This window comes from Macrosteles quadrilineatus, unplaced genomic scaffold (genome assembly GCF_028750875.1).
Source record: "Macrosteles quadrilineatus isolate MER2022 unplaced genomic scaffold, UCM_ALF_1.0 Scaffold_9__3_contigs__length_116548681, whole genome shotgun sequence".
NCBI lineage: Eukaryota > Metazoa > Arthropoda > Insecta > Hemiptera > Cicadellidae > Macrosteles > Macrosteles quadrilineatus.
Genome location: NW_026542602.1, coordinates 49,200,544 through 49,272,632, shown reverse-complemented (window position 1 = coordinate 49,272,632; position 72,089 = coordinate 49,200,544). Strand labels below are relative to the sequence as shown.

General features: G+C 38.9%; 1 protein-coding gene across 1 annotated transcript; it reads right to left on the bottom strand.

Annotated features, from left to right (window-relative positions):
• Positions 1 to 19,057: 19,057 nt before the first annotated feature.
• LOC129004375 (zinc finger homeobox protein 3) lies at positions 19,058 to 63,151 on the bottom strand. The gene is made up of 5 exons (XM_054432943.1): positions 62,988 to 63,151; positions 36,785 to 39,804; positions 31,090 to 34,391; positions 26,473 to 29,989; positions 19,058 to 19,394 (listed from the first exon to the last, which is right to left on the bottom strand). The coding sequence occupies exons 2-5, from the start codon at positions 39,750 to 39,752 to the stop codon at positions 19,387 to 19,389; spliced, it is 9,795 nt and encodes a 3,264-aa protein (XP_054288918.1). The 5' UTR covers positions 39,753 to 39,804; positions 62,988 to 63,151; the 3' UTR covers positions 19,058 to 19,386.
• Positions 63,152 to 72,089: the final 8,938 nt, after the last annotated feature.

Genomic DNA, 72,089 nt, shown 5'->3' with positions numbered 1-72,089 from the left:
GTTTCATAAATTTATATAAAATCCCAGCGGCATCTTCATGGGGTTGGTTTTTAAGTGAAAATCATATAATTTGAATGTAAAACTTTAATAGAATTAGGTGATGCAATGCTTGGGCTAACAAAAAATGTCACAAAGCCCATGACACTGTGATGCACCATATATTCCCTTGTCTGTGATACAAAAGGAAAGTTACAAAACATGTTATTTGTCACGAATCACTAAATTAGATTCTCCAAAAGTAGGAGAGATGTTCAAAATCCAAAGAGAAGCACCTTAAAAAACTTACACTGTCCAGATGTTATTTACCTGTTTGGATGGCAAAGGTTGTTCCGTATCTATATGATAACGATTTGTAAAACCTATAGCATAATTCAGGGGCACCTAAAACTGAATATACGATGTGTATTTTGTCTTTCGACTTAAAAAATTTAAACTTCTCAGTCATTATTGAAAATACTCCCTCACTGAAGACCGAAGGAACGCTAAGAAGTAATATATCTCTATTTTAATCAACATTAAACTGATAATGGCACCATGTCAATTTAAATAGGTTACTTAAGATCGTGCTCAGGTTTCAAAGATGGAAAATATACCTTAAAGTTCCCAGTGAATCATAAAACCCCCGACAGAATTCGAGGAACCCCCAACAAGATTGAAGTAAAAAAGTGTACACATTTTTTTCCAAGGTATACATTTGAATATCGTTGTCGAGATTTTCAAATTAAGACCACATCAATGTGTACCTGTACATCAACCAGTATTCAATGAAACGATGGCTGCTTTAAAGTTCCCAGCGAATCATAAAACCCCCAAAAGAATTCGATACCCCCAAAAAGAATGAAGTAAAATAGTCTACAAATTTTTTTCCAAGGTGTACATTTAAATATCGTTGTCGAGATTTTCAAATTAAAACCACACCAATGTGTACCTGTATACCAGTATTCAATGGATCGATAGCTGCTAGTTTGAGTCACTAAAAGGTTGGAAGCGCAGAGGTGGTTATTTTGATTGATCACCTCCTGAGTCACTAAAGGTACACTCCGGGAGTCCTACCCCGCCCTCGCCACGACCTCTGACCCCTGGTGACGGAACCGGTCCTGCAGCAGCCTCCATTCATCCCAGGACCAACCATATGGTAGGTCAAGAGTGGTCGTATCCACCCCTGGTTGACAATTTGACACTCCTTGCAACGATTATAAATGTGAGTGAAATAAAAATATGTTGAAGAGAAAGGCCTTCAAGAATTATTTCTCCAGCTCTTCGGTCTTCGAAGATATCCTTTGGATTAGTTTATGTATTTAAAACTTGTCAATTTTGTTATTATTTTTCATCGCATACTGTGTATGGTTGACTATTTGTTTCTCTTCCTTGGCTCTGTAGCTCTTACAGGAGTGGAGGGCATATTTTATTTATCTTTTGGGAATAATTCATAGCTACTCCACTCGAAAAATAGTCTCGATTTCAGCCTTCGGTATTGTCGATGCCTAAATATCAATTGGTCTGTTATGTATGCCCTCCTTCAGGTCAAAACCTTCAAACAGTATACTTGGTGGGTGTTTCTTCCTTATGTTGGTATAGAGGTGGCTTGCCAAAGTCTGGAGTTGCTCTCACCTAAGATGTAAAAAATCCTTATCCAAATGTGTTTCGTATGAAATACTAATAGGTCTAGCTACTCGAAATTACTTAGTCTCGCTCTTCATACTTCAGTGATATCCTGAATAATTGGTTTGTAATTTGTGTACTTCTTAAATCAACAGCTCCAAAGGTTTCGACTTGGTGACTTTTTTCACTTTTGTCTTTTGTACAGAAGTTGTTGCTTGATTGGGGGTTCTCTACCGAATTGCAAAACTCTGCAGTGATTCTCATCCAAAATACAACGAGGAACTTAAAGAATAATACAAAGCTACTGAACAAATAGACGATATTGAGTAGTTTATCCTGACGGAAGTTTTGTATCATTGTTGAAAGTTCATCAGAACACCTTAAGGAAGAGTACCTAGATAATCGTCGATTCTTTTTCAAATGCATCATCACTTCCTCCTCCTTTCTTAAAAAACGTTGGTCAGTACCCATGCCAGGACATAAATCTTCCCATACTAAAAGGTTTTTTCAAAATTAAAATCCAAGGTTGACAAATTGGCCAACTCTAACAAATGAAACCGATAGTGGAACCTAATGGTAACCCAGTAGCAACAGCCGTTTCAGCTGAAACGACATCAGGAACATATTAGGCAAGCAAAAAGCACACTTATCTCCGTGCACGAGTAGTGCGTCCTTGTGACATTTATCCGTACGGGGTTTCATTAGTAATTTCTTTGTCAGAGTCAAAAAATCGAGCGAACATAATGTGCTGCGGTTGCGCCAAGGAGGAATGAAATAATTGCGTTATGGGCAAGTCGCAACGCACGGCCGAGCGCGTCTTGCTGTCTTTACGACCCAAGGATAATTGGTTACGATAAACGTCGTATCGTCGTATGTGATGTGGAGTCGTAAATGAATTGGCTGGTTTTGCAAAGAGGTTTTGTATTGCGCCTATATCTTTAGGCATTTTGTATATTGTATGAGATGTTTTGATTTGAAGTTCGTTGCAACCAGCGAGCACATAATAATAATAATAATAGAGAGGACACGGCGTTTAACCAAATGCACTGAAAGTGTGGCCAAATCCGCCATCTTGGTCCGTCATACAGCCTGAATCCAAGACCCGCGAGCTCAGTTCGCATTAAAAACCCCGCGACAAATACACGATCATAAACAACATTAATAGTTGACAAAAAATTCTGAAATTTTGCACACTTGTAGATATGATACTGAGGAAAACGATGGTGTTAATATAAAATTATTAGTTATGATAGTAATTGAGTTTTAAATATGTTTAATACTTATGTAGTTTAATTTTTCAGATTCAGACATGAAAAAGTTGTATTGCGAGGAAATTTTTTATTTTTTGGTCAGAGAAATTTCGTCAGCGGGAAAGTTGTGGATAAATAACCAAATTTAACTATCCGATTCACCAAAAATTTTTATCATGTTCGGTTTTCTCAAAAATCAGGTACAAAAGGGATCCATTGCCGCTGCTCCGCGCCACGCCCAGCGCGCCGCCGGGCCGTCGTCTATACATTAATTAGCGTGCAGTGTTTTAATGTTTTATACTGTTGTACTGTAATATTGTATATATTAAAGAAATTTTCAAAAATATTGTCTATGTAGAATTTTCAACCGTTTAGCACAACTTTTTAAGGACTAATTAGCTTTCAAGATAAACTAAAGATAATTCTGTAAGTTAAATTAAACATCCCAAATATATTTGTAAAATTACACTCAATTTATTGTCCCAGGAAATTACAGTTTTATTGAGATGTTGCCTGAATTTATTTTTGTGAAGACTGCCGTAACTTATTTTACAGTAATAGCGAACTCTAACATTGAAATATTTTTGAGCAATAATTTTAATTAGGTACTAAACAAAAATGATTTTTGTAAATATTGTTTCATATTCTGAGAAATATGTACTATTTGGAAACAAATTTACTCCTACACATTGTCCAAGTACTTTGTTCGTCAAGTCCTCAATTACATTGTTCTCTACACTAATATCATTAACTTTTATATCTACACTATTCTCATCACGCATTGCAGACGATAGCGCGCTGCACACGCCGGGACTACTGTCGGGGAAATAAATATGTGCTTGAGTTTGAGCCTAAATATCTCTTGAGATTAATTATCCGATTTTGTTGAGACAAAAATTAAATAGAAACTGGTTTAAATACATTTTACGTGGTAACAATTTAAAAAAAAATCCGTTTACCAGAAAAAAATTTATAGTTGAAAGATTCTAAAAAGTACCCGTTTTTAAGAAACTCTGCACTAACACTGAAGTTTAAAACTTAATTGTAAACAAACCACTAAGCCAATCTTTCTGAAATTTGTATGGCTTATTGGTAGATTTATTGTTAACAGTTCAATGCATTTAAAAAATTTTACTCACGATAGTTTTTATGCTGATGTTTATTTTTAAAACGTATGCTAACATCGTTAATAAGACGCTAAAAATTTCGTTAAAAATACCATCGTGTTTGTCGTGACACAAGAAATAACACCAATATGACAAATTTATAATGCGAACAAAAGTGTTTTTTAAACATATATATATTTGTAAGAAAAATTTCTCCCGCAACTGGCAGGCCGATTGGCTCAGTGGTTTGTTTACAATTAAATTTTAAACTTCAGTTTTAGTGCAGAGTTTCTTAAAACCCGGTACTTTTTAGGATCTTTCAACAATATAAATTTTTCTGGTAAACGGATTTTTTTTATTGCTACCACGTAAAATGTATTTAAACCAGCATATATTTAATTTTTGTTTCAACAAAATTGGATTATTCATCTCAGAGATATTTAGGCTCAAACTCGAGCACACATATTTATTTCCCCGACAGGTAGGCTAGCACCGCCATCTTTGTCCGTTTCGCCGGCTAGTAAGACTGCCACGCTCCTGCGCTCCGAGTAGCGGTTCTATTTTGTTATGTGTTCGCTGGTTGCAACCGTGGATGTGCTTTGTTTGTTTTGGTCCAACAAAACAAGGAGGGAAATTTTCAAATGTAACTCGACCATAAATATGAAACGGGAATGAATCACATCCAACAGGGTGTCATCCGTCAGCACGAGCCACTAATGCTGTATTTGAAATTCCCCTTGAAAAGCGGGTCTAATAAGAGCGAACAAGGTCAAAAAGTAGACAATCTGAAATTCTAATCGGTCGAATTTTAATACACACATTTATTTGAGCTTTAGTTTCGGCGGGACAAAGAGCTTTGAAAAGGCTTATCAATATCGAACGATCGTCACAACTGCATACGCTTTGTCTTTGGGACAAAAACGAGACTTTTTCCACCCGCGAAAAGAAGCGGACAAGAAAAGGTACTTTGCATCGTGGAGATTGATGCCTGCCCGTCGTATCCCAATCCATTTTCAAATACAATCATTTCTTCTTATTCCCCGCGGAGGCTAAACTGGTTCTGTTCCCCACTGCGGCGGTTTAAGTGAGTATTGACCATTAAAACTGACAAGAGCAGTGGATAGAGCACGTAACGAGATTCCCCTCCCCGCGCCATTTAAATAAGGCCGAACGGATCAAATGGGCATCACGCCTTCCACTACGCATCTACATTTCACTATAATTGACAACATTTAAGAGAAAAACCCGCTGCGAACAATGTTCTCTAGCAATTATTGGGCCCGTATCGCCCGCGACATCTGTGCGAGACGATGCTTATGGGCTGCATACAATTTGTACGATCCCCGAACGAGTATTATGGAAATTGGAAATTGCCCTTTTATGGTGCGGGAAACGGACTTTGTCTCGCGGTGCCGAATCAAGAAAGGCGGTGAGATCGACATGGGATTGGAAATTTAAATATTTGAAACACAAACGCAAACTATGGCCACTGTATGTAAAATGGTCATTAAAATAGTAACCTTCCAGGGGGATAAAACTTTTCCGCACGAAGACACCCGTAAAGGCCCACATCTAATTACGACTGGCATTTACACAAAGCATTCTTGGAACGAGGCGACAAAAAATAATTACCGAGGGTATAAAAAGCTAGAAACACGATATTGGAAATGAAGCATTGTCGGGAGATGGTATCTGAGTGGCGCGCGGAGCTGGTAAAGGTGTTGATCAGCAAGAATGCTGCTCCGCGTCCTCCGCGCCTCACTGAACACGCTGCTTAATACTGGACACAATTAAACACAACAATAGGCCAGCTTTGGTGTTGTATTACGTTTTTTACCGTCTTAAAATATTTTCGAGGCTTTTGTTTTCCGGATTAGTCATCCACCCGGGCGAGATTTCTTAAACTGATTTGTAAATTGTAACAGTCTTGAACTCTTGTGTACATTCTGATGTAGACGCATTGGTTGGAAAAGTTACTCTAAAGTCCGTATGATGGAACATGTCCCACAACCCTTCGTCTGAGACTGGCCAGAGTCTTAAACCATTGGCCAGTCCACATGTAGACTTGTATTTAAGAGACAGGTTCCATCATACAGACTATAATGTTTTCAATTAACTCAATTTAAGATCTCCCTCTTATTGGTGAATTTACTAATAGGTAGGCTTAAACTCATTTTATGTTATGAACCCAGCAGATTTATAGTGTTTTGTGGTTAAAACCGTATTTTTTTTTTACCCTGCATTAATTGGAAGTTTTTTTTCCATCAATTCCGGTTCAATTAAATTTTATGCTACAAGATTGAGAGGCTAAATTAAGAATATATTTATAGGGCTCAGTTTTAAGGATACCTATATATTATTTGTTACGATTTGGTGTAACCAACGAAAAATATGTGATCATGGCTTATTCCCCACCTGAGGGGTTGGTTAACTGTTTTACAAAAATGTTTGAGTACAAATCGACAATGTAACAAATCATAAAAGTTAAAAAAACATGTTTTCCCTCTGAAAAAGAGAGAGGAACGAACTTGGCTATTTGAACTCTTTCATCACAATTACTCGTAACAAATACAATAAATTCAATCATAAGATATTACGATTTATACGTCTGAACTATAAAGTCTACTAATTGAGTAATCATTTATAATCCTAGTAAAACAACTCATATTACTTTTATTACTTTTTTATATTACTTTTATATTACTTTTTTAAGATTCCGTGAATCTTTTTTTTTCTTTGGGAGAGTTTACGGTGAAGTAACAAGCGTCATTTGTACCTCTTGAGGCTCTGAGGGGCAAATTTCAGGGGGGGGGGTCTCGCTCAAAATAATGAAATATCCGTCTCTCGCCCGGACCCCATCAATCAAGACACACAGCTCACTGGATTTTTTCAATTGTCGTTCCCCACCTTTGCAGTTTCTTTTCCTTTTTCACTTTTCCTACTCAAACGTGAGAAAATAATTGTCAAGCAAGAGAAACTTTTGAACTGTTACATTATGTTGGAAACACCAACGAGTAAAATATGCTAGAGTGTTCGGCTGTATCACTTTTGTTCCGTGGTTGATGGCTAATTTCTTCACTTCACTTTTGTTCCGGGGGTCAGCAGGTTTTTAAGACCGGCCGAAACATCGTTTTTGGTCCGCGGACGTCTCTCTCGTTCCGGGAGAGAGGGGACTGTACTCTCCCTCCCTCAAATCCTCTTCTTCGCCATCCTCCTAATTATTTTTTTCGCGGGCTTAAAAACACGTTAAATTATCATTTTCTCCCAAAAATATCAATAATTTTAATAATTTAACCTAACCTAATCTAACCTTACCTAAGCTAACCTGACCTAACCCACCCTATGAAAGAAAGAATAAGGAGGATAGTGAAACAGAGGATTTGGGGCGGGAGAGTGCAGCCCGTTTTTTTTTATTTTTTTATTTTATTTTTACTTCAGTGGAATTTGTTAGAAAACACGAAACGATTTTAATTTAGGTAAATCAACTCCTTTAATGTTTGCTGTCTTATTATTGTTTGCTTTTCTATCAGTGCCGTATAGTAGTGTACGATATAAAATACTTACAATGTGTGAGTGTGCTTAGGAGGGACTATTGAGTAACGTAGTAGTATTTTCTTTTGAACACAAAATTGAAAATTATGATAAAGTGGGGAAAAATGCCTTTGTTCGTTAATAAGCGAAACATACACCAAGAACCAGAGGACGATATTACTACAAACTTTACAAAACAAAGAACGATTACACAAATCTACCCAATTATAGCTCCCTGAACAAAAGTTACAACAAAGTACTGTATTTACAACAAAAGACAAGGAAGACTTTTTACATGCAGATGTAATGCTGAGGTCAAAAGCGCTATTAAAAATACAACGTCAATTATTGTATTCAAAGTCTGCGTTGTTGAGATAATAATAAAGTTTTCTGAATGTCGTTTGTCAACAGACTCAGCGTGTAATTTGTAATTGCGGGATGTTGGCAATAAATACGGACAATTATGTTGGCAACCCTGTGGCCTTCGAGTTAATTACCACTGTCAAGGTTGGTAGCACTGATTATAATTAGCGTAGTTATCCACCTGACTGCTCGGATGCCTGGGATTTAGTTTTTCAAACTCGAAACACAAGATGGGTCGATTACCGAGATGAAGAATTTTAATTAGGTTATGTTTCCAACACTGACGATCTATCTTGGTTGTCTTTGACACTTGCTAAGCGACGAGAATGGGACAAACATTTCTACTCGAGCGTGTGACTTTCGGTTTGGTGGTCTTTGACTGACATTACTAGGTGTTTAGTTCATGGAAGGCTTTTTCTAGCTTACATGACAAATTATTTGACTATAAAACCTGCATTGATTATGTTTATTGATTAGAAGAAACTACCGCGACGCGTATGAGAAACATTTATACTCAAACACGATCCTTTAGGTTTGGTTATAGATACAGTACATTTCTTCCATTTTTAATGAAGAATATTTTTCTGGTGGTAATTAAACAAATAATATATCATGGTACACTAACTTCTGAACTTCTATACTTCTGAACTCGAAAAAACTTAAGTGTTTCAATGAATTGTGCACAAAGTAACTTTTGTTCATTCAGCCTACACAAATTTATTTCTGAACAACGTGGTGTTTCTGGTGTGATGTTTAATGGGCAGTTAAGATTCCAAGAGCGTTTCACTGTACAAGGAGGAAACTAACTTGTCCAATAAAAATACAATTTACGTTTTAACTAATTGTCGTTCGTTTGTAACAAAAGAATAAATAAAAATATTGTTTGGATTGATTCAGAAATTAACATATTCGTATGTTGAAGACAGATACCTTGTATTTTTCCTAGTCCCAACATTAATGGATGATTGACAATCTGCTTAATGAGCTGTATATGTAATCAAGATGAGACAAAGGCAAGATAAGCTGACTCATTAATGACTTAATTTACTCTGATTACCTTATTTTTTACACTTTCCAACGTCTCTTTCAGACGTAGACCTTTTAGAATATTTAAACATTCTTAATCTTACATTTTGTTCAAAAAGGTTTGACAAGAACATATATGTACTTAGCTTTAACCTTTAGATCAAGACCGTCTGGGGCCCTTATCAAAACAACATTGTTATTCCCGGCTTGTTAGTACCCAAGTGGTGTCCTCAGGAGGGGGAGGGGGGCGTTAAACGACAAAATGGCGGCCGTGCCATCAACGGAGACAGATCTGCGCAAATTGTGTTGCTCAATGATTGCGACTTGTCCAGTCCACGGTAACCAAAGGTGAGCCCGGGACCCACAACACCACGTTCGTCTGGTTATCTGGAAACCAAAAGGTTATTTGCCTCATTAAGAGGTGGTAATGGGCCTGGAAAGTGAAGACGACCGCAAAACTACTTGCTGCTGGTTTGGTTGGCGTTGTTGCGAAAGTATGAGTTGTTTTGTTGGAAACTATAGTATGTTGTTGGTTTGGTTGGCAGTTTAGCGAAACTACAATATATTGTTGGCGGTGTTGCGAAAGTATGAGTTGTTTGGTTGGAAACTATAGTATGTTGTCGGTTTGGTTGGCAGTGTAGCGAAACTACAATATGTTGTTGGCGGTGTTGCGAAAGTACAGTGAGTTGTTTGGTTGGAAACTATAGTATGTTGTTGGTTTGGTTGGCAGTTTAGCAAAACTACAATATATTGTTGGCGGTGTTGCGAAAGTATGAGTTGTTTGGTTGCAGTAGTGAAACTGTAGTAAGTTGTTGGTTTGGTTGGCAGTTTAGCAAAACTGCAATATATTGTTTTCGGTGTTGCGAAAGTACAGTGAGTTGTTTGGTTGGAAACTATAGTATGTTGTTGGTTTGGTTGGCTGTGTAGCGAAACTACAATATGTTGTTGGCGGTGTTGCGAAACTACAGTGGGTTGGTTGGTTGGAGTAGCAAAACTGTAATATGTTGTTGGTTTGGTTGGAAGTGTAGTGAAAATACATGTTGTTGGCTTAGAAGGTAGCAAAGTAGCAAAGCAACAATACACTTATTTGGTTGGGTGTAGCAAAGTTACAGTACGTTGTTGTTTTAGTTGGAGGTAGCGAAACTGCAGTATGTTAATGGTTTGGTTGGACGTGTAGCGAAAATACATGTTATCTTAGTTGGAGGCAGCAAAGTAGCAAAGCAACACTGATTTGGTTGGGTGTAGCAATGTTACAGTACGTTCTTGTTTTAGTTGGAGGCAGCGAAACTACTGTATGTTAATGGTTTGGTTAGAGGTAGCAGAGGTTCATCATGTTGTTGGTTTGGTTCAATGCAGCAAATCTATGCGTTGTTAGTTTTGTTGGCGGTATTGAGAAACTACCATCAGTTTCTGACTGGAGATTGTGCAAAAATTGTGCATATTCCGTGACATCTCAAAAAATAATAATCCTTGCTTAAAATTTCCAAACTATTCGATTAAAAAGGAACCCTTAACCATATTTACGTGTTTTCCGATTACTTATTGTTTTTAATAGCTTCTACTTTGACTTCATCTTATCGACTTATGATATCTTCCAATATCCATACCTATACAAACTTTTACAAAACACCAGTTTCCCTCCAATACTAAAACATACGCTCCAAGGTGGTCTCACCCACTCTCACACCTCCAAGATGGCGGCTCTAAATCTCATCTGGATTATAATTTAGCGCCGTAACAACGCGTCGCCTCCCGTGCCCGCGATCGCGTATTGTTGCCTCATAAACCCCACAGGCATAAATATCCCGGACGACCCAATAATAAAGTAAAAACCTCGTAAAGGCAGGATGTCACTCGGCTAATAAAACCGATAGCCTGGGCTATCGCATGCAAATTCCGAGAGGACATCCACTTACGATTTGTCCCGTAAATCTCCCCGTGACGCCGTACTCGTCGTAAATTAGAGGTATTAATTCCGACGTAAATGGACGGAGAAATATGGCGGTGAATTATGATGATAAAATCGTGAAATTAGAGAAGTGTTACGTGGTTGATGTGATTTGTGAGTTTTATTTCGTCGTTTGGACTGTTTGGTTTGGGGAAAAAATAATATTTTGCCACAAATATTAAGATGTGTTACAGTTATATTTCAGTAAAGGAAGCTAAGGAATTTCCTACTGGGTATCAGACAACAACACAAAATAATTAGTTCAATTAATTCTGATTTGTTTCCTTGTTTATCAATTAGTTATCAATTCTGCTTAGTTTGACATGCAGAAGACAATTAGTCTAGTCTGATAAACAGTTGCACACTAATTATCTTTATGTAAACAAGTATATTCGCCTAGAAGGTTTACTGTGAATCACCGTGGGAATCAAAACAAATATGCGAAATATCTCGGATACAAGTAATTTAGGTACAAACAAGTTGAACCGACTAACAGAAAACTTTTTAATTATGCTAACATTTGGACTTTGGACATTCTTGGAGCCTTCGAAATAGTTTTAGGCACAGTGGAATGGAAAATATCAATTTTGACCAATGCATCAGTGCTTCATTAATTTGAGCAGGTAAGGGTGAATCGATGGATTTCCTAACCACGTATCATACTTTTTGGAGTGTCTGCGAAGATTCCATTGATTTCTCCGCCAATCCTCATCACACCCCGAGCAGAATCAGTAACGAGCAGATCCTCGGTCACGGCTGACTCCACGGGAGCTGGACCCCAGACCCATGTGTCCATTGACCCTGGGGTCAGTAACTGTAGCACTTCCTAAACACCCGACGATTCTCTAATCGATCTGAATCATCTGTGACGAGTCGATTCAATCCTGCGTGTGTGAAAATGTGAAAAACCAGAAAATAACTCCCAGAATTGTTTAAATCGCGATCGGAGCGAATCTAGCCGCGGAACGGGAAGAATTAAAAGTACACCGGAGTTATCAAATGTGGTATTGTTGGTCGTTCGTTCCACGCTTTTTCCTCCTTTCAGGAATACCCGAGTCATTCTGGTCTAATAGCAGTTCCCACTCGGACTTCATTCCAAAGCCTCGGATGCTACTTTCGATTTTCCTTTGGATCTAAGGAAGTGTTTACATTTGCAAAACGGTTCATGGTACATTTGAATTAATTGTAGCATATTTCAAGTTACCTCAACAAAATGCTTATGCTATAGTCTGTATGATGGAACCTGTCTCTAACTGGGACTTGCCAAGTCATCACTGAGGGTAAGGGGGGGGGGGTTATAGCATACAGAGTATAGCCCATTTTCTACACTACGTCCATCTCGGTCTAAAACAGCTCTTGGTGAATATTTCTTTGCAATCCTCAGTGTATTTTCATCTATGTAACACCTATGTTTGTGTATTTAAGTTACCTTGACACAAACATCTGTTACATCCCATCTACACCAGTACTCACCTCAGTCTATACAAGCACTACACACCCTGGTACTGATCCGGGCATGTTAATCCTCCAGTGCCCGCCACGCCGCGGTATGCGCGGTAGTTATGCCCGATTATTACCATGATTCACTTGATCTTGTGACCCCGGCCAGTCGTGGGCCGAGGATGCTAATCCAATACGACTCGATGCCTATTACCGCCAGGAATTCTCTAATTATCAGAAAATCAACCCGCGATGCCATCGCGGTTCACACGGCACTAACGATTCCCAGACAAATAATTACACAAACTACCGCGCCGCCATATTTGTTTGTGGCGAATCATTCCTAACGAATATAATTGTAGGACGGTTCGGAAGCCGAATTACCCTCGTAATTATGAGTACGTGAGTGGAGGGCCATGCCGTGCCCCGGACGGCTGGAGGCGTTACTGTACAAGGGATCCAGGTGTTTGCATTGGACGATGTATAGTCCTGAGTGAAAGATCAGCTGTTCTTAGCGAGTAGCAAAATAAAGCTATCACCTCATTCAACAATCCACTTAGAATACTTCTTAGAATATTCTTAGAATACTTCTTGCCGTGCCCCGGACTGCTAGAGGCGTTACTTACTACTGAGGTACAAGGGATCTAGGTGTTTGATCATTGTGCGATGTATAGTCCTGAGCAAAGGATCAGTTGATGTTAGTGAGTTACAGAAAATGCTATCACCTTGATCATTCAACATTACAATAATCTTCCCTTAAAATACCAAAAGTATGTTCGCGTCGGATACCCAATACCCTGCTGGACGGAAAGAAGCTATACTTAGATTGCTCTTGATACAAAAATTATTTTTATTTTAAATTTGTATCTAGTCATATTTGCCAAAGCTGCTTGTCAAACTAACGTTTGAGTGTTGCCTAAGCTATGCTATCCTTGACAACTTTATTCAATGAAGATTTTTATTTCAGATATAGAAGGTTTTAGTCAAATGTTACAATTTTGGCCTCATCTCGAAACAGTTTTGACAACCTGGTTGCATTTCATCGGCTTTATAGAGGTAAACTAAACAAATCGCAATTTTTTAAATCTTTCCAATAAAAGTAATCGATAAGCGAAATTTCTCCCAACAAATATCCGATAATTCCATTCCGACTCCAAACACAATATGCGTACAATGTGACAAATCCGTGGAGCGGACAATCGACTCGTTTCCGTTTCCCAATAGGCTAACACCGAACGGAAAAGAAAGCTATCACTTACATAAGTCAAACAATCAAGTGAAATCTAATCTGAGGTCGAAATAACAAGCGGACATGAAAACAACCGAATCTGACAAAGAGGAGTGATCAAATCGCCATGATTGAGGGTACAGTTAGACGTAACCTTTTAACGTTCAATGGCGTCGACACACAATGAGTAATAATTGCAAAAACAAAGAGATTTTTAAATTGATGAGACAAAGAATGTCATTCTGTACTAGTTAGCGGATATAATTGCTTCCGGCGATCCTCATCGTGCCTGCCCGCCCGGCTCGCCTTCTTTTGGACTGCCGAGGCTGTAAAAACTGTTGTACTAGATGTATCATGTAGCTCTTAAGTATTAAGTAGTGTACAATTTGTATGAGGATGTTCGATTGGGTTTATTGATGCAGTGTTTTTTAGGAAACATATATATTTCTTAATTATCTTATGGTGCACACGGTAATCAAATTCCGATATGAAGTTCTATACTATGACGAATTCGTAGAGGCTAAAACCGTTTATAGCAATTGATTTGAAGGGAAGGCTTGTTGGGAATATTTCAAGGTATCAACTTTATAAGTTATAATGTCAAGTGTTAACATATTGACTATTTAAATTATGTTATCAAAAGGTGCACCTAGTTGATTTATGACAGGTTTATGGTAAAAACGATAGTTTGAGTACGGAGGAAATTTTATGAGCTAAAAATATATTGCCAAAACTACGAACGTTGAAATATAGTTTTTACCGATCATCTTAAGTGTCGAAACCAAACAAATTTCAACCAGTTGTTTCATTTAAATGAATACCCAATTATACATCCACTTTGACAAAACCATCACAACTCAAAAACCCTCAATCCGTCGAGCTACGTACAAGCCGTAATCTTTGTAATTATTCGATTTGTGCAGCGATTTTACGCCACTACGCCCGTACTTTCGCAAACACATTTCAAATCCAGGAATTACCAAGGAACGGTAAAGACGCCATTACAGTCAGGTTAGTGGTCGACGTCAATTCCTGAGATTGCTTACATATCCCATATTGACCCCTGGTTTCAGACAGGTTAATGAGTCCGGACGACCGGGAGTGACCTATCATGATAATGTGACGGATTATACGACAAACGGGACGTGGAGAAACTGACGGACTTAAACAAAAACACTTGTAATGGTAATAACATTCAGTATTACATCTGGTACCGTTACTGCAGTGACCAGATGGGTCTTCAGACTTCTGTAATCTGAGGAGGATTGGGACATTGACTGAGGATGGTGCAAGTGGAGTCATTACTTTTAAAAGGCTGATCCATAAGAAAAGAGTGGAAAGGTGTTTTTTTAAGTTCTCCCATAGTCTCATACATGGTTACTATTTCAAGAATCGGTATGAAAAAAAGTAGAGATAAATTAGTTTTGATAGGTACTTTCTATACCTGTCGTCGATTAAAAAATACCGTGGTTAGTTTCATATAGGACCCTTTGCAAAGCTAGAAATTTTCAAAAAAGAGATGAAAAATGAAACACATTAAGACTAACTATAGGAAAATAGATATTTCTATAAGGTTTCATGTTCACTTGGTTATATTTTTCAATCTTCTATGGATAGGCAGTTCAATTTAACAAAAGTTGTATGATACATGTACTACATTAGTGACTTTAGAAGAGTAAGTAGATTACTTCAAAACCCCGATGCACAAGGAAAATAGGTACATATGTACTTCAAGACACTGTATCTTGTACTACCATATATTAAAGCGTTTTAAAACAACCGTTTATTTTACTTCAAAAATTCAGATTTACCAAATGAAAGTATCTTGTTTGGGCGAAGACTGAAGATAGAAAGGGTGAATGGATACGAGACTTTCAAAATGAAAAGCATTCTCAAAAGAATTGCAGTGATAATATTTACATTACTCCAACTAGCGAGGATCTTATTTAGTTCTACCATGTTGTTTAAATCAGTCATTTGTAACATTTTTAAATCTCTAAAAGGCTTTAGAGAAAAATGCACGCTCAAGATTTTCTCTCAAGGCATTCGTCGAAAGTGTCAAATCATGTAGAAAAAATATCTCAACCGACTAACTGCTTTAGTGACATCTCAAGAACCTATGTCTTTCCACGATTTCACCTCCACACTGCTACGTACTCAGCTTAGACAATGTTTACGTGGTACACTGTATGTGTGATCGCGCAGACAATAGAGACTCCAACGGCCGGTTTGAGCGAAGTCGCCCGTCATTCGTGTGAATGGACCAGATGCAGTCTACACTTTTGTGCTCAAATAGACGCTGGTTGCTTCTGGTCATTAAATGTGATTATGGCAACGTTCATTGATCTAACGTTCAGTAACACAAGTGAATAAAGTTTTGTTTTAGAATTCGAGCAAAATTAATTGAAAATAATACATACATATGTTTCGATGCATGGACATAGCTAATTTTACTATGAAAAATGTTAAATAAAAAAAGAAGGCCAAGACTGCGTTGGAGAGACCAAGTCTTGAAAGATGTAAGAAAATTGGGAGCAAGAGAAGAATTGACCGAAGACAGGGAAAAATGGAGGCGGATCGTTGGCGAGGCTAAAAACCACCTTGGGTTAACATGGCCTCAGGAGTAAGAGTAAGTAAGTATGAAAACTCGGTTGAGGGAATAATAGCGAACAAATGTAACTGAAATTATTAATTAGTTTTTTAGTCTTTGGATAGCGGATATAAAAACAGAATCCTGCAAATTTGTGGATGAAGTAAAATTTATTTAAAACCACGTTGATAGAGAATTTTACGTACAGCTGCTACTGTCATCATTAACATCAAGTTACTAAGGGACGGTAAGTATTTAATTTAAATATTTATCATCTTATAACTTCAATATTAACGATTTATTTTTAAATCTCAGTGTTAGCGTGCAGTAGTTTCAGCTTATAAGGATTTAAAAAAATTCAAATCCTTTTGTAGCCTTTCATCATCAAAAATACAATACTCCTAATTATTATAACCTCTGTACTATTGAAAGCTTTTCAGAACGTCTTTTTCAATTAGTAGTCTGCAGAACCGTTTTCAGGTACGAAGACCAGATTTGATTGGGAATTGGCAAACCAACCCCTAGAAGGGTCGGCAAATTGATAAACTCTTAGATTTTGAAGGGGACCGACTCACTTCAATTAATATTGCCCTTCCGGCGCGCAAAAACTGTGCAGTGTGACGGGCGCAAAAAATAGTCTGTTACAATTATTATAACTCAGGGCTCTGCAGAAGGGAGTCGAAAAGCGTTTGAAAGTTGTCCACTAGCCTTACAAGATGCATTTATTTATTTAAAAATCGGTAAAAAACAAATTGAATTATGTAAATCTCTATATATGGCGTAAGTATAAGACCAAGAAATGTATATATCCTTGATACAGCTAAAAACGTTGAAAGAATATAAAACCATTCTGAATTACTTAGAATTTCCGAATCAAGTTTATTTAACCTAATCATTGGACTAAAAAAAATAGTCACAGCTAGTTTTAAATGTTCATCTACATCATTTCACAACACGAAGGGGTAAACGCAGTAGTTCGTTTATAGTTTAAGTATTTTATACAAAAAATAACAACGTGTCGACAAAAATTTTGAAGTATATGTTGAAAAAAATGTATATGGAATCAGCGAGAACTACGATGGCTCAAAATATAAAAGAAACTGCGTAGAAACTTGTATTAATTACCTCATTTTATGCACTTGTTGTTGTTAAAAGTTTAAATTCACCCTGAATATGCTATACAAGCTTGCAAAATGTGTAGGGTAAAATAATCATTTACCTTAAGAACAAAGGCAATTGATTTAATTGTTCTTGAAAATGGGATAACACGAAACAAGTAGAAACTTATTCACGGTTCTAAACACCATACGCTGAAGAAATTTTAAATTTCAAAAAATTATGTTTTGGAATCTTGCGTCGTCTTTAAATAATGTAAATTATGTACAATAATATTTGCGCGCTGATCAAGAACTTAGCTAAACTGCACAAGGACAGAAATTGCAATAAAATTCAAACACCCAAATACTTTGGTAACTAAAGCATGCATACTATAAAAATATTAAATATTATCCAAGTTAAACTACAAATCCAACACTACCTCTGATTTGTCTAAAAATAAGTACATACCTAATCCTTCTGCCAGACATTAAACAAACAAAAGAAATTACAACTCAGTAACCACCACCTGGTAAATCTACAATTATATGTTGGGCACCTTAACACACAGCTGATACTTACGAGAGAAATACGGTGACTTTTGACCCTGCCTCGTATATACGGGAAGTCACAGTTACCTTCCAACTGGGCTCTTATCTCTTCAAGTAGATTTGTAGACAGACTATTCTAAATCTAATTGTCTGTTTTAGTGCAGTGTTTATTTATGAAAGAATTTTATACTGGAAGATTGTGTCATGATAAGTTACTTGTTTGTGTGAATTGTGAAAATATTTTACGAGTACTAAGGTGAAACTTTTTGATTTTGTCAAAGATATTTAATTGTTGAGGTAAGATTACTGTGATTTTACAAACGTGCAAGTATTACTTTCAGCCCACGTAATTTCAACAAATTTAATATTAGTTTCAAAAAGTTACGTCAAGTTAATATAGAATTCAAGAGAAGTTTTTGAACTTGATTATAAAACTGAAACTCCTCTCAACTAAATATTTCTCGTACGTTTCACATATGAAACTTAGCCGACCCATGGAAGCCTGAGTCTGTAAACTCCATTAAAAGTTGTATTTAGTTCCCCTCATGTGACTGTTTAATCTAATTTCAATTTCGCAACTCGGAGACGCTTTGCGACTTTCAATTTGCTGTAAAAATCGAGTTCGCATGGATGAAAGGAACGCGGTTTAGCTAAGAAATTGTAAAAGTTGGCTAAGGAGGCCCCACCCCATGCCCGACGACAAATAACAGCTTTTTGAAAAATTGCTTCTTGCATTGTTTATGAAACAGTGTAATTGCATAGGGAACCTTGCAGCCCCCAGCTCCCAACTTAATAACACCCCCCCCCCTCCATCACACATAGACATAGTGTGGATTTTACTAGTCATGGTGGTGTACAATTAGAATATGTTGTGTGGTGTTTCTAAACTAAATAGTAAATTGTGAAACCTTTCTCAACTTAGTGAGTAATTTACACAAATAAATAATAAAAACTCTCAAGTAAAGTACATAAAGTTATTCTTTCAAAATGTGTATAAAAATCGTGCAGTTAATATTTTTTATGAATATATGATAACTGTCTGGCAAACAGTTGAAAATCAGTCTCAATTGTATTAAATTAAATTAAATTAATATCATTCAGATAATTCAAAATTAATAGTTCCTTAAACGAAACCAATATATTTTGAAAAAGCTATTTGTAACCTCACTCAAACAAAAATGCTTGTTTGATTGACTGTGTGAAAATATAATAAAATAATTTGATTCACTTTATGAAAGCAAATTGTATATAAAATTAAGTAACGTGCTAATAAAAAACAAACAAAACATAACAAAGGAAAAACAAAACAAAAATTTAAGGGCGAGAACATCACATTTATTGATATATAACGTATCAATGGTTAAATTGTTCTTTTATTTAACAATAAAACAATTAACTAGCTTATAAAATTTAACTTTATTACAACTATGTACAAGCGGAAAAATTAAATACTCAACAGCCTTAAGCTAGAATCGATGACAGATAAATCTACATTGTATAAAACAAAACAAATAGTCACAAATAATAATAAAGTTATTAAATAAAATATAATATTATATAACATATGCACAAATAGCGAGGAACATTGATTTTACGGACTAAACCTAAACTAAAGTTTCATTTATCACTAGCTTGCGGCAGACGGAGTTCTGGGGGCTATAGACCTAAAAACCGAACAACAAATAATTAGACAAAGAAAAATAAATTAAACTCAAAATAAAAACAAATAAAATTTAAGAAAACGAAATTTTTTGGAGAAAATATATATGAAATTCGTACCAAAAATAAAAACGAAAAATTAACATACATAACAGTGTTGGTAAAGTACACAGATTAATTACACAGTGGAACCTCGATAACAAGTCACTCTTGATAACAAGTATCTTTTTCAAATACCTCTGAATGTATTTTACCTCTAATTGCATATTATTGCAATCCTTGATAACAAGTAAACCTTGATAACAAGTAGACCTTGATAACAAGTAAACCTTGATAACAAGTATAATTTAGTAATCCCCATGATAGTCTTCTTATCGAGGTTCTACTTAATATATTCCTAAATATTATTCAACGTAGAATGGTGTCCCAACATATAATGGATTAAACTTTGTTGGTTACTAAATTATCTGACTTAATGGTTAGCATGCAGAACAATCCTACTTTGGAAGTCACCCCTAGGAAATAGTTAGCAAAGCAGTTAGTTGGCAATGTTATGTGTAAAGTCCAAAGTCAATAGTGAAAATAGGAATATTAAGACGTAAAAATTTCTTAAATATGAAATAGGCCTATAGTTTCAGATCTTACTGTACCCCACAATCGTTTCGACCCATGTGATGAGAACTATTTTAACCTAGCATGTAAAAATGATGAAGAAACTGAAAATTTCATTGTTATCCATAAGATGTAAAACATCAAACATTTCTCATAAGAAAATGAATACTTAAAAGATTAACGGGCGGAAAAGAAACAGAAAAAGAGATTGTAAATAATCGATAATCTTCGTCTGATGTGGACAAGAAATAAAATATCTCACATAAGCCGGGCTGACGCTATCCAAACACTAGCCGTAAATTATATCTTACAGCCTCTAGCAACGTCGCTACAAGAGAAATATTACTTTGGGAATACGTGTATTTCTTTTAATTGAAAATATTGGATTTTGTATTTACTGAATACAGGTTTTGTATTACCGAATACAACAACCTATAGTTAACACGCGAAATACATCGTTTCACGCTTCCCAAGAGAACATTGAGAGTGACTTAAAGAGCGAGAACTTAAAAATTGAGAATATTTTGAGTTCGAACCACGGCAAGAGTTGCTTAAGGAACATTTTGAAGACCTGACATTTGACAATAAGAAATCGAGAATAAATTTAATGTAACTTCATGTATTCATTTAATGTATTCATTTAGACATCAATGTTGTAGCTTTAAACTCAACGTAGTGTGGGAATGTTTCTTTGAGGCAAATTAACGATTTTGACAATTCCCAATCTAAACAGACTGTGCTAGAGCAAAATAATTTAACTACTTATCTTGAGAAGGTTACTACACTTTTAAAGTTCATTATGGAGATATTGTCAGTTCGAAGCAGTACGATACTAGATGAGCAACAACTGTTATATATTTCTTCGTTATTATTTTGGTAACTTTGAAATCTATTGCAAAGTGTTTATTTGTTAAAGTAACTTTTTCGAAAAGAGATGCGAATATGAAAATGAATTCTAATGTCTTCAAACTGTTGAACAACCAAACCACGAGAAACGAACACGACTCAAAAAACTTAAACAGGACACGTTTTGCATTTTGACAAAAACCGTCACGATTTCTACAATATTTCTCTAGACGAGTTTCCTCTATCTTCGGTGACAGACGGACCGGGATCAATACCAACAATTAACCAGGGCCAGACAGAGAAGTCGCAGAAGGCGGTCGACCACGCAAGTATGAGAATCAATCGCATCTATCACGATAGTTCGATATAACTTTGCATGTCCCGCGACTGTTTGCTGCACTTGGGGAAGTCAATTATGGAAGATTGAAACGTCCGTCTCTCAGGAACAGGGTTTGGGGTCGGTATCCGTTAGTCGATGAGGGGTAATGTTCAAGTTTGGAAATGAACTGTAGGAATTACAGAGAATTTGTGAGAGTACAAAGTGTGTATAGTTGCTCAACGCACGGCGTTTTCAAGTAAAGTTTTGAAACAGTCGCAAATTACGATTTTTTAACGCGTTACATAATTCGTAAGTCCTTTGTTACGTTGCGACATACATGTCCACTATCCACCACGCCTCGGCATTGCCAATCGGCATTAGCGCCGATTTATTTAACTTCATCTACGCCACCCCAGTTATGATTCATTTTAACCCGTAGCATTAGATCGGCCATTTTGTCTTTATTGAGAAACAGCTCTAATTCTAATCCCTCCCCCGGATCGGGTTTAATTTATTTCTTACGGACAGGGGGCGCCATAAAAGAGTACGACACATGGGACACTCCCTTAGGAACAATAGGAAAAAACTAACTCCCTTGAAAATGGCTTTATGGAAATGCCATATTGGAAACATAAGGGCAGCGATGGCCGCTCCAGATTGCAATTACATTATTGTTTTAGCGATCGCCATCTTGGCTCATTTCGATTTGGAATTTAAAGTCGCCCGCGGTCGTAAATCGCGACCGGTCGAGAGTTTATGTGACGGTATATCTTGCGACTGCGACCGCTCATATGGGAATTAATAAGGATTGATGAAAGACAGACGCGATCGTCCGAGACGTACAAAGAAGTGAAATAATGATGGTGAGGAACAAATACATCGCGTTTTAGCATTGACAATGTGACTAACTTCTTGCTGCGAATCGGCGGTGTTGCTAAATAATACAACACTATTGTTTTGCTTGTAGAAGCGTGTGGTTAACATCTTGACGTCGGTTTTGTGATTTTGTTGTATTAAATCTTAACCACTTGAAAACACGACAATAATGATAAACGGAACAAAAGATTCTAATTAAACTTAAGAAACACTTCAAAATCCAAGATGCAAAGATTGCGAGAACCGAACAAAACAGATATTAAATTAAAACGAACCTTTGAGCGAATAAAAAGAGCAAATCAAATCGAGAGCTTTCAATAATTGATAATCAACTCGGAAGGTAATTATTTTTCAGTTTACAAAGCAAAAGTCTATTTGAAGCCCTTTAATTTTATGCAAGTTCGCCGACTGAAGGCCTTATCTGATTGCAATTTGTGTAATTATTTAGATTTTCTGAGAGTTTCGATCAGCTGTAATTGCTCATTACAGGGGGGAGCGTGAGTCAGCAAAGAATTCATTAATTTTTCATCCGGGGAGAAAACTGTATCGGTGTTAGCATCTGGTACCAATTATTGTCACTGTTCCTATATTAATGAAGGCAGGTAGTGTCTAGTCATGGCGCACGGGAACCTAAAGGTGTCATTCTGTGGGGGAGGGACAATACTCGGAATGATACAAATCTTTATTAGATTTGTAGAAATTCTTTCATGTCATTTTATAAAGTGAAATATTTATCTTCCAGACTTTAAAACGCGTGTGCTTCGAGGTTCATGTGAGTAATAATAACCATGCTAGAGGAGATGAATTAAATATTTTCAAAACTCACTACACATTGTTTTAAAGGAAATTTCTTAGAAATCTAAGTGCTAGAAAATCTAAATATTCTCTAACAGCGATTCTTGCTTTGTTTAACAAGGTTTTCTTTTAGTAAGACACCGTCGATCATAGATAAACCTCATATTAACACTATAGTCTGTATGATGGAACCTTTCTCCATCTTTCAACCTGGGACTGGCCTCTACCTCAATTTGCCACTCCCAAGGTAGACATAGATTCTTGAGACAGGTTCCATCACACAGACTATAGTTCAGTGGCCGCAGCACTCGTGACAGATCCAAACCACTTAATGCGACGAAGAAACCGTTACCGGTGAACTACTGGGTATATTTGAATATCTAAACTATCTGTATATTAGCATCCGGGCAGCAACCCCAGGAGCACGCGGTCTCCACGCGCTAAGAAATTAGAATTATTGTAAAAATTGGCACGAGTCGGACCAACCCCCAACAGGGGTAGGTGATATTTAAATCGGAAGGTGTTTAGCGCGTGGACTAAGCTATGATAATGTGAAATTTGAATACGGTCTAAGGATCGTGTGCCGGGAAATTTGCATGGGGCGTAAAGGAGTACGGTAACATTATGGTAAATACCCCTTGAGATTAACGGGTAGTTTGTGGATTGGTCTAGCGGTATTGCTGTAGATTATTTTGAGGATGGATAAGGATTGAAGGAACGCACTACACCGAACGTTGCATTTTCTTCGCTTGACTCCACAAAAAGGTTATTTTACTCACAAAACAAGGGCAAATGTGTAATTGAAGCTCGAAGCCCAAATTGATGATCTTTTTAGCATGCGAAGCAAACATTTTGAGTATTGACCATGAGACTCTCAGTAGCGACGAGGCCTTGATACTGGACGATTATGCGCAAACCTTTGTCACTCAGTGGGTCAAGGGAGCAATCAATTACGATTTGGGCATTACTTGCTGTATAACACGTAGTGGACACTGTTGTTTTGTCAACAGGAATATTCAAGGTTGCGATATAAAAAAATTAGAGGTAGAGCAGCTATGTCCTAACCGAGAGTATCATCATAAAACTGAGTATAATATCGAAGCGGGATAGATATTGCTATTGAAAACTATCCAATCCATGAATTATGTAGAGGAAGAGTTTTTTTTACTAGAAATGCTAGTGATTTGTAACGAAAAGGAATCGCTAACCACACGTCAAATAGTAAATCATAAACAGTCGAATTCGATTACACCATTTGCAAAAGTTTGACACCACGCAGTCGCAACAAATTACCTCACCTTAACCAAAACAAATTTATCACCGGTTGACAATCGGTTGCGACACTTCGATTTATCGTTCGATAAAACCGTCGAACGCCATCGCACGCAACGCGAACCCGTCGCGGCGATTTGGTAAAACAATCGAGAATAACTGTTGGGAAATTCACCGTGGTGGGGGAAATGAGGGAATTTGTCCCCGCGGACAGCTGATTGATGGAGAAAGTGTCCACCGTAATTACGTTATTCCACGTCGGTTTCGTCAACGACAAACGACAATCCGAGTGAACGTTAGACGTTAACGTGCTTTGGAGGAATAACTTATGGTTGTGTAACGGTATAGTGTTCCACGACTTTGGATTGGATTGAATGCTTCGAATCAACTCCGTACATAGTTTTCCAGATACATATTAAGCAGTTACAGCTGTGCTTAGCCCATCACAGATATTTGTAGAGCGTATCGGTTAATTATTGTGATAGTCTTTGGTCAGTAACCAAATAATCGACAATTTTCATAATCTTAAGAACAAAAGATGAGCATTTTGCGGTCCATCCGTTAAACACTCTTCACGAGTCTGTACGAGATAAAATATTCCCGCGCCTCGAGATATGTTAATTAGACAACTCACTAATCACAGCAATTTCCACTCAGAACAAGTTCCAGCGTCGTATCCAACAGAAACTCAAGACGAGTCTTAAAGGTCGCCCAAATGAGGCGCAGATAAATGTCAACATCCCGCCTAGCTTTTGGAAATTATCGGCTGATTTATAATCATCCTTGTTTCGGATGAATAATTATCCGAATCCTGTTTGACCCACGTCCGGGCTTTATGGGGCAAATAAACCGTACGTCTGTGAGGATAAATCCCAGCTGGTTTTACGATCAAGAGACACCTCGACCTTACAAAGAGATAACGCGAGAGGCTTTCTACGTTTCGAAAACTCGGGTGTAGCTCGGGGAATGATTTATGTGAGTGTGGAGGAGGCTAAAAGAATGGATCTGACACAAGGGTTTAGTGAAAGAAATGGAAGACCATTGGCAATGGAAAGTTTGGATGGGATTTTGTTAAGGTATTCAGTATTTCATCTTTCATCCATTACAAGATTGATTTGTGGTTGAAAATTCAGGACTACTGCGTTATAGAATGAGTAAACACACTCTAGTTTGGGATGGATATTCTTTAGGAACGAAGATTTACTAAATAGTTCACAACTTACGAAGAAGCTTACCGAAGGGATTTTGTGTAAAACTTTCATCCACCCAATCTTTTCAACTAGCACGATAGTCTCTCAGTTCTCCACATAGGAACGTTACGGTGAGTAGCAGAACACAAAGAGAAGAGAGGAATGAAACAAGAGACAACGCGAAATGAATGGGGACCGGTCTGAGGCTAGATCTGTCGTCGTGTAGCCTCCAGCGGGGCGCCGCGCCGTCTCCCACCACGACCAAACAAAACAAATGCACGCATGACAAAAAATAATAGAATTCCTATAATCCAGGAGGCACTGGAGCGGGGGGAGACCTAGATTACAACTGAGATAGAGCGACTGTATCCCTACGCGAGGGAACGGTGTGAAATTACCGAGCCCGGCCTACCTGGCGCACCGAACTGTCCCATATTTCGTTAAAACTGTCGCATCTTCTAAATGGCGTGGAAATTAGAACGCGTTATAACGTGTTTATGGCCCGGGGATCCCGATTTTTGAATGGAACGCTTGAATTATTGTCGCGATAGGATTTTGTTTCCGCGACGACCCGCTCCGTTCCATTGTCGCCTGCGTTCGGCTTCATTTAACAAAACGTGGCTCCCGACTTGAATAATGGCGCGGAATCGGAGCCCGATAACATGGCGACTCATCGCGGGAAATTAAAATCTATTGTTGCACCTTGTGTTACCTGGCTTTGTTAAATGCACTGGAAACTAAATTTAAATTGTGAAGATGCAGGGTGAAATGGAGTAACGAAGACTGATCATGTATAATCCTATATATTGTTGTGATAACCTCGATTACTAGATATTTTTAATTTCCCAGATATTTAAGATAAATTAATCAATAATCAATAGGGTTCTAGGAGAAGAAAAATTTAAATTGCCACTCATTTCTATGGCCAATGACTAAGGGAACCGAACTTTTACTACCTAATCAATTCGTTTTCTAGTAAACCGCTACAGTATAAATGGATATTTTTAGTAATTGTGAAGTAAATTAGAATCGTATTTTGAAAGATGTAATAATAGAGAATTCATTTTTATAACCGTTCTTTAACTTAGTTTACCTTTTGAATCCTTAAGATTAGTTAGATCAAAACCTACGTAAACCATGTTAGAGTAATGTCAACAAGAGATTAACACTCACCGGTCGCAGAGAGCATGGCTGATTGCACGAAGCCTTGAGGGAAGCCGAGCCCCAGGCCGTAGAGTTGGTGGAGAAGAGCCATGTCCTCGGCACTGGGCTGGGGTTGGTCCTTGGAGTCGATCTTGTTGGGAGTCATCGCAGATAGACCAGCCATCTGTAGCATCTGGAGTTGCGCCATCTGCTGTTGTTGGGAGGCGCTGGTGTTGTTGTTGTTGTGGTTTACCTCGGACCCAGGCACTGGAGGGACGGTGAACTCGCCGTCACTCGCATTACCCGACAACTCGCTCTTGGACATCCTACTCTCCAGGTAGGCCTTCACTATGTCGATGTGCTTCTTGGTGAAGATGTGGTCTTGCACGGAATACTTGTGGGAGTACTTGAACTGACAGAGCTTACACTCCTCAGGCACCCTTTGGATGTCGGGTTCGTTGGTGCCGAGAACTTTTTGCAACGCGAGTTTGTTTTTCTTCTCCTTGGCACGGGCGTTTTGGAACCACACTTGGATTACTCTTTTGGGGAGTCCGATTTCTCTACCGAGCATTTCACACTCGGCCATAGTAGGTGTTTTGTAGTCGTTGAATAGGGCTTTCATACATTTAACTTGTAAACTGCTCATTTGGGTTCGGTATCTTTTTGACCCGGGTTGTCCCGGTGTTCGGCTTTGGGTACTGGACGCCGGAGAGGTAGGGTTACTGCCCTCCTCGCCTTCCATGTTGTCGGTACATTCTGACATGCTGTCGTCATCACAGAAACTCCTTTCACTTAGATCAGTAAGTGGGCCAGGATCTCCCATCATAGCTCGCAAATCCTGGTCCAAGTTCATTTTCATAGGCCTGCTCAAGTCCACTGGCTTGCTCAGGTCTAAAGGGCAGTCTCCTGTACTCTCTCCGGCTCGTCCGTTTCCCTCACTCTTTATTCTGAGATCTGAGGGGAAACCTTCTTTGGTCACAGCGCCGTTTTGCGTGACGTGTTGAGCTTGAAGCTCGCTTATATACCTCTTCATGGATTCTTCGTAGTATTTCTTTAAAGAATCTTCCATGTTGCCATGGAATGGAGGAAACATCGGTGGTATCATTGACTGGTTTGATTGACTTCCTCCAAAACTCTGTGACATTTTGTTGGATGAGTCACCGATCTGCGATGAGGAAAAGGAATGCGACGACTCAACACTAAGTTCTTCGTCAGGCAAAGCGTCGATATTGATTTCCCCACGGCTGCATTGATCAGCATGCTTTGTTGTTAGATGGCTTTCTAGAGCAGATTTCACTTTAAATAACGCAGGGCAAAATGGACAGCGTTTATTGATGACTTGTGAATGAGCTCGAAATTGGCCTTTGCGTTCTCTAGCTCTTGTGTTTTGAAACCAAACTTGTACGACACGCTTTTTCAATCCAACTTCTCTTGCGATGTTTTCTAACATTTTTCGAGATGGGTTGCTTTCTATCTGATATTTCTGGTAAAGATAATCCAATTGTTCTGGTAAAATTGTCGTTCTCAACCGCTTGTCTTTAGGTTGCTCGTTTTCACTTGTTTGGTGCTGTGGTCTGTCGTTGACATCCTCAAATTCATCGAATTTTCTTTTGTTAGATGCCAGCATAGAGATCAACGGATGTTGGTTTGGAGCGTTAGGGTTTATTGAGAGATCTGCAACAATGTTGTTTAAATGTATCTGTTGCTGTTGTTGTTGACTTTGTTGCTGCTGCTGATTTTGTTGTTGTTGTTGCTGCTGCTGCTGCTGCTGTTGTTGCATCTGAGCATGTTGTTGGAGAATGCCAAACGGACTATCAGGAGGATATGATGGGAATAAATTCGGATTCATTATATGAACTAGCTGATGTTCTCTCCAGAGATCAAATCTTGGAAACACTAAGTTGCAGTTATCACATTGGAAGGAGTTATCTTTGGTGTCAGGGGTTTGAGTACCAGAGGCTGCCGGGGAAGGGGGGTACATCGATTGAGAAGGTGTAGGGGTGATAGGTGCAGCTGGAGTAGATGGATTGCTCGATGTATTCATGCCAACTAGATTAGCGAGCTGGTTATGTTGATTTTGTTCAATTATGGTGCTTGAATTAGAATCTTCAGATGACAGGACAGCTGCAATCTGTGCTGCTGCGGCCTGTGCTTGTGCTGATCTCTTTGCATCTTCTTCTTTAAAACAATGTGTTTTCTGATGTCTAATAAGCTCATAATACCGCTGAAACACAAGCAAACACTTCTTGCACTGGTAATTGAGGCCGGGGGTTCTTTGGAATCTTCCAGCTCCATTATCATCCATTCCTGGACCCGGATCAACTGGAGGTTGGTTCTCATATACCTTCCTGGCTTTCTGTCTTGCGTTTTGGAACCAAACTACGATCACTCTAGGACTGAGACTCAACAGTTTTGACAAGTACTCCAAATCGTCATCTTTTGGGTAAGCATTATTCTCAAAGAACTCTTGCAAGACTTTGATTTGGTAATCGGTAAATCTGGTTCTGTTTGCTCGCTTACCACTTGATGAATTGGCAGAATTTTGCCCTCCAGGTCCTAGCATTGCTTGACTGAAACAGTCAAGAGAGTTGGATCTTCCCGGACTCAAGCTTCTAGAGGTAGGCGTCATGGGAATGCCAGAGGACATGTGGTTTGGCGAGGTGAAGTTTGGTGGAGTCAACTTAGGAGGCAGCATGTTGGAATGAGAGGATGGTATCTGTTGGTGCTGATTATTCATAGACATTGACTCTGGTCCGAGTTGAGATGATATGATGGAGGTCAAAGTCAGGTTTTCAGGGGAATTGTTTCTTGCTGGAATAACATTCATTCTGTCATTCGTATGAGGACTCGTCGGTGACATTACTTGCCCTTGGTAGATATTAGGCTTTTCATCGACCATTTCCCGCTTCATTTTCTGTTCGGCCTCCATCAACATGCTGTTGAATCTTTGTTCGTCCAGTTGATGCTGGGACGGGATATCTCGAGGTTCTTTCTTGATTGATTCAGGGGGATGAGGGAATTGTTGCTGATGAAATGGACTCTGCGTCTGCATGGGGGAGGATTGTTGTTTCTGTTGTTGTAGGTGAGATTGTTGCTGCCCGCTTTTATGAGGGGGTTGCATCGGTGATGCCGACGGTTGCTGTGGAGCTGGGGGTGGAGGTGGGGGCGGTGGAGTAGGTTTTACTGCCGGAGGTGTTTTTGGAGGCTCCTTTGCAGGAGTGGCGGGCTCCTCCGTGCTGGTACTACTTCCACTATTGTTCAGCGGCATCACTTTAGCTTCCCCCGTCTTCTCGTATTCTTCAAGGTTTAGAGTCGTTGAAGGCGGGTTATTGAAATTGTAAGGAGAATCTTTATTCCTCTGGCGCTCTTTAAACAGAGTGTTTCTAAACCAGTGTTTTATGACTTTAGGTGGCAGACCACTCTGTCCAGCCATCTCATGAATTTGCTCTTCTGACGGTGAGTTGTTTATGTCGAAGTGAGCGCGCAGTATCTTGAGTTGGTCGTCGGTAATGCGAGTGCGAGCGCGTTTCTGCTGAGATGCATTCACCTGCAACACGCCACATTACAAGCTACTACAGCGCTAAATGAATGCTAAATACATATCTCATTACATGCACATGTTGAAATTACATCAGGTAATTCAATGTAAAACTAGTCTGGAAACACATTACTAATCAGGTTATACTCGTTGGCTACGTTGCTTTATAAATGATTGTTCTATGTAAATTGTAAAAACTTTATGCAATTTTCGATTTAGTTAACTCGTTTGGTTGTTTATAAGTACAAAATTATCATGACTGGATCGTCATAAAAATCTGTAGAAAAGACATATGTCGAGAGAAACATCAACTCAGCGTCGATATATTCTACAAAACCTTCAGTGTAGAAGTTCAATCCCTTTATGAATGCAACCATAACATATTTTCAAAGTGACAAAAATACATACAATATTTTTAACAAAATAATACTACCATATGAGTTCGCAATATTGATAGTGAATACGTTTTGATAACTGTGTGTAAGTATAACTCTTTGATAACTCTTTAAAAGTATTAAAGTTACACTGTACATGTTTTGTACTAACATTAACTAAATGTTTTGCTGTGGACATAGATTGTATTAAAAACTTTCCTACAATAACCAGTATCAACACCCAGTATCGTGGTTGAAGAGAAAAATACTGTTCAGAAAATTTAAACTTATATTGTACTTAATAAAAAAAACATGACTAGCTACTAGACTTAACTATTAACTACTCTGAAATTAGGCTTTTTATAATATTAACCCAATCAAAATAGATAATGTTAGATGTAAATCATTCTGTTAAAGAAGAAAAATGTATTTCATGGTTTGCTTATTTACTTCCAATGATTATATTGTGAACTACTTTTAACATTATTTATTTTAATGTATATAAAAAATGCTACAAGAAACTTTAAAGTGTATAAGTGCTTTTTATTTATTTGCCAAGTTGACTCGAATTAAATTTTACCAGAATATTACTTTTAATGTACATTGTGTATTTCGTAATTGTTAATAACTAATTGTGCCATTAAGTGATTTTTCTTTAGCTGAAATTAATTTTTACTACTAAAACTAAAACATTTAGACTAGAAATACACTAGTCAATACAATAGTTAAACTCACGGCTTGCTGCTGTTGCTGCATAAGGTGTTGCTGTTGCTTGGCGAGCAGAGTGGCCGTGTCGATTCCAGCACCTTGGGCGTTGAAGCCAACCATGGGGTCAAAGGGCGGCGGGGGCATCATCATGGGCACCAGCGGGGGCTGCAGGTTCATGGCAGCGAGGGCGGGCATGTTGAGGCCCAGGGGCAGACCCATGCCCAGACCAGCCATGCCCATCATCATGGGGTTGAACTGCTGCAGCTGCTGCTGAAGTTGTGAGGCGGCCATCACGTTGAGGGCTGCTTGCATCTCGTTCATCTGCTGCGCCAGAGACATGGACAGGTTGGCGGGGTTGTTGGGGTTTGTACCTCCCATACCAGCGGCCACCGCGGCTATCGTGGCAGGCAGAGAGTCTGTAGACGAGGCAGGGGTTGACGATGCTGTAGGTGTACTAGGGGCAGTCGTCATTTCACGATCCGGCGGGGTGCCTTGGGATTGGTTCAGTCCGATCTTTGCGTGAAGCGCTTCCTTATTATCCTCGTCTTTCTCCGGAGTGACGTCACTACCCGATGTCGTGGTAGATGTCACGGTCGTATTTGTCGAAGGTGTGCCACTACTCGAAGTGGGCACGGATTTCTTCTCGTATTCACATTTAAATTGCTGAGCGTATTTCTCTAAAAAGTCGAGGGGCACTAGATCACGATGTACTTCTTCACAATGAGCTTTCAGAACCCATACACTCGAGAACTCTTTGTTGCAATGCTGGCACGTCGATTTGGCCACTTCCGGTAGGTCTACAGTGGGTGGTTCTTCCTCCACTTTGACTTCTACTTCCGGTTCTGGGGGCGGTACCTCAGGTTCAGGTTCTACAGTTGATATTTGTGGAGGCTCCTCTACAGCGGGAGTTGTCGAAGAGATTTCAGCCATCAGTTTCTCATTTTCTTCTCGTTCCTTTCTCTGCCTTCTTTGGTGGTTTTCATTGAACTGCATAACGAGATCGAATCCGAAGCTTTCGAGCAAATGTTTGTACATCTGGGAAGACTTCTTCGATGGTATGGTTATTCTAGGAAAGTTATCTTCAGAGAGGGGAGTCATTGGTCCTGGTGGTGGAGTTTTTGTTGAGGGCGAGGACAAAGATTGTAGTGTATTCGATGCAGAAGATGGAGTATTGGGTAGAGGAGGAAACATAGTCATTGGGCTGCCAAACATACAGTATAGTTGCTGATGTGTCGTGAGTTGTTCTTGAGTTGTAAAAAGAGCGCTGCATCTTTGGCAGGAAACCACACCTTGCTGGTTCGGGGACGGTATCACAGATGATGGCGCATTCGAAGTATTATTAGCTATGCTAGTAGGAACTGATGTCAAATTCGGTGTTGAGGCAATAGACGAAGGAACATTACCGGCCCCAGGAGAGGAAGCTGTCACCTGAGATGCACTCGATGTCGGAGGAGATGACAGGAGTGAGGACTTTGGAGACGATCCCAGAATATCTTGAATCAACTTTTTATGTTGATCTTGGGCCTTTTGTGGCTCGGGCTGCTCTATCAGTGGTTTAGACAAATCAATTTGTCCAGTCAAAGCAAGATCTTGCAGTTTGGATGCTCTGGTCTGATGAAGCACGGATCTCATGTGGATGTCTAGAGTCGACCCTTGACTATATGCGACTTTGCAGATGTTGCACTTGTATGGTTTCTTGTCATCTTCGTCCATAGCAGATGATTTAGGCGTCAGCTGACTCGGAGACACGCCTAGTGTTGCAGCGAGAGCGGCGGCTGCCACGCTTGCTGCTGTTTGTGGCGATACTGCAGGATTGTTGTTGTTATTTTGTTGCTGTTGTTCTTGCATTGCCCTTTTTAGTTTGTGCAGGTGGCTAACAGAGTTGTAATGGACAAGCAGAATGTTCTTTTGTGTAAAAGATTCTTTGCAAACGTCGCATTTGTAGGGTCGGTTCGGATCTAAATATTTCTCCATCGGGTAGCTTAGTTTCTCACCCTTTCTGTGCAATAATGTCTTGTTGTGACTTGTTAAATAGCTCTGTCTGGTGAACGCTACTTTACAACGGTGGCATTTGTACTTTCTATTAGGGTCATTATAGTTGTCCTCAGCTACCGCTTGACTGTTCAGGTAATCTTCGAGAAATTGTTGCTCTTTATATACAATCGAGTCATCACTGTTTTCCCCGTCACCAGTTTGATTAGCAGATTCGTCAGGATTATCCTTGTTAGGGCTGTCATCGACATCCATTACATCATCAGAATCCATTTTCATACTTTCTTTCTTCAGCAACTCGTTTGTAGAGGGATCGAGTATTTGCCCACTGATGCCGGCCAGGAGAAGAGGATTGTTCATCAAACTCTGCTTGTACGCCATCAGTTCTTCTTCAGATAGCTCGGAATGTGATGTTTCAACGTGTTTATGCAGCGCTAGGATTGATCTGAAGCTTCGTCCACACAGCACACATTTTGTAGCGTCCCGAATGAGATGGTACTGGGAGTGAAGCTGTAATTTTTCCATGGTCTTGAAAGCTAAACTGCATTGACTACATCTGTACTTGTACACGTGCTTCTCTGATACAGCAACGGCCGGTGTGGTATTGCCTCCCCTGGCGTGGATCTCTCTGAAATGCATCTGAAGACTGTGGGCAGTCTGGAAGTACTGGTTGCAGCCTTTTTTCCAACAAAGGTACCCGGGACCACTCGGAGTCTGTTTCAGTTCTAGGTGCCCCGTTTCGTTTTGATGTGCACACAGTTCATCGATGTTCCGAAAGCTCTTCTGACACGTCTGACATTTGTTTTCATCTTCGACTTGGTCATCAGTCGAAGAGAGATTCTGGGCTTCCTCTTTATCGTCTTCTCTAGACCCATCAGATTGGTTTTGCTTCTCGTGGTCCTTGCTGCCGGAGGAGGATGCGACTGAGGCAGGACTGTGATGGTGTCCAGGAGGAGTCTGTTGAGTGCTCGACCTCGAACTGTTGAGCCAGTGGGATTGGTCGACCAACATCAGAAGCCTTTGAAGGCCTTCGGAGTTGACGCTGTGGATCTGCATCACGTGTTTCTCAAGGGCAGGTCTGTCTTTGAACGCGTCTTGACAGAGCGGACACAGCATCTCTCTAGGAGGTGACGATGCTGAGGGTGGTCTTTCATTCTGGGAGTGCTGCGCCAAGACATGAGCTTGGATCCTCATCTCGGAACTGCTGGTGTAGTTGCAGTAAGGGCACATGTGAGTTTCCCCGCCGGATTTGTCATCTGGATTGTCTGTGGAAGACTGGGACTCTGTCATGTTGGGTGTTGACGACGCTCTCTCCCGCATACTGGCCTCGGCTCGGTCTGAAACACAGAACACAAACACTGTTAATAAAACACACAAACATTAAAATTAATTTTAAACAGCTCACTGTTAGCAAATTATTTCTAACATAGCTAAACTAAAAAAATAACACAAAACTACTCCACCTAAAATGAGGAAACGCAACAGAAGTTCTCACTTCCCAAATGTTGGACGATTAATTTCAGCCTATGTCACGTAATGGGAAGATGAAGGCCCAACCGCAGAAGCCGGGACCACATAAATTCCCACAGTAATTAGAAAATACCGAACAATTGTACAGGCTCAGTCCCACAGCACGGCGCTGCAATCTGTGACAGCTACAATTTTATTAGCATCAGGCAAATGTCAAAATAAATAGAAGCGGGTAGACTCGTAATGGGCAAGCTGACATCTCAAAATGTAATCTTCCAGTGTCAGCGAATTAAACGTAATTCGGATAACCCGGTGGTCGCCTACAATGCGTCCTGAATGTAATTATGTCCCCATTAAACATTCGCTGTCGTTTTAATGTTACTTGTAATTTATTTCAACTCTTTCAGATCGCTGCCATTGTTGCGGAGGCGTCGCTTTTGTTGCCTCGCCATTGTCAGAGTCCGGCGTTAATCCGAGGACAATCTTAATAGCGGGATAATTTGTTTCGTTATTTTACCCTGAAAGACGTTTGGAGGACATCGGTACAGTTAATGTGAATTACACTTTAATTGTCTTCACTTGAACAAAGTATCAAAGTTTCAATGCTCATTGAATTTCTTATTGAGTTTTTAACGTTTCATTAACCGCAAATCAAGAATGAACCGACAATTCAATCATAGATAATTAAGTTGATTAGTTTTTCTTTTGATTTGGAAATTGATTGTAATCTTATCACCAACTTAAGAACAGAATTAAATTGACTATTGGTAATCTCTTTACTGTTTTCAACCTGAATTAAAAGTATGATTTTCTTTGTGTCTAGTACCTATAAAACAAAAAAGTGTCATCAAATTGCTTGTAAATTACCAATGGACAATGAGCTTAACATCGAAATTCTTTAAAGAATAAACCTTTATCGTATTCACAAAAAGTAAGTATAGCGTCATATTAATAGTTCAAAGTTTTCAATCACTGGCAGACAAATATAGATGGCAAGAGAGTAATCAATTACCTGTATTTGAAACTGAGATTCAAATCAAAGTTCTATTTACACATTATCAGCGGCTTAGCGAGTCCCAGCTTTATCACGAGTAATCACGGCCCAAAGATTGAGTAGTTTCTTATCAGAAAAGCAAACATCAACAGCTCTTGACTCATTACAGACATTAATTAACTTCTCAGATTGGTGATAAGGCTGGTAAATAGGCTGCGCTGATACCGGGAAATTAGAAAAACGTGACGGCGTACTTGTAAATTGCCATTGTTTATACCGGGTTAATCCCCAAGTTGAATGTGTTATTGTATGAAATCTCAAACATCATTAGTGCCTTGAGATGGATTATTATGCAATCTACTCATGTAAAAATTAAAAAAAAGATGTTAGTGATCATAAATGATGATTTTAGTATCTACATCAACAACATGACTGACAATGGGATAAACATTATGCGGTTAGAGGATAAGGGAGAGCCTTTTAAATTACCATAACAGGTTAGTCTCAGATTAGTCCCAGCATGCATGATAAAAAAGTTAAAAGCCTATTAAGTTATGGTCCCAACTTTTGTGAATACTATACACATTTTCAATTAGCAGATTGTCAGTAGTTGGAGTGAAGAATTTAAGCACATATTATTTAAAGACGGGAAATTCTGTGTTCAAAATCCGAGATTGCAGCTTGTATTTTAAAACACGCCAGTACAGTACTGGGCAAGACTCGGGGACGCGGCAAACCAGCTGGACTCGCCTGGCTGCACGTAGGTGGTGAAGCAAGTGAATTTTGTATTTCTCTATTGGAGCGACCGCCTCCTAGCCAATGAGACACAAGCTTCCATACAAGGAGGACAATGTGCCCCTCCAGCATCTGATAAATAGCCTCGGTCCCTTACTCTAGCCTCGACCCGCCAATTAGTGGTTCGACCGGTTCCTCGTCATCTCTAGAGGCTATGGTGATCGACTTTCTATAGTTTAAGTTATCGTTTGTATTTTTAGAACAACATATGCTGGTCGGGAGTAATATACAATGCGATTTAAGTTACTTATTGCGTTAATCCAAGATTATTGATAATGCGATTTCGGGTTTTTGGATAGATGTTTTGGATACACATAAAAACAATAGTTACGTATAGTAATTTTACGGACCACCGAGTTTGTACTTAGTAGTTTCAAAAATATATTTTAAATACCGTGTCCCCGCAAGCTTATCACCCTAATTACGCTACTAACAAGATACTATTGAGGTAACTGTATGAGGTGAGCGTACCTTGATCCTGTTCAGGCTCCGGCGGAGGACTCAGTATCTGGAAAACCTCGCCGATGTCCGTCTGCAGTTCTTTGCCCTCGCTGCGGCGTTGGAGCTGGTGGATCTGCTCCATCTGGAGATGTTTCATAGAGCGGACGTGCTGCAGGAGCGGCAGCTTGGACCTGGACGAGAAGCCACACAACACACAGTGGTATATCCTGGGGCCCTCGGCGGAGTTGAGGTGGCGGAACAGCAAGGAGCTCGCCTCATGCCGCTGCCCTGCCGCGTGCAACTGCAGCTTGTGAGCGGAGTTGGTGTAGTAGTCACAAGCGTGGCAGCGCACTTGCACTCCCCCAGGGGAGGACACGTACTTCAGCTTCCACTCGTTCCGCGGTCCTCCCTCCTTCACGTGGTTCACGTGTTGCAGTCTCTGCAGATGCTTGTCCGTCTTGCAATGCAGTTGGAAGTTCGCTTTTAGATTGGTCTTGTACGTGCACAGCTTACAGACGTAGTTGCCGGCTACTAAAGCGAGGATTTCCTGCTCTCTGATTTTCGTTCTGTCCGCAGACAGGTGGTGGGATAGTTGCTCTAAAGAGTCGGTGGAGAAGACGTTGCACACGCAGCACTGATACAGGTGGTCGGGGTTGGGGTCCGCAGGCTCTGGTGGGGGCTCCATAGTCTCGGGATTCAGCCCCATGTCCATGTGAGGAGCGAGCTCAGGTGGAATGTGCGGTGGGAGCTGGCCACCCGTCATCATCTGTATCAGCAAGGCCTGGTTGTAAGCCATGTCCGCGAGAGCGGCCTCCGTGTGGGGAGGAGGCTTGTCTCCTGGCAACGTCAGTCCCGGGTGGAAGTGCATCAGAGACTCGAAGTTGAGTTGTTGATGATGTGACTGCTGGATTGCACTCAACGTTTGCATGTGTTTCACGTTCTGCTGAAGCACCATCATGTTGTGCGTGTGTTTCTCGCTCGTCATGTGGATGCGGAGGTTGCGGGCTACGTTCGTCTCGTAGTTACAGACGTCACACCTGAAGGTAGGTTTCGGCTTCTGACTCTGCCCACTCGTCAGTGGACTGTGATGGTGATGTGGGTGATGGTGGGCTCCGGGACTCGACATGCCGGCAGGTTTATGATGTTGAGGGGGAGTGGTAGAATGTTGACTCATGTCGTTAGGAACTCCTCCGTTTTGCAGTTCTTGCATGTTGTTTAAATGTTTGTCAGACTGCATGTGAATACTGAGGTTGCCTTTGGTGGTGGTCGAGTAGTTACACACTTCACATCGGTACGGTTTGTAGCCACATGTGTATGTTTCCCCTCTCGCCAGCCGAGGATGTGGCTGCCCCGCTATGCAGTAGATGCACGATGTTTCTGTTTCGGGATGTTTTTCTTTCATGTGGATCTCTAACGTTTCTTGGTATTTGTAATGCCAATTACACTTTGGACATTTCAAGGTTTTACAAGAGTTGCGAGAATGCATTCCGGCCAAGGGGCCACCGATACCCCCGAGCCTCGAGGAACTTAGAATGAGCTCGCACTTGGCACATTCGACCCCGCTAGGTCTGCCGCCCATGTGGTCGGGACACACGCCTATCGTCGTACCCGTGAGGAAGTTGGGCGGTGGTTGCGGGTAGCCGATGGACTGGGATAGTAGTGGGCTGAGGGTGGAGCCCGGTGAGGGACTCGCCCCCGGGGATACGCTGCTTCTACCGTTGTTGCCGGAAGAAACCGCCGAAGCGGACACTGGACTCTTGCGAGTCAAGTCCATAACACAGTTCATAGCACTCATCGATCTATTAAAATTATTACTACTAGAACTACCGTTTTGAGGTAGGGAGACCGAAGTCTCAGGAACTTGTTGACTGAGGACGGCTCGTTCGATACCGTCCACACACGTTTTATCTTCACCACACTCCGATGGACCGACCTCGCCGGGGCCGGGAGCCGATGATTGGACCTCGCTGTACGCCGTCGACGACGAGGTAGCGGTCAGGGACATCGAGGACTCTAGATGTTTGTCACCCCCGAACCCCAACAATGGCGACACTGGCTCCAAGAAAGACACGAGAGGCTCCTTCTCTTTCCCCACACACTGGATGATGGCCGACATATTTTTATGTCCCAAAATGTCCTTTTCATCCTCTCGTAAAACTAAATTATGGTCTCCCATCGCGTGCGCGACGAAAGACTTAGTGTAACCGAAAGACAGTTTGCAAATAAAACACATCAGGATAGGTTTGACCGGCACAGAAGAACAGTCTTGACCTGGCTTTTTGGTTTCAGAGCCTTCGGGTTTGTCCCCGTCAAAGCCCTTGTTCCCCCGGACCGTGTATACCCTGTAGCTGTGCATGATGGGAACCTCCGGAACCGCCTTCTTGTCCTGTAGCAGCTTGTTGGAGTACGGCGCGGAGTTGCCATACAGAGCGTTGTACAACGAGGGGTTTCTTGAGATGTAAAAGGCGTTGGCGATCTGAGGGAACACTTGAAACTGCGAGGGGTTGACTCCTCTGCCGTCGACGATGCAACCGTCACCGATCAGTTGGGGAAGTTCGCTGTCGTCTTCACTCAGCTCGCTGTCCTCGATTATATAGGCCGAGCCGTCCGGGTTGTAAACAATCTTGCCGTCGAACTTCTCGACATCACTGGTTCCCCAAGAGTCTTCGGCGTAGGCATCTTTAGTCCTCGCCTTCTCCGAGCTCTCCTCGGACACCATGGCCTCGTCTCGGACTAATGTTCGGTCCTGACAGTCTTCCGATAACCTCGTCGTCCCAGGGATCTGATCGTGGACAAACTTGCTACCCGAAGGCGGTGACGACATTCTCCTCTCCTCCTCGTCTCTGCCCGCGATGATTCCCGCAGGTGGAGATGCGGTGGTTTCGTCCTCGGGACTCATGGTGTCGTCTTCTTCTCTTTTCCTTTTCCTCTTCTTCCTGTTCTCGGCACAACTGTCCCCTTCGTCTAGCGACGTGTCGCCGAGGATAGGAGACGGCATCGCTGGATCGCTTCGACCATCACATGCTGAGATGCTGGGCACCTTGTCCAACCTGAAACAAAAAATATATTAAGTATGCGAGTACTAGGCCCTACTTCAAAGAGCATATTGACATTTACAGAAATTAAATGCATTGAATATGTAACTGCATCAGATAAATTTAAGTTTCCTATTCTTATGGGGAACAGCAGCAACTCTTCCACTTATGTCATCGTCACTAATATTACTTGACGTTTAACATTATTTTACTTAACAAATAATTAGCACCATATTATTTGTAAGAGATCCTGTTCTGCAGCTGGAGGTACATCGTTACACAGAGATTACATTGAGGTCGTATTGAGTGAATTTTTCTCACGTAGGAGGAGTTATTTGGAAGAGCGGGTCCTACAAAAGCAGCTTAGCCACCCAGGCTGCCTCGGCTTGTCTGGTCCGGACAATAAATTCATTACGATTGCACATTCACAATGACCACATAAATAGTGGGATTTGTTCGTCGAATGCCAAGGGACCTTGTCGACTGGAAAAAATGAAACGTTACAACTCGTTGCGGTCCGAAATGAGTTGTTGTATAATGAGTAAGAATTTTCTGTATGTGTCTGGTAGGTATCACAACTTTTCATCAAACAATTTCTATTTTAACATAAAGTATGTAAAAAACGAACTTTTTGAACAAACAACCAAGTGAATTTTACCAACTATTACGTATATTCAGCTATGAGCTTGGGTAGAATGACAAAATTCCCGGGCAATACAAAAGTCCAATTGATCGATTCCAGCCGTTACACAGAGATAATCCGAGTCCACAGTGACGGAGCGTTATCTGCAGGGCAGCTGTGCAAGCAGAGGTTATCAGTGTTACTGAACACATTCCGTTAATGATTTGTGACCAGGTAGAGGTAGAAGCAGACAGAGAGGCCTTGTGGAACGCAAACATCGGTCAACAAACAAGGGACAGGAAACTGCGAACCGAACTGAGCGCTCTTTGTCAGATAAGCTGAACCCCCGAGGCACTCCTCAAACTTCGGAGACGAAAGCGGTATAAAACAGAGGTTTTTATGGTGAATGGTTACACGATGTTTTCGTACCAAGTAGGTTGAACGTTGCATATGCCACATACTCTTTACCAACCGAATTAGGCACAATATTGCATTCTAATCCAGTCCATTGCACCACGATCGGCGTTCATAATTACAGACCCATTTCACATTTCACATTTAATTCAAAACGAGGTGAAATTAGGGCGCGCGTCGTGACCGCTGCCAGCTACGAGTGTTCACCCGCCATATCGGCGCGGTTATCGTCGAATTAACGCATTAACGTCCGTTATTGTGGAATTAAAGCATTAACGGGTCCGTTATAGTAAAATTAACGCGTCGTACTCCACGGCTATTACTAGAGGTGAGGACAAACCGAGAACGCAGGTTCGCTACGCCCGCGAGTACTGCAATCTACTGGTAACCGCGTACCTAGGCTTGCAGACTGTCATTATTCAATTGTGCACCACTGGAGGCGGCGCGGCGGGCGGTTACCATGGACATTTGCATTTGCGCGATATGTCCTTTGCTAAGCGTCTTTGTACTTGCTTCCTGCATGGCATTGGCAACTTTTAAATATTTCACAACTCCAACGATTTTTAATTTACAATCACTTCTTTCTCCACAAATTTCCAGCATCCCAATCCATAACTGGAGTTTCTGTCGATAAACGGTGTAGACAGACGGAGAGCGAGTGTGGGAATCGGGAGTGGCTGATTAGTGACCAGAATGAAGGGCGGTGCTAAGCTAATTACCTTACCTGGGCCATCGCTGATTGTAACAATTTTAATGCGGCTCCTCACGCACCGGTGGCTGGCGCCCACCGGACAAATTACACAAAGAAAATTGCCGTTCGGTATTAGGATCCCAATTATAAAGCGGACTTTGTCTTTCATTATGGCTTTTTGCGAGCTTCTCGCCGACTGGGGATGCACTTTTGCGGCAATAAATCTTGATTGTGCTCTAATTCGCGGCGGCAAAAGGGATTGCGACTTTGTTGCCAGTCATGTGATACAGAATTCGGAAGGTCGGTCACGAGTTCGGCTCACTTTGTGATACTTAGTATACAAGTACCGCTCGGTCGTACGTCGGAGGCAACCACGATTACGTCACTAACCACGTCCGAAGTCCCCTACCGGCGAAAGTCACAACCGTGCATTACATCGATCGTGCAATCACAAGATATCCCGCGTGCTTTCTCACGCCGCCCGTCGTAATTGAGCCGATTTTTTGCTTAAGGCCTCGGACTATTTTGTCCGCGCTGTATAATGATACATTACTGCGTTAATAAGCGAGCTCTACGGTAATAATTGAAACCGAACTTCGTGATCGGCCGGTAACTGCCCCATCATCGACCACCGCTTTCTCGGTCTGTGGATATCCTAGGGCACCCGCGCTAGATAACCGATCTACACGCGGCTCGTTTATGGCAGGAGTCGATCAGCTGTTTGGGAAGTATACATTGTTGAATTAGTTGAATTCGTAATTTATTGTATGTTTGTGAGTAAGTTACGGCAAAAATTTAGAAAAAACTCGATGTTTGGAACTAGATAAACAAAAATATTTGTTCACCTCTCAGTTTGTCAACGGGATAACTTTCAGTCGTTCAACACCTAACAAAACGAAAGTAACAACCGCGGAACAAAGCCCATTTCCCTTTCCGCGGCTAAATCAATACCGGGACCGGAGCTTTTAAAAACGTCGAGTGAGATTCACTCGCTGCAACATTAAGACGAGTTTCTTAAAACGCCAAATGGAAAATCTTTGTTTTTCGCGTATTCCACGGAAATCAAGCCCCTAAGTGTCTCGTACAAAAAGGCTTTCACCCCCCTCACGGGGTATTCCATCATCGCGAGAGAAAGAGGGAAACACATATATTTTTGATTGGTCGTCGGCCATTTTATGAATTCACCAACACAAATTCCCCCCGCGCCACCCCGAAGACGCGCGCACTCTGGGGGTGTGAAAGGGGAGGCGAAAATGAGCGGAATATAACTTTTTGCGAAATAAGCGAGAGAAGGCGTTAGGGAGTCTGGGTGGATTCAATTATGAGAGTAACCTGCCAGCTTATTAGAGGGTCGGTCATCCCGCTGGAGGAAAATATGAGGAATGATTTATGTTGAGAGAATGTCGGAGGATAAAGAGAAACGATTGTTTCAATGTTGGAAGAACCTTGTGCGTAGGGCGAACAACGTTGTGTTTACAATCAGGTGTAAATAAAAAATTCTTTGATTTACGTTTGAGATACGTTTATTACATATCTAAGGTGTACAAGTTTAAAAAATAATCGTAGAATACATTTATTAGTGGGGATTTATTTAGTCACAGATGAGTTTTATTATTTATGACGGTAAAATAACGACGTTGGAAGTTTTGAACTGCAAAAAGACTCACCAGGCACAAAACTTTCTTCAAAAATTCCTCTAGACCAAACAAAATTTCACAAAATTGTTTTCACAAATTTCCCAAACTTCTGACCACATTCGCCGACTCCCACCACCACCTACGCTCCTTGGTCAGATAAATCTTAAAAATCCGAAAGCGCGACGGCAGCCGCGCCTCCTTGATTTACTGGCTTTTTAATTATCCATTCAGACAGCAGCTTTGTGTTGTCACTTAATTGGCCAAGATTTGGGGGAGTTAAAGAGACAATATTTCTGTCCACGCAATATGCGGGTTATACGGGCTCTGATTCTGGTTTGATTCCAGTTCCAATTCACAGGTCACATTCCAGTTTGCCCTTATCATTGATTGAATCAGCCCTTATGTCGCTCGATTCCCTAACGGATTGACAATAGTTGGAAACTATGGGATTGGGGTAGGTTGTGTTCCCCAGGATGTGGGTAAATTGTGGGGTAATGTGTTTTACAACACGTGAAGTACTATTTATTTCCTGTAAGCACAAATAATACGTAAAATCACACTTGTAATAATATATTTACACCTATAGTACTGTGTACTCACAGGACGGTAGATACTCTTACAAGATGGTAAGTAGTGATCGATTTCGATTGGACACTCCAATCATCATCAGACACAATAGGCGATTGACAATAATCAAAATGGAGTCCCTTACATATACTGTACTATTGGATACCATTTATTTATTTATTTATTCCAACTCCAAGATCACCAATTTACAATGTGGATTCGAGAAGCCTATGTTGTAACAACATACATTTTAACAGATAACTTAACTTAAATCCATGGCAAGAGCAAAGCAACATTGGTAACAGGAAATATAATCTTGACTAGGAGAGCAATAATTTAACAATGAAGTACAAAATAATTGTGAAAAAGCAATAACAAAGGTAAGAATTTGGTCCGGCAATACAGTTAAAGCAAAACAAAACAAAAATAGATCACCTCTTGCCATCTTTTATATGTATTTACTGTCTTGTGGGTAAACAATATAAGTGTAAATATACTATTACAAGTGTTATTTGACGTATTCTTTGTGCTTTCAGGTAATTTAATAACCCGTAAGATTAATTTTAATTATTTATTTAACAAACAATTATTAAAAAAGTCTTTTGCAACTGGGAAATTTAATAATAAGTTTTTATTTAATAATTATTAACCTGGGTGATCAATTATAGATCATATAATCAATTGGCATTGTGTAGGAATTTAACCCCTATAAAATAAAAATATAATTTGTAAAATTTTACACAATTAATCGAAAACTAAGTAAATAACTCAATACAAACGTAAAAAGTTAAAATATCTCTCCAATTCACCTAAAAAACAATTATTGGGTGCCCGAGAGGGTTGGACAACGTACTGTCAACTCCCCCTCACAACTACCCCTAGTAGTTGCAGAATTGTCCGCTAGGTAGGGTGAGCGTGCAGCGCTGTCGTACAACTGACCTACGCTACGTCACCGTAAACTTTATAGCACTTTTATAAATCAATAAACATGATTTAAGAGCAACATTCCACCCAAAAGTACCTGTAAATGTTTATATACCTCGTGACGTAATACAGACACACATCTTAGTATTGTTATGTAATGCTTGGAAATACGATGGACGATTATTTTTGTCCCAGTACAATCTTTGTTGATATTGTTCAGTGATCTTTTAGAAAAAATATTACATGTATAAAATTTTACAATTGTTCAATTTTGTTAGGTAATTACGTGATATGCTTTTGCAATGACTATAATTGAAGTCTAAAATGTAGTTAAATGGTATAACTATGATGTAAATGTTATGAAGTAGATTATATTATATGAAAAAAAAAAATTGTATATATATATATATTTGGGGGCTTGTATTATCGTTGCGTTATTAGTGGAGTGATTTAACCAACCTCAAAATTTCAAACGCAAACTAAAGAAAAACCTTGCAACAAATCAAAACAGCTGAAATATGAAAGAACCCCCACAAGGTGCGAGAAATTGAGGAAGCCCTGACACCTGGACCATTGTTGCTATGGAGTACATTGGTATTGTTGGACATTGGCTTTCCAGAGCTAGGGAAACTCTACAATGCGATCAGATACATTGTATACATCCCGACCTTCATATGTAGGTCTGGGACACTACATCTGTGTTATGCGTGATTTGGTACGGGGTAAATATTGGGAATTGTGGCATGGAAGTTAGATTCAACTATTAAAGGAAAAATTGTACTGCAAACTAGGTTTTTAGGAGCCAAGAAAAGTGCATTGAAGATGCAGTTATTGAATAATTTGTACTTTTCTACTATCTTGACCCTACTAATTTTATCGTATGGGTATGGGGTAGTAAATAGCAAAGTGATGTTTGCGTAAATAGTAAAGTACCTTGAAGCCTTAGTAATTGGAATTTGAATAGTTTCAGTAAATAAAATGTATATAGTCCACAGTTCAATGCATACAGTTTAAGGGAATTACTAATAAGCATAAGTATACATTTTATGATGACAAATTAAATAGCTTTATTTTGTGTCCTATGGGAAAATTTCTATTTAGTTCGAATTGCAATAGACCTAAGCATTTAACTAAAACCAAACAATTTATAATATTTTCTATGCCTCAAACGTAAAATTATACGTACACAATAAAAGCATACCTATAGAATAATTGCTATTAAGAATTGCATAATATTGTTTAGAGTTTATTTACTGAATCAAATTTCACGGATTGTTAAATGTAATTATGAGCGTCAGTGTTCGAGTTATCAGTAAAACGATAAATTTATACTGAACAATTGTTTCAAACAATGTATAAAATCATGTCATTTAGTTCATTTAATGTTATCTTTCTTACTCGATGTATATGATGTAGTTAGTGGCTATAAACTATCATTAAATTAAGTCGTCAACACAGTCACACAACAATAAAGTTACTTTATTCCACAACACGGTATGAAATTCAAATACTGTACACTGAAAACTAATTTCAAAGTAGAAACTAATATAACCACATTTACATAAGAAGCGGAGTCGATGCGATAATCGATTTTTTTATAATCGATACGTCAATATGTAATTAGAGTAAATGTTGGAAACAAGCGTATCCGGGAAACAGGACTCCATTAGCCCCTTAATGACACCAATTAACGAAAAGAGGCTGATTCCAGGAAACTCCTACTGTACGCTTCTGATTTGGATGGCTTGGATTAAACTTTTATTTAAATAGACAAAACAAAGATAACTGTAGTAAAATAAATTTTACAGTACTAGACTAACCATTTTCTCTAAACGTAAATAAAATTTCAAAAAATCCACATTGTACCAGGAAAGTTTTTCAAACAAAGCGTCATCCAAAACCAAGAATTCCAAGATAATTACGAACTTTATCCTATCTAACAATCTGACGGGCTTTGTCATTCGATATTTTTGCAGAAACGTAATACTATCGATGCTAGAGACTAATAGGTGCCAATTACAAGGTGATGCTTAGCGATTGGGTTACCAGGTACTGAAATCTCTGTCTTTTGCTGTATTCTGTGCTCAGATCACTTAGCTAGTAATATAAACTGGACACGGAAATTCTGCTAGAAAATCCAGATGTAATTTTGTTACAAACCTCATTGCCTTGTGGCTATACTAATTTTAAAAGGTTAAAACTTTTTGGCATAAAAAGTTGGTCCTTCGAGCCGGATTTTGTTTAATCTAGATTTACAATAATATTTATAATCGTTTGTCCAACCCACAATCCCCTAGTTCAAATGTACTAACATTTACTTTATACCCTAGTACAAATGATGGTAAACTTCTTACAATTCTCTGATTCGGTGTTATATCCAGTTGTACCTCTAGCTCTAGTGGTTCAGATATACTATGGAAGTATGTGCATGTCTAAAATCTCCATTGGCTTGTGGGTTTATGTACGTACAATCCTTGTGTATGCTAAAAGGTTGTTAAACAAGACTTTTTGGCATAAACAAATTTTGGTCCTTCGAGCCGGATTTTTTCTACATTTACAATAATTTAGTATGTATGTGTCTACGTCTGGTAAAACCGACTGGGCCTAGTGTTTGTCACCATATTAACCATTGGCTTATGGCTTTATGTATGTACAATCCTTGTTTATGCCAAAATGTTAAAATAAAAAAAATTTTTAGAAAAAAAAATATGGTCCTTCGAGCCGGATTTTTCTACATTTACAATAATTTAGTATGAGCGTGTCTAGGTCTAGTAAAACCAACTGTAATATCATATTAACCTGACATGTTATAGTTTACAGTGTCCAAATTCCACCACATCAAATCCAAGAGCCACTCCGAGGCCACGTCAACCTCGGTCCCAAAGATAATCCTGCCAAGGTGGCGCAACACACATTGTTCTCCTCAATGACGCTCTCTTTTGTACTCTGTTTCCAAAAAAGTGGATACCGTAGATAATTATAATGGGGTTGGTATGACGGACAATTAACTAGACTATACGACGGCGCTAATTGCACTGGCAATTGTCCCCGTAAAAAGATAATCCAGCCATGACCACGAGACGTGCCACGGACGCCATCTTGGATTAGCCGAGGGATTATACTGATACAGGACAATCACTGGGAAGGTAATAGCGGGGAATAAATGAGTCGTAGTGTGGGAATTAATTAAGTAACTGACAATTTTGTTGACAGAAAGAAAAAAACCTTGATAAATTCCTTCTGACTGACAACCAAAATGAGCCAGCTTGGAATTTTATATCTGAATAGTTGTCAATAAAAAAGAAAATATGTTAAATTCACATTTTGGGAGTCAGCCACAAACAAGCAGACATATGTTGATATAAGATTCGTATAGGTGTTCCTGCAGTATAAAACGTAATAATAACAAAAAAAAAATTAAAAATTCTATATAACCCGAAAGACAAAACTGAAATTTTATGTGTAGATGATTAGAAGTGATGGATATGAATTTTATTGAAGCAGGGTTCACAACATTGTCCGATTTACAAAATGTAAAATGAAAGCCTAACTAATTACCTATGTACAAATTAACCTCAACCAATCCAGTATTGGAAGGAAGCTAAAATGTTAGCTTACCACGATTTTGAAATCTACCACAACAAATCCAACTAAATCTAATGCAACCAATTTCTGATAAAAAAAATTACCTTACAGAAACGAGTTTGAAAACAAAAAATCTACATTTCTGAAAAAAATGCCTAACTAAGCACCCATACGACTTTGGGAAGAACAAATCCAAATCAATATCTGTATCAGAATAAACAAACTAAATCAATCTGCTACGCATTGGAGACAAAATTTAACCTAACCAAAACAAAATTCTGAGAGATATACTTGTATACCTAAATATGCTAGCTAACCTGAACGAGTAGAAACATAAAACATAACATTTAAATCAAAACTCGTATCTTACCAGCTGTACCAAGCTCTAACAAAAAACTAGACACTTTTTCACAACAAATCAGTGCACAACTGAACGATCCAGAACTTCGAACTCGACAATCGTCTGATTAATTTTAATCACACGAATGATGAGCCACTTGACAAATAATTACGTTATTGATAACAGTGATAAGAGAAAACGGAGCAGGTTTTGACAAAACAGACAATAGCATGTTTGTACAAGATAGCTTCGCAACTGGACAAAGGTTCGTTTCGTAACCTTTTGTTTTGTCTAAAAAGTAGGTAAATTTAATTCGGTGTTAAAGTTGAATGACTTCTGGGTGTATTTTTAGTTTTTAGTTTTAGTACAGGAACTAAAGCTATGAAGACAATTTGGGGTAAAATTAAATGTCATTTCCCCAGATATTTCGGTGTAGTTGAGAATAAATTGTGATAAACATGTAAACGCTTGTAAACACTAGATTTAGGTGTACACAAATGCGCTATTACTTTCTCAAAATCAAGATGCAATTTTAACCGTTTTAAATTCTGAAACCAATTTTTTCGCAAAAATCAAACGTTTCCACCAGAATAACACCGGCGGCGTTACATTCCACGCACACATAGGACTTTACACACACACATATAGTGAGGGTCAGCAGGGCAGTAAATAGAGCAACAGAAGCAATGTCCAGCGGGGGGGGGGGGAGGGGGCGTGAAACCCCAACACTGAGCCGCACAGGAATTCTGATCCTCTAGATAGCTGGGGATCCCCACACCGTGTTATAGCTTTATCCCGTAGCCAAGTTGTGTGATAAGGAATAAATATGTCTGAATAAATATAGTGTTTACTGATAGACTTGAGTAATTAACGCGTTTGTAAAATCATAGACGAAAAGAATTAAATATAGACTGTCAGCCGTGCTGCGGTTACCATGGTTACAATGTTCTGGCGCACACCGCTGGGAGCGCCGTGTAGTTATGTAGCGCGTATGCCGTAACTACATGGCGCTCCTAGTGGTGTGCGCCAGAACCTATGGTAACCAAAGCACAGCTGACGGTCTATATTTAATTATTTTTGGCTATGCTAAATCGAAACTCTTTTGTAACCGTTTCCCGTAGAAATGGGTAAAACGTGTTTAAATGACGAAACAGGTCAAATTGCGAGAAATTATATTTAACTGGTAATAAATGTTCTGTTGAAAATTTTGACCCTCATGTCAATTTAGTTAACAATTTAAATTACCGCGTTATGTTACAATTTTGTCAAATGGGGGTTATCCTGCCAAACTACGTACAGTAAACTATAGTATGTGTGATGGAACCTGTCTCCTGACGCTTGGTAAGACTATCCCGAGCCATTGGTCATATCTTGGTAGACGTACGGTCAGAAGACAGGTTTTCTCATACATACTATAGGTGCAAAAATGTATTATTATCTTAAACCATTTGTCATATCGTGGTAGACGTAGGGTCAGAAGACAGGTTTTCTCATACATACTATAGGTGCAAAAATGTATTTTTTCTTGTTGTTTTTTTCTCCTCCAACCATTCCCATACATGATGACACACGAAAAACAAAATATTCTCAAAATTTTAAGACAAACCTGTCCACACCTCCCAAATGTCCACACCGAGTATCAACCAAAACACTTTCTGGAGTCCAACGCTACCAACATTACACCCATGGTCCTCACAACACAGAAATTGTATCAAATCCTCCTGGAGGAGAATCAGGAGAGCCACGAAGCCAGAGATGGTTCTGGAGATAAAGACGAACAGTGCTAGGCCGCATCCGCAGGTGCGAGATGGGCTGATAGCATTGTGACCGACCGCGGTGCAATTAATAAGCCTGATTAGTAGAAAGATGGACAGATAACCGGGGTATTGCGCGGGTAAAATATGACGGCAAAGTGACAAAGGCAGTGTGGAACTATGGGTAAACTGGGAGCGAGGAATTGTGGGTGAATATGTGAGATGACGAAGTTGAAAAGGATTGAGGATGCATTCAACTACTGTAGTTTTAGCTTCTATCACATCATAAAGAATAGGGACAATGGATGAAATGTTGATTAATACATTTGTAATTAAAATAAACATTTTTTTTACTTTTATAGAGTTTTTTGTCATCTAATTGTGAAATGGCTTTCATCGGTAAACTAAGTTTTGGTGTCGATGAAGAAGTTTTAAAGTTTCTACTAATGCCATTACACCATGTATAAAATTTGAGATTTTCTTCCCGGGATATAATTTTGATAAATACATTCAGGAAAGAAACTATATTGTTGAACTATATCGATGATTTCGGAATACTTTGACCGGAAAAGAAAATTTCGATCTTGACTGATGATGAAATTAGCTTTGTGGGGTTTTAACGGACCCCTTCATATCAAGAATAATATTTAGAGGGTTCCAAAATCCATGCGATTACTTATTGATAAAACAAAAGCCAATTGTTGGCCTTTTGACATTACAGGATTTTAAACAAATTTCTCATTTGAGTAGTTAGTGTATTTCGTTTCTCTGAAGGCTTAAAAAAATACGCTAAGAAAATTGGTTTAGAAACATCACTACAGTATCACTTTGTGCTGTTGGTATTTAAGCATTTGGTATTTGGGAATTTGATAATTTGGGGGTCTTACTAAAAAATAAAATACAAAGCGTACTTGTAAAGACATCATCAAAGATACAACTAAATTCACCCAAAACCAATCGCTTCGAAATTGTCGGCAAAATCTACAAACAAATACTTTTATGGTAAAGCTTATACAATGGGAAGTAATTAAACTGAGTTTAATAGACCAATAAATAAAGCAATGTGACTAATTTCCACCATAAATTACAACAGTTACGAGCACTTGTATTGATGTGTAATTAAAATCAAATTGCCCAGGAGCAAAAATAAATCAAGCGAAAATTAATAAATAAGTTTATTAACGCGATAAACTAACTGTAAAACATAAGATTGCAACAGTAAACATTTATGTGGAAAACGATAAATTTGAGGTTGTGAAATACTATCAATTGTTTGTAAGACTTTCGTTTTAGCAAAAAAAAAATTGCGTAGGATTTTTGTTAAGTACTTTCTTGTATTTTCAAATTTTTCATCGGAAAATATTCACCCAAGTGTACAATATCACAAAATGAGAATCATAGATCATTTTAAGAGGAATCAATCTTCCAAAAAAGCAAAACCCAAAAACAATTGTCTTTGAGAAACACAATAATGAAAACTATGCAAAAAATACCAAACGCGGGGAGAAAAGTGAAACCAACCCTTTTTCTAGTCACAAATCTAATAACCAGAAGGTAAAGGTGTCCAACCTTGAAACAAAAGAACACGTGTGAAGTTGTAAAGAATTCCCTAAAACAACAGCTACGAGCCGAGCTCTCTAGGACTAGGCTACCTGGAAGTAAAGGGGGCTGCTGTAAATGTAAAAGCGAAACTAAAAGATGGGGAAGACCCACAAAGGGTTGCCAACCTATGCGACAGATGTGCGAAAATACAGGTGCTATCCGAGGAGCCGTGGTTTGGCGTTGGCAACACTGTATAGAAGAATGGTTATGAAATTGAAATAATCATTAACAATTAGAAAAACAAATTGCAAAGTCTACTGGCCATCTGAAACACCAATCAACATGCGCTTTACAACAAAGTGCATTATAGTGTACAAATGCGTACCAAAGAATTGTTTGGATTATATCTGAGTCGAAATTGAAACACAATCGAGGTCTTGGGATTCTGAGCTGTATAAATCACGAAGAACAAAACATAGATAACAATCACGTAAATGTAGCGTAACCAACAAGATGGACGACGTTAGGCGACACCTTGTTGGAACATGCAAAACATCACTTAGTGGATTAAACATCAAAAGATGGCGCTCGGGCGCTAACATGCGTGGGGGCAGTGAAATACTAAATTTTGAGTCCCAAAGTTAACAATTGATATACCTGAACCATTTGGAGAGTGACATAATTTTTACCTCAGACGTTTATTTACTTATTAACAATGTAAGCTTCGTTTCTTTACACTCGCAACAAAAATGGACAGTCAATTTGTAAGTACAAGTTTGTAAAAAATATTTAAGGCGGAAACTCATTTTAACTTCTAGTAAGGTAGGTATATGAAGGATGGAAAGAAATATTCTAAAATTATCGTTTAAATTGGCCTACTGTAGCATTTTTAAAGGCTGCCGATTAAAATATAAGGTATAAACTAATCAAAAATATTTTATAGCTACTACCACGTCGTACTAGAACAGAAACTGTATGGATCATACTCATAAAAAAATTACGCCAAACCGAATGACTATTTACAGTTCCATTTAAATATTTTTGTAAAAGCATGTTAACTTAGTGACGTCATTTGTTTATGGTTAAGAGCTACACCGTTTCTGTCCTAATATTCATGGCTACTACACTTTTTTGTTCATTTGCAAACAAAATAAATCATAAACTGACTTTGTTGATAAAATTGATATAGGCCTAAAATATTTCTTATCAAATTTTTAATTGAATAAATTATTTTGTTTCCTCTTACATAACATTGTTTCATCAAGCAATTAATTGAACAATATGCCTAATACCTATCACAGGTCCTGTAAAGTTAAATTTTCTATTTCTACCACCAACATGGTACATCGAAGTCAAACATAACAGCTACACGAAAGGAGAGTTCAGTACATAATGAGGACGGGCAAACCTACATTTACGGATGCCATTAAACCTGAGGTTTAACGGCACCGTTAAACAGCTTAATAGCCATTTGATGGCGTTTCATAGGGAATAAAATAATGACTATGTATACAACGTTGCTTTATGCTACTACGGCCTAGTAACTTACTGCGTAAAGGCCATGGCAAAGATTGCAGTGCAAAGATGTTTTCTGACTTCAAAACATAAAGAACAAACAAATAAAAGATTGCTAAAAAAATATACGCTAATTTCCGCAATTTTGTGACGCAATTTACGGTAAAAATTAACACTATTGCAAAAGTAGGCCTAGCCAGACTAAGGCAATTTTGTGGCTTCATAACATGGTTCTAACGTCGGGCTTCCTAAGTCAAGGGTGACAACATTTCGCGCGGAAATGCAATAAAGGATTCGGCCTTCAAGTACAAAATCCAAACCTTCCAGGTCATTAAAATACGTGACTTAGCTATGTGGCGTTGGTTTTAGATAAATTAACATTCAGCGAATTTAGGATATAAATTAATTGATTGAAAAAATTCTCATTGTACCGTATACCTACATGGAAAAAATCAAGTATACCGTGTAAATAAATAGCTAAGAAAATAAGGTACTGTAAATACGTTAGGCATATAGAAATTAGAAGCTGCTGCAATAAAACTAAGAAATATCACGAGCAATCTTAACTCCAGTTTGTTTTGAGCCAAGAGAGTGTTACTCCAGACAATAAATCTCAGCAGAATAAAATCGCAACAAACAAACACAAGGCTCGATATCGCTAACAACGGACAAAAATAGGGCGTTATTACAAAGCGCGGGAAGCTTTATGAGAGGGGCCAGGATTAGACGAGTTGGCAGCCGTCCAAACATGGATATTGCCGCCAACATCGACAACATACAGCAACGTGCAACATCTCCATCACAGTCCAGACACTGACCTCACCAACATCGACAACATACGACGTGCAACATCTCCATCACAGTCCAGACACTGACCTCACCAACATCGACAACATACGACGTGCAACATCTCCATCACAGTCCAGACACTGACCTCACCAACATTGACAACATACAGCAACGTGCAACATCTCCATCACAGTCCAGACACTGACCTCACCAACATTGACAACATACAGCAACGTGCAACATCTCCATCACAGTCCAGACACTGACCTCACCAACATCGACAACATACAACAACGTGCAACATCTCCATCACAGTCAAGACACTGACCTCACCAACATCGACAACATACAACGTGCAACATCTCCATCACAGTCCAGACACTGACCTCACCAACATTGACAACATACAGCAACGTGCAACATCTCCATCACAGTCCAGACACTGACCTCACCAACATCGACAACATACAACGTGCAACATCTCCATCACAGTCAAGACACTGACCTCACCAACATCGACAACATACAACAACGTGCAACATCTCCATCACAGTCAAGACACTGACCTCACCAACATTGACAACATACAGCAACGTGCAACATCTCCATCACAGTCAAGACACTGACCTCACCAACATCAACAACATACAGCAACGTGCAACATCTCCATCACAGTCCAGACACTGACCTCACCAACATCGACAACATACAACAACGTGCAACATCTCCATCACAGTCAAGACACTGACCTCACCAACATCGACAACATACAACGTGCAACATCTCCATCACAGTCCAGACACTGACCTCACCAACATTGACAACATACAGCAACGTGCAACATCTCCATCACAGTCCAGACACTGACCTCACCAACATCGACAACATACAACGTGCAACATCTCCATCACAGTCAAGACACTGACCTCACCAACATCGACAACATACAACAACGTGCAACATCTCCATCACAGTCAAGACACTGACCTCACCAACATTGACAACATACAGCAACGTGCAACATCTCCATCACAGTCAAGACACTGACCTCACCAACATCAACAACATACAGCAACGTGCAACATCTCCATCACAGTCCAGACACTGACCTCACCAACATTGACAACATACAGCAACGTGCAACATCTCCATCACAGTCAAGACACTGACCTCACCAACATCGACAACATACGGCAACGTGCAACATGTCCATCACAGTCTATACACTGACCTCACCAACATCGACAACATACAACGTGCAACATCTCCATCACAGTCCAGGCACTGACCTCACCAACATCGACAACATACAACAACGTGCAACATCTCCATCACAGTCCAGACACTGACCTCACCAACATAGACAACATACAGCAACGTGTAACATCTCCATCACAGTCCAGACATTGACCTCGACAACATACAGCAACGTGCAACATCTCCATCACAGTCTAGGCACTGACCTCACCAACATCGACAACATACAGCAACGTGCAACATCTCCATCACAGTCCAGACACTGACCTCACCATCGACAACATACAGCAACGTGCAACATCTCCATAGTCCAGACATCGACAACATGCAACGTGCAACATCTCCATCACAGTCTAGACACTGACCTCACCAACATCGACAACATACAGCAACGTGTAACATCTCCATCACAGTCCAGACACTGACCTCACCAACATCGACAACATACAGCAACGTGCAACATCTCCATCACAGTCCAGACACTGACCTCACCAACATCGACAACATACAGCAACGTGTAACATCTCCATCACAGTCCAGACATTGACCTCGACAACATACAGCAACGTGCAACATCTCCATCACAGTCTAGGCACTGACCTCACCAACATCGACAACATACAGCAACGTGCAACATCTCCATCACAGTCTAGGCACTGACCTCACCAACATCGACAACATGCAACGTGCAACATCTCCATCACAGTCCAGACACTGACCTCACCAACATCGACAACATGCAACATCTCCATCACAGTCCAGACACTGACCTCTCCAACATCGACAACATGCAACATCTCCATCACAGTCCAGACACTGACCTCACCAACATCGACAACATACAGCAACGTGCAACATCTCCATCACAGTCTAGGCACTAACCTCACCAACATCGACAACATGCAACGTGCAACATCTCCATCACAGTCTAGGCACTAACCTCACCAACATCGACAACATGCAACGTGCAACATCTCCATCACAGTCTAGGCACTAACCTCACCAACATCGACAACATGCAACGTGCAACATCTCCATCACAGTCCAGACACTAACCTCAACATCGACAACATACAACAACGTGCAACATCTCCATCACAGTCTAGACACTGACCTCACCAACATCGACAACATACAGCAACGTGTAACATCTCCATCACAGTCCAGACACTGACCTCACCAACATCGACAACATACAGCAACGTGCAACATCTCCATCACAGTCTAGGCACTAACCTCACCAACATCGACAACATACAGCAACGTGCAACATCTCCATCACAGTCTAGGCACTAACCTCACCAACATCGACAACATGCAACGTGCAACATCTCCATCACAGTCCAGACACTAACCTCAACATCGACAACATACAGCAACGTGCAACATCTCCATCACAGTCTAGGCACTGACCTCACCAACATCGACAACATGCAACGTGCAACATCTCCATCACAGTGCAGAGACTGACCTCACCAACATCGACAACATGCAACGTGCAACATCTCCATCACAGTCCAGACACTGACACTGACAACGACAGACCTATCTCACTTCTACCTGCGTTTTCAAAAATTATTGAAAAACTGTTTTTTATTGCAAATGGCGAAAAAATTATGTAGGCAAACAACGATGATCTATACTGATTTGTGTATCATTTGGTAAATATTGAAAATCTTTGTAACAAAAGCACTTATGGTGGGTGTACGCAGAAATCTACAAGACATTTAATCACAACTAAACTCAATCGAACAACAATGTAGTCTGTTATCCATCGCCTAGAGCAGCTTCACCTCCAGTAAACACAGGAGAAAGTGGCAGTCGCACGCATATCGTACACTGAAATACAAGCTGGAAACCACGATCGATTCGTGGAACCATAACACAGCACGGTAACCATACATGTACCTAGTAAACAAAGGCTGTCTAATGGCCACGGCATTCTTGCATCCTATTTTAATGGGTTTCCAGCAGTTACGTAATTACTTAATTGTTGGTTTGAATGATAATAGTTCCAGGTACAAGATTAGTGTCAACGCACATTTAGTGCCGTGCTTTAGCTCCAAGTGGTAGGCCATGAAAGGCAACAGTGATATTTGACAGCTTTGGCAAAAATGTTTTTGGTGGTGCACCTGATTATGGCACTATCATGTTGCATTGGTGAACAATTGAAAAAAAAATACAGTGGACAAATTTCGACGCTAAAGTGTAAACAAACTCAAAATGAAGACACGACAGAAAAAAAAAACATGTATATTCAAACAGATAAAACATCCAATCGGATTAAGCCCTACACGAATTAGCCAAATATTTATGCTTCAACATTTGCACTACTAATCAACGATAAAATAAATCGACAAATCTCAAACCGATAAGGAACCCCAAAATAAATTTGATCATTGCCAACATCGGATTCCAAACAAACTGTAGCAATTTCTCCGTTCCCATGGCTGGGATTGGGATGTCCAACTTTCAGTCAGCTATAAATAATTACTGCCAATAATAGCTGAGTATTTAGCATATAGCCGCAGACCGGCTTATATCTGGGAAACCCCTTGCTATCAACATTGCCTGAATCTCTCGAACTAATGCAAATACAGAAATAAACGAAGCCACATGGGCGCCTTAAGAGGCTTGGAATTGCCACAAATCTGATGATTACTTAATCAAGCTGGTTGGAAACTATTACTTATTTTACACTTAGCTGTAAATGTAAGATTTTGAATATTTTTGAGACATTAGTTTGGTAAAATTATAGGCTACGATAAAACCTGGCATAATTGTTTGAAAATCTGTCACTGATAGACTATTAATTCTACGGATTACAGTTTTGCCAGAAAGAACAAACAAACAATCTATGCTTTTAGCCTTGGTAACTTTAAAATTTACACAAAATTAATATACAAATCATGTAATAAACTCGAATAATCAGATACCGCTGCACTGAGCTGAACAAATTGTTCAAGCTGGAATTCTTATCGAAGTGAGTGTTATGACACTTTTTCAATTATAGCTCCATAGCTAAGACGTAATTTTTACTCCCGCTTAATTATGTGCGTTCTAATTAACATTTGTAACTTGGACTATGGACTATAATAGGGTCTACATACATCTTGCCTACCATCATGTTATGCATTTGGTTTTTACTGCTTTTAGGTAAAAATTTAAATGCATTATTCGCCAATAAATCAATGTAATTTTAGTAAATAATATTCTTTCAGACTTCGAGGGTTGGATTCTTTAGATAAGCGTTTCTGTCTATCAGCTCATGTCAAGCTTAAGAAATACTTAAATTCTTAACATAGGCTAATTGTTTTGTCGCTAACCTATGAGTCGGTAAACCTACATAAGCCTAAACCCTTCTAAAGTATGTTTCTGACACCGACTGCAACATCTACTTACTCGCCTAACCATACATTATAACTCCACGCTTATGCTAACCTAACCCAAGATACACATTTACCACCCCAAACTATAGGTCCCGATCCACACTATGCAAATAGCACGGGCTGTATGCAAAACTGCCACGCGCCTTCTCACCCTTGTATCACACTCGCACCGTCAGGTGTATGCAAAGTACCTAGGCAATAGGCTGCCCCAAGACTATTAGAATAATAGGCAAAGTCACATTGTCGGTCTATGAGGTTATGTCCTATTCCGCCCGAGTTTTATTTCGCCCGTAACCTAATTAGTCCTAGTTCGCCCACGGTCCCAGATTAACCCTTATAATCACCAGCTCTACCTGCGTCAGGAGTCCTATTTCATCCACGGAGGACCCCACCCACCCCCAACTATGTAACAGCCCTCCCCTACCCATCACCCGGTTATCCACCTTCGACTACACGGTTATTTAAGATTAAAATATTTGTTTGACTAATCAAGCGAATTTCCTTTATAGTACTGTATTAATGTAAAGTTTAAACACAAAGATATCTGTAAAATATTTACAAAATTTACTGTCCATGTACTGTTAGTTACTGTATGTTTGCATCCCTATCCAAAATGTGCAAATAAGCAATTTAATTGTTTAAAATATTGCGCTTAACGTCAAACAGAAACATATGATAACACTGTACTACTGTATTGTAATGAGTTTTACCGGACACCAATCAGCTGATTATACTGTATTTAGGTGGCAATAAATGTTTATAAACAAAAACATAACCTCTCTTAGAAGTTATGACTACGGATTTTTAATCCTTAAGTTTGTGAAAATTTATAAGGATTTGTACAGATTTAGTAGTAGGGTGTTAACTATTGTACGTAACTTGTCCAAAATGTGTGTACCGGACTCGTATGGTAATCCCTTGCTCGACTTCTTCTCGCACGGGAACAACTACACTCGTCCGGTAAACACTTATTTTCAGGACTAGTAACGTAATATATATACTATTTCGCTACACTACTGTGAAATCACCTGTAATCGTTACATGTTTATCACCTGTGAAAACTCTTCATTACATTGTTTACTACGGCAAAGAATGTTTACTATGTGAAAGTAAGTATTAACTTTTTATTCAAGGCATAACCAACAAACTGGTGATGTAATGAAGAAAATAATTATTCTTTGTGGTGTAGCGAAAAGTAACGTTCAAAACACTAGTGAAGGTGGGTCTGTGCATAATATCGACCATTTAAAGTGCTCGATAAATCCCAAACTTCAAAAATGGTATTAAATATGTAATGACTTACTTTCTACTCCTTGTTATAAAATTACAACAATTACTACGATACTATAAACTAATACCTACGACTAGTTTTAGGCTAGCCATTTCAGTGCAATTCTTAGAATTGGAAAGATTCTCTTAACAGCATTGTTTATTTACTAAACAGCATTGGTACAATGGTTCGTTGCATCACTGTCAGTGGCAATGAGATTTTATAACTTAAAAGAAAACATAACCTCTCTTAGGAGTTATGAATAGTGTGATGTAAGTAGTTGAAATATTGTCGTAGGTAAAGTAGTGTATGCAACTCGCGTAAATAAAGTAAATGACACTATCTTAACGTATTCCTTGCGTAAACTACTACATTACATTGTATACGAAAAGTAAAAAAAAAAAAATACGTCTAATAACACTTAAAACATATATTTGTGCTCTTATACTGTAATCTCACCAGACGATAAATATACACAAAAGATGGCAAATGGTGATCGAGTTCGACACTCCAATCATCATCAAACCCAATAGGCGAATTATTTACGTTGTATAATAAAGAAAACTCAAAGGTGTGCAGTTGGGTATTCAACACTAGAAACAGCAACTATTGGCCTTTGTTTGGCCATGTCTTGGATTGCAGTGTTATCATATGTTTCTGTTTGACGTTAAGCGCAATATTTTAAATAATTAAATCGCTTATTTGCACATTTTGGATAGGGATACAAACATACAGTAACTAGCAGTACATGGACAGTAAATTTTGTAAATATTTTACAGATATCTTTGTGTTTAAACTTTACATTAATACTGTAAAGGAAATTCGCTTGATTAGTCAAACAAATATTTTTAGCTTAAATAACCGTGTAGTCGAAGGTGGATAACCAGGTGATGGGTAGGGGAGGGCTGTTACATAGTTGGGGGTGGGTGGGGTCCTCCGTGGATGAAATAGAACTCCTGACGCAGGTAGAGCTGGTGATTATAAGGGTTAATCTGGGACCGTGGGCGAACTAGGACTAATTAGGTTACGGGCGAAATAAAACTCGGGCGGAATAGGACTACACGGGTCTATGATACTACACCCTAGTGCCAACACATAGGCCATTGTGATTGTAAATAGCATTGAGAAGTTTAGAAATATTTACAGATCGATTTGACCCTTCCGATTGCGCATATTTTCTCAATAGGCTACAAGTGACAGACTTTGAATGAATACAGCCCGGAAAAAACTGAACTGAGTTGAAAAAATAGACTAATTCCTAATTATGTTATAGATTTGTGTTATCATCATTGTTATTCATAATCACTATTGATATTGTTATTGAAATGTCATAGTATAATACCTATTACATGTATTGTTGATTAATTGTATTGATGTAATTAATTGTTGATTTGTTGTATACCGGTAGCCTAGTTTCTAAGTTAGTCTTGAAGTTTGCATTCTTTTATCTATTATTTATACTGAATGTTATAAATTGTAAATGGCATTGCCATGAAAAAAAGGAAAATTAACCGAACGCCATTTAGGCTAAAACGTGGTAAAGAATAGATTGTTTACAATGGCTTATCTAAACTTTATCTAACTTTATCCTAAAATTGTGTAATCGAATATTAAGCAGTCCGGTAACTTGGTATGCCAAAAATTTTTCTTTAGTTAGCGTAAATTAGGCCCGATAAGCCTTAAAGTTACCACAAAAAAATTCTTTACATGCTAGTAAGTTTAGTTAACATTTCGTAATATTTTAATTCAAATAACAGTATTTGTGTTTGTCTCAGGGGGGTGTTGTACCGGTATTAAATATTATTTTAGTCAAAAATATAATTTAGCCTACACGAACACCAAGATTTAATTTTCTGGAACCCGCAAAAAATATTTTTAAATTTAAAGTATTTCTATAAATGACCGACTCTATGAACGAATAAACTAAATATTCCTCTGCTTGGACAAACAAATAGCCTAACCGTAACATGCAAACGACACCCCCTGGCTACACGCCATGTTAATTAGTGATGGATATTTGTTGCAAGATAAAAATCTATCGCCATCAACCAAGTCCGCAGCAAACATAAACACCGAATGAGTTTGTGGAAATACATGTGTACCGGTAACGGCGGCGGAAGTACCGATTGTTGTGTCCGGCCGGAATCACAGAAACAGATGATTCCAATAGATTCGCCGCGGTCTGCGTGTGGTAACGTGAATGAGAAATTTAGATATTGAATATAGCTTTGGTAGGTTTAGAAAAATTGTGGAAAAACACACACAGCAAGTTACTAACAAATTGTACCATGTAAATATTGCTATACAAAAATACAACGTTCAAAAGCCTAAACCATGACACAAATTTTACTCATAACAATGTACCGGTAATAATATAAGTTAAAATAAAAAAATAAATATCCCATTGCACTGTTGTGGATTGAGTCGGCTTTGAAAACACAGGTAAACAAACCAGCCTAAGGTATATATTTTTTTACGTCAAAGAATGTAAAATCACAAATGTTTGAATTTTGATTGAACAAACGTTCAAAATAATGATGTGCAAAAACATATTTATTTCAAATAGACCTTGGCCTAGTGATAGAGTAATTACCAGATATTAATTACCGATTACGGTAAGCGATGTTTTGGTTGTACAAAACGTAAACTTTGTTAACTACAAAGTGAGGTTAACATTATTTTACACTGACAGTTGGCGTGTTTCATTCGTATGGGAACTTTACAAGTGTCTACTCGCGGCGTTCGACACCCTTCGCGCCCTATTATTTGGTCACAAACTCTTACACTACAAACTAACTTATATTCCCTGCGAACTAAACCACTGTTGTACTATTCCATTCGTCAACTCACTTCTACACCGGCGACGTACACTAACACTATCTACCTTCCTGGTCATCCGTACCTGATAACATTTCATCGACGAGGGTAACTTCCTGTTGATGTAGCGGGAAGACTGCATCCACTGACACTGATCACACACACAACACTACACCCGCGAGCTCCATATAAAATCCATAAGTTCGTTGCGCAGTTTGAACGTTTTGAGGGCTTGGTGCGATGCTTTCTGCTCGGCGGCTGCCAGCATACTGAAGGTGAAGGCGCGAGAACCGCGGTGGTGGGGAGGGAGGGAGGGACTTACCCCCTCCAACTCCTCAAGACAGTCCGGCGCTGCTCTGCCCCGCGAGGTGGTGGGGGGAATTTGCATATGCGGGTGGTAGGACGAACAAGTGGGAAGGAGAATACAGTAATTATTAGAGGGTGGGAAGTTGGATGCAAAATTGGGAAAGACGATACAGAGTTAGCTCACCTGGTATTGTGCTGCTAATGTAGATCGCGATACATGGAACTGATGTATATACGAATGTTTGTCGACCAAGCGGTAAATGAGTAATTAATCACCAACGTAATGAGTATGATTAGACGTATGGCGACGCCAATTAACACTAAAATTAACGAGAATACTGCGGCGAAATATACTGATGAGCACTTCGATTGAATATCAAAACTTATAACACACTACACTTCAATATTTGATCATTTTGTATGTCATTCTCAGTCCTTAGTAATTTTGAAAACAATATAATTTTTCAGCTTTGCAGCAACTAGATTTGACGCAATCGCTGTCAAATTAAATTAAAGAGATTTCTACAAATCGTCAAAAACTGTTGACGATCTTGAAAGCTAATAACCGAGTCATTTTCGAATGCTACAAACAATTTGTTGAAGCAACATAGGTTGACGATGTTACTGTTGAACACAATTAGGTTAAAAATCAAATCGTGAAAATCTGGTATTGTCGATCTGAAAAGCTCACGATCATCAGGACGTTCAACCAAACGATTCCCCTACATCCACTAACTGTTTTTCGTAACTACTCATTCATCTCAAGAGACCACTCTAAACTGTCAACACTAAAAAATCATAAAACTCATCAGTTCGCGTCATAAACGTCTAGCCCAGGTGTACACTCGGCAAGCTCTGTTCGCACGTCCCAGACAATCAATCTTCAGTCCGTCGTTCCGGATGTTAATATTTCCCAGTACGGTCCGGAGCGAGTCTATTTATTATTATTAGCGATCAATAAGGCCGGCCGCCATCTTGGATGGGGACCTTACCTAGACAATTAGCAGTAATTACGTGTGTCCCCGCGGCGAGCGCTGTCGCAGCTTTTATACTCTGTGGTGACATTTACTTATGAGTGTATTCGTCACGGACCTCCCTTCGATTCCTTAGTTTGCTCAGCGATTTTTTACCGGGGGAATAGTCGGGGGTTGTTGACTTTTTTGATCTGTGAAGCGTTGTTTCGTACATATAACTGCTCCATGTAACCAAACAGTTCAAGTAAAGCCTTGATTCAAACTTGTTGTGTGTTTGTTGAAATTCCCTTCGATTTTAAAATTTGGTCAACATATTTTTGGCCAGTGGGAGATGGTTGTCCACTTTTTAAAAGAATCTCTGCAGCTTTGAACGTATACAACTGTTCTATCAAAGCAACTAAACTTAATATTTAGTCAAAAATCGGATTTATCCAAAATAACATCCTAAATATTTTACCATACAAACTTAGATCCAAAACTAATCCATTTCGGCCCTGATCCATCACAACACATCCGCGAAAGCGGAAAGGGCTTCGCTCGCTTCAGCCCAAAAATTGGATTTTAATAAGAAAAGTGCGCAGAGGCGACCTGCAATATGGAAGCTCCGGGAAGAAATTAAATTGTTGGCATGAGGTGTGATGTATGGACCCCCTCCCCACCCCTCCTTCCCGTAATTTGAATATCTTGCTGCATATATTAGGAGGAGATTACTTTTCCACTCTGCTGGATATGGGCTACATTAAAACTGCCTCCGACTCCAGGCAGCTCCGGTGACTTTTACATTTGTCACTTTGACCTCGAGCTTTAGATATAACTCCTGCTTTATCATACGTGACAATGGACTTTGAGGGAATTTTCGACTAAGTTTAATGATTAAGTTGCAGATAATTTAGTTTCTACACGTTTGATTGCAACGAAAGGCATTTTTAAGCATCCTGGAGGTTTTTCAGATTACTTGAATATGGTGCACAACAATGGTAAATTGGTTAGAGAATCCCGGGTTCGAATCTGACCAATTGCCAATTTTATTTAGTTTTGTGATTGATGATGGCAAGACACAAAAATTAGAAGAGAAGTAGGCTACTCGTGTGTTCCTCATAATGAAAACACATACAACAATTAGTTGATACTTCAATTTGTCCATCAAACTAATATAAAATTCGACAAATTAAACATACCATTTATACACAGTAATTCGATTCTGGAATCTCACAAGCAAGGGAGTTCAAATGCACGACTCACATTGAGATTCAAAGAAACCCAAACAATCTCCCTTAAGCCTGGCAACAAGATTCAAAAGTCGGAAAGTGTTGGTTCATCCATGGGATGGTTAAATATTTTGATTTGTTCTATACATATGCAGCAGCGAGGGGATAGAGTCTTGAGCCTCTGGGCAAATAGAAGCTCCTTGAATGCTGGGCCCACTTTAATAATTTCTCCTTCAAACACTCAACTTGCTCGTTTTGCCTCTCTGTTTCGAGGTGTTATTTTAGGGACTTTGGTCTCTTTGGTTCCCTTTTTCTGATTACGTTACAATTTTATTTGTCAGTGATCTTGGGAATTTTGGTCCATAATGAAATGAAAGTTGGAATGATAATTGGTAAATGTACTAAATACTACAGATTAGTCTGGTATATGTTTAAGTGCACACAAATTACGTGTTTGACTCTTTTGATGTATACAAATTTTTGTGACAGGACCAATATTGTTTCAATCTCCTCTTCTAAAAACATTGTTTATTCTGATAGTGATTTTAGCATACATTATTTTCTTGTCACATGGTCAATATTCTAAAACCCCCAGTTTATTTTGTCAAATAAAATCATTGACAAGAACAATAAAATATTTCACAATTGCACAAACGCACTAAGATAGCATTTATGAATAGTAACCATTTTTTCAAGTTCATAGGCTTACTATTCAATATTTGCTGACCTATTGAGAATTTCGTACAAAAAAGGCTCCTAAAGCAGCTAAACAACTAAACAAAACACGACCGAAAACTATCACTAAACAACAGAAGCACAATGATGAAACCCTGTTACAAAACGGTATATCCAAATGACAGAAGAACAGAAGTAGCAAACAAAACAGCTGATTAGGAACCATGAGGAGTCACATGCATAATATGGGTCACATGTTAGAAATACGCCCAAACAAAGAGGTTGAAACATGTGAGATGAAAACAGCTGATCTGGGTGGCGATAGTGGACTGGGAACATTGGAAATGGACAGAGGTGGATGGAGGAACAGATGAGGCGAACTAAAGAGAAATAATGTAAAGGAAAGTAGGATTTGGAGGTAACGAAAAAATTTATTGAACAAAATTGAAATGTTACCATAGAAGATGTCAGATTGTGGTTGTAAGCTAGAAATAGATGAACTTAAATTGAATATTCAATATTGGAGTTTATATAGATTACAAGTTTTATTTTGTAGAGACTTTTAAGTTTGTTTATATTTTATGTAGCTTAAATGCCCTTCCGACCTTAGCTGTATTTGAGTGGACTTATAAAATTTATAAGGTGTCAAGCAACAAAAATAATGTATAATGAGAATTATTCAAGAATGTGTAAGGATATTAAAATGATTTTACATTCAACTTAGGTAGGATACAGTAATAAGAAAATTGTCAAAATATAATTCCAAGGCAATAATGCAAATCTAATAATTGACTTTATATATACGGTGGAACCTCAATGAGAAGACCCTCGATAACAAGTCACCCTTGATAACAAGTATAATTTTCAAACCCCTTGAATTTATTTTACCTGTCAGATATGCAAACCTCGATAAGAAGTCAACCTTGATAACAAGTCTTTGATAATCCAATGAGTCTTGTTATCAAGGTTCTACTATGATTCCAAAAGAAAAGCAATGCTCAAGTTTTTTCTACGGTATTTGGTTTAAAGATAGTTCCAAGTCCTATACATAACCTCAAATCTGTCTCTAGCAAACTAGCATAAGGACGATGGATGGTACATCTAAGACAATATGTTTAAAACAAGTCAGGACCGTCAGGACGGCCCAAACACAGACCATATGATACGGAACAGCTGATTTGATAACGATCACCCCGGCGCCGCTGCCCGTTTTGGATTATATTTATCGATCTACCAGGAAGGTCGAAAGTAACAAGCAATAAGCAAACCCCTACTGGGACGATTGCGATGGCAACTTTCGCTGGTAAATGATGAAACTGTGTTTCAACAATGGTTTTCAAAAAGAGACTTTAGATAATCGTACATCATGTTGTTTGGGAACTTCCTTGTATGAATTGTAGTTTTTTTGTTACCAAAGGTGATGTTTACGTAGCATAGAATTTTTCAACGTCTACTTTTAAGACTGAAATCAATTTTATTTAACTGCCCTTACTCCTTAGTATTTAGTATTCTCTAAAAAGCGCTGGTCTTAGTGAATAAAATACTTAAACCCTTATCCCACACTCATATTTGTGTACTTTTGCACAATTATATTCATGTATGGGTTGAAATATGCTTTAGTAACGCCCTTTTTAGGGGTTTTAGGAATATTAGGATTTCGTTCTGGTTTTTTAAACTTTTAGATCTTTCTTTAACGTGACATTTTTGTTAAGTCCTAAAATTCTCCGTCGACACACATGAATTCTCGACACCACGTCAAATACTCTTTGAGGAGAAAAAATAAAAACTTAAATTATTTGTGACCACTCTTCTGAAATTTACAATTTGTATTAATTTAAACAACTAACTTATCCATATAAGAATGCAAACAATTTTGTTGATTTACTTTCCAGTTTTAACTTGTAATGAAATATCAAAATATGAAAATACTAAATTGCAACAACCTCTAAATTAGCTACACACATTGATCTACACGCAAACTACGTCATTGTCGTGACGTCACAGTGTAGGCCTACTATCACGTTGGCGGTGACGAGGTCAGTAGGTTGTGTTATCAGTGACCTTGGCCAGGGTGAATGGACCAGAGGGGAGTGTGTAGTACAATGCGACGATCAATGGACTACCCCTCCCCCTCCCCCTCCCCTACTGATATGGACTGTGGACAGTATGTAGCCACACACATAGAGCATAGGGGGTGTAGAATGTGGTACAATGGACTTTTGGATACATGTTTGTATTGTAAAATTGTCTGATAAATCTAAAATAATACACAATTATTTTGACAAACCAACAATATTTTATTTTTGTTTGGTATTTTAGGTGTTAGCAGCGAAAACGGAAATATATGAATTAAATTTACTTATAAAGAGTAAAGACTTTTTGGGGTTCTTGAAAAAATTTTGTCAGTAGGTACTTTTAAATATAGCAATTTCAAATTATTATATTTACTAGGCCTACATTATCTAAAATTATCTAAAATAGCATATGGTTTTATGTGTTATCAAAAATACGACACCGAAACTTATTATTTTCATTCCTTATACACGTTTCTATCTATTGTTTCGAGAAATAAATAAATTAACGTGTTGAAAAATTATTTTTTTAACACACAACCAAAGTGTTTATAGATTATTATAGATATATTTAAAGGACTATTTTATCAATGATTCAATAGAATCTAGGGTACAAAATATCATTGAGAGATTCTTTAATTATTTCATTTACAAAATTAATACAATACATCGCCGATTTTATATACAATCGTGTTACTAACTAAAATAGCTTTTTAGAATTGATCTACAGTGCGTTTCTCATTTCATGACGGCGCCACGCAAAAGTAGACCGAGTTAAATGCGCCAAGTAAATAAATAACCACCAGTAGTATAATGAGTATTATTATTAGTCGTATCGATCACGACAATCAAAACTTGGCGTGATCCCGACAGTGTTGCCAGGGTGTCGTAAATATGGCAACACTGGAAATCAATAACCCTAATTAACTTCTTACCATGCATACAACACTCTTTCTACTGTTAGCTGCTAGTTTAGTTAGTCACCACGGCGTTGGCTAACGTCGTAAATATGGCAACACTGGAAATCAATATTGCTAATTGAAACCTTGCATTTAACACTCTTTCTACTGTTAGCTGCTAGTTTACTTAGTCACCACGGTATTGGGTACCAGTTGTGTCGTAAATATGGTAACACTGGAAATCAATATTGCTAATTGAAACCTTGCATTTAACACTCTTTCTACTGTTAGCTGCTAGTTTACTTAGTCACCACGGTATTGGGTAACAGTTGTGTCGTAAATATGGTAACACTGGAAATCAATATTGCTAATTGAAACCTTGCATTTAACACTTTTTCTACTGTTAGCTGCTAGTTTACTTAGTCACCACGGTATTGGGTAACAGTTGTGTCGTAAATATGGTAACACTGGAAATCAATATTGCTAATTGAAACCTTGCATTTAACACTCTTTCTACTGTTAGCTGCTAGTTTAGTTAGTCACCACGGTATTGGGTACCAGTTGTGTCGTAAATATGGTAACACTGGAAATCAATATTGCTAATTGAAACCTTGCATTTAACACTCTTTCTACTGTTAGCTGCTAGTTTACTTAGTCACCACGGTATTGGGTAACAGTTGTGTCGTAAATATGGTAACACTGGAAATCAATATTGCTAATTGAAACCTTGCATTTAACACTTTTTCTACTGTTAGCTGCTAGTTTACTTAGTCACCACGGTATTGGGTAACAGTTGTGTCGTAAATATGGTAACACTGGAAATCAATATTGCTAATTGAAACCTTGCATTTAACACTCTTTCTACTGTGCGTTACAAGTTTCATTTGTTCTCATGGTAAAGATTCAGGCGTTAGAAAATACGTCGTAAGTAATCTATTTTTCAACTCTACATTGTTAAATCTTTAAAAATATTCACTTTGGGCTTTACATAAGTTTTTAATTGCTACAAATCCATAGTTGGTTGTTTTCAGTGTTTGTGCGAGTAACGTTAATTTATTTGCGTTTATAGAAAACTAAAAAATAATAGTACTTCAAACTTTTGTTCTGCAACTATTTTAATTAGTTTTGGGAAATTGTAATGATAAAATCCTTATGAATACATTACCTAATACCATAAAAGCTTAAAGGTGTTACCTTTAAATACTGGAATATGTGTGTGTTTTTCATCACAAGAATTGGCGTGTTTTCATTACCTGTAAAAACATAATTATTAGACAACGTGAATTCAAACACCATCACATTAGATTTAGACAACAATACACAACACGTAAGATTGTACAACACTATTGTATAATTTTGTATGATAAGCAATTTGTGTTCTAACATCTAAGATCTTAAACTATAGCTAGGAACCGTAACGCTACAACCGAACATATATAGAAAATTACTTTGAAGTTCAAAAAATATCTATTTTCGGAAAACGGTTTTATGACTGCAAGAATTACTTATCAATAAATTGCTAACATAATTTAAAAGTAACCCCACAAACACTACGGTACATCCACGATACATGGAAGTCATCTAGCAAGAGCTTCTCGTAACCAAAACAAGAAAACAAAATTGTTGGGGTACAAAAATCATAGATCGTAAAAATAACGCCTTCATAAAATGTTTATGGAAAATAAAAGTGGATATAAAACATTGAATAGCAGCGCCCCATTCAGTAACTCAGTCTAGCGGGAGTCTAGAGAAACACATGTGTCTTGGGGGGGGGGGGTGGCTAGGGGGAGGGGGTGTATGTTTACACCAACTCTTGCGGTAAGATAGAGGATATTGTAAAGAAAACGTTTGGTGATATAAATCTATAAAAGGTCAGTTTTAAATTAAATTTCTACTATGGCAAATGTTAAAAAATAAGTACTGTATGCGCAATAATTAAAATCTTACTAGAGAACAACAAATTATTGTTAAAAATAAAAACACAAAATAATAGGTAATAATGTAAACTGCGTAGTTTTACGTAATTTTAAATCCACTTAAAATATTTTCGTGTAAAAACGTAAAAAAAAAACTTGAAATCATGAAAAGAGGGTTGTTTTTCCAGCTTTTCACAAAATCGGGATCAATTTATAAGCTTCTTTGTAGAATTTAAAATTAATACAAAAAATATATTTGTATATTTTACGAAAAATCTAAGTACCCCTCAAGTCTTAAATTCAATGAGCGTGTATTTAAGTAAGTTGTATTTATATATGAAGCTTTAATGAAGAAATTAATTCAATAATGCAACTAGAAATTCAGTTTTGCAAGTTTTAGGTGAAGAGGGTATATTTTGTTTTGTCCTAGGACGCTAGGCACGAGCCCGGAATTGTTTTTCACATTACTTCAGACAAGACCTAGGGCTTGCGGCATTATCACATGGATAAAATCCTTTGTCCATTCAGCCGGATTTAAACCCGGGACCTCTGGAACCGAAGTCTTGCGCACTATCCACTAGACCAGCTCGCTCCCCCGCAGTGAAGAGGGTATTGTGAATACTGGACTTAAAAGGAAGAAATCTACAGAATTTAATTTATTCTACGGATTTTGAGACAACTTACTGTGTTTGTATTGTTAGTAATTTAGTCACCAAATGACCATGTTATTGTGTTTTTTTAGAGATTCAAAGAAAATCGCCTTAAACGATTCCCAATTTCTAGCTAGTCAGCGAATTCAAGCATAATTTACACGTTTGGTCGAGAGAATTGGTTCCCGCTCGAAAAGTGTTGAGTAGTCTTACCCAGTCTTACCACTGTGATAGCTTCCCTATACGGAATCCGCCAAAACAACCAAGACGGTGTGGCGGCATCGCAGAGGTACCAACCGAACAAATAAAAAGTAAAAGTCAGCACGTGCTACCAAGAATGTGCATTGTGTGAATGTAAATGAAACTGAAACAGTCGAAACCCTGTTGGGCCTGTTTAGTGTTTAATTATGTGTGGGGGAATCGGAGCACCTCTTTAAACAAAGGACCGACAAGGACACAGGATCAGTAGGACTTGGTGACTACTGAC

Coding starts and splice junctions, on each gene's coding strand:
- LOC129004375 (XM_054432943.1), bottom strand. CDS start 39,752: ATGCCGTCTCCTATCCTCGGCGACACGTCGCTAGACGAAGGGGACAGT. Junction 34,392..36,784: donor GGAGCCTGAACAGGATCAAG/GTACGCTCACCT, acceptor TCTGTGTTTCAG/ACCGAGCCGAGGCCAGTATG. Junction 29,990..31,089: donor TGCAGCAACAGCAGCAAGCC/GTGAGTTTAACT, acceptor GGCGTGTTGCAG/GTGAATGCATCTCAGCAGAA.